Source organism: Lygodium microphyllum, chromosome 27, assembly GCF_053477565.2.
Source record: "Lygodium microphyllum isolate KBCC chromosome 27, Lygodium_microphyllum_v1.1.10, whole genome shotgun sequence".
Lineage (NCBI taxonomy): Eukaryota > Viridiplantae > Streptophyta > Polypodiopsida > Schizaeales > Lygodiaceae > Lygodium > Lygodium microphyllum.
The window spans coordinates 9,058,720-9,130,808 of record NC_141161.1 but is presented as its reverse complement, the minus strand read 5'-3'; the positions used below and the strand labels follow the sequence as shown (position 1 = coordinate 9,130,808).

At 41.3% G+C, this 72,089-nt stretch overlaps 1 protein-coding gene across 3 annotated transcripts; it reads left to right on the top strand.

Moving 5' to 3' along the window:
* Positions 1–25,677: 25,677 nt before the first annotated feature.
* LOC148012041 (protein-L-isoaspartate O-methyltransferase-like) lies at positions 25,678–52,522 on the top strand. 3 transcript variants are annotated; one of them, XM_087669437.1, is made up of 9 exons: positions 25,678–25,807; positions 26,073–26,129; positions 26,364–26,474; positions 26,790–26,821; positions 50,527–50,631; positions 50,709–50,832; positions 51,060–51,131; positions 51,738–51,811; positions 51,906–52,522. In XM_087669437.1, exons 2-9 carry the CDS (start codon positions 26,081–26,083, stop codon positions 51,987–51,989), a joined length of 651 nt encoding a protein of 216 aa, XP_087525563.1. In that variant the 5' UTR covers positions 25,678–25,807; positions 26,073–26,080; the 3' UTR covers positions 51,990–52,522. The 3 variants fall into 3 exon arrangements, with proteins under 3 accessions (XP_087525563.1, XP_087525561.1, XP_087525562.1); XM_087669435.1 differs by lacking the exon at positions 25,678–25,807 and having other exon boundaries at positions 25,823–26,129; XM_087669436.1 differs by lacking the exons at positions 25,678–25,807; positions 26,073–26,129 and adding an exon at positions 25,826–26,026.
* Positions 52,523–72,089: the final 19,567 nt, after the last annotated feature.

Sequence of the window (72,089 nt, the reverse complement as noted above, 5' to 3'; positions counted from 1 at the left end):
GGTGAGCCTGAGGTGTTGTCCCACACTTGAGGACCCAACTTGTGGAAGGGGGAGGTGTTGTGCATGACTTAGGGAGATAGGTCTATCACAATGTCCTACCCTTGATGTGCCCTAAGTGTGTGAAGTGGGGGGGGAGGGAAGCTAGGGATTTAATGGTCCCTAGATGGAGTGTTTATGGCACTCATACATTACAAATGAGAACATTTTGTTTTCTTTTATTATTCTTCTTCTTCTTCTTATTTTAAAAAAATTATAAAATACAAGGGATGATACGAAGTTGCATCCCATTCTCTTACATGAGCAGATCTAGGTGGAGGTTTAAGTGACTTACTTAGAAAGGATTGGCTCAGCTTATAACCTTTTAAGTTAACTCTCATGTTCAGAGGTGTCATGAACAAAAATGAGTGGCTAAACCTCTTGAACTGACTATCACTCATGTCCTCTAGTAGGTTCATACAAAAGGTTGGCAATAAGATAGCTCTCATTGTGAGTCTAGTCATAGCATAATTATCTATGTCCCACATTTATATCAAAAAAGAGGGGCAATAGTCACTCTTCTTCTGCAATGGGCTTTTCCTTAAGAAGGACTTTTAGGAGACGTAGATAGTTACCAATGGTAATAAATGCTAAATCTGGACATGAAGAAAACTCATTAAGAAAGTGTACAATAGATGGGCGAATATCTTTTTCAATGAAGGTCATGTGCTCCTCAGGGATCACGGCATTAACATTATAAATTCAAGGAAAATCGTACCTTCCATGCATCTTCGGATCAAAATCTATGCCATATCTCCTTGGGTAGGGCATGTAGGTTGAATTATCCCTTTCATATGGCAATGTGTTGCAAAAAGCCATCCATGCATCCATATTGCCATCCCATATGTTCCTTCTCCACTTTGGCTGGGATTCATAGCCCTTGACTACTCTAGGCTCATCCATCACTTTATCCTCCCAACATCTAGTGGGTTCCCTCTACCATAGCATTGGTTGCCTTGCCCTTTCCTCTAGCCACCTTTTGCCTAGCTGCATTGAAAGCTTGATCACCTCCTCCATGACCCTTGGTGATAGTACTCAATGATCAAGTGATCAGGGGGTAGGAGAAGATGAATTCAAATGGGTTGCATTGGCTTTTATATTGCTCCCATAGGGTCAATTCTCATGCCTAGTTGACTGGCAAGCATTCTTCATGTTGTGGCATAATGACTTTAGGTACTTACTTAGTCTTGGCACTAAGCTTTCTCTGTGTGAGATTTGCCAATTCCCTCCTTCTATGCCTCATTTTCATAGCTATCTTTGGGGTAGTGGGGCCTTCATCATGTGCTTCTACTTGTGACTCTAGTTGTGGGGGTGGACTTGGCGCATTAGGATGCTCTTCCTCATCATCCTCCTGCTTAAAATCAAGCCCTTTCTCAAGATTTGGCTCTACAAGCTTTGTAGTAGGGGTTGTGCTTTCTGTTCTTGTTTTCCAAATCCCAGCATGTCAAACTTTTGTTTAGATAACCTTGCCTTGATCAAATGTTGCCTTTGCCCTTCCATATTTAAGTTGATGCTAGCTCTAGGTGTCTTTTCATGGAGGCCATATCTCAATGATCCCTTTGCAAGTTTTAATTTCCTTTTAAGCCCATCAATTTTTTCTTCTCCTTCTGCCAGAGTGATATACAGCACAATGTTTAAGATGTGGCCTCCTATCGTGCCAGCATCCCCACCTCTATCGCTTTCACTTTTGCCTCATCCATTATGTGCTTGCTTTTTTTTATAGTGCTAGGTGCTCTGCTAATTCCCTAATTCTAGCACCATTCCTTTTTGCCCATCCTTCAATTGTCTCTTTCATGTGTTCAAGACTTTGGTTTTGCTCTCATGAGACAATCATTACTAGCTGCTCTTGCTCTTTCCATATCGTAAGCATCTTTTCTCTATCTTGGCCTTGGCATTCCACTTGCTCCTTTAGGACGCCATGCTCATGGAGTGTTGCCTGGAGTTGATTATGTAGCTTCACCATCTTCTTCATAGTCTCTTCATCTTTTTGCATCTTTGTGGTCTACAGCTCTTGTCTCAACTCATCCCTCTGCTACTTCAACTCCTTGTTTTCTAACTCCATGCGTTTGTTTTCTTTGGAGTTTAAGGCACTTATTGCTCTAATGCCATGTGACTTTCCCTTTCTTCCTTGTACAGGTCTTGCAGATTCTCATCACCTTTTCTTGCCTTCAAGACCTCTTTGAGTGCCATCACTTCCTTAGTGTATATAGTCATTTGCCTTGTTTTTTCTAGTTAGAAGGCTACAAAAGCATCCTTTGATACTTTTAGCTCAGCAAGTGTAGCTTTTCTCTCCTCATTCATTCTTTCACATTGGCTCTGGAGCTCTTTCACTAGCTCATCATACTCATCTATGTTGTGCATTGTCAATGGTACTCAAGCGGTTGATATCTCAAGGTATGGCACCTTAGGACCTTGGCAGGATTATGCATTAGCAGTAGCTGTTGCTCTCTTGGCTCCTACCATCGGGGCCCCTTTTGATGTTATTGATGCTAGCTCATGCACTTTGCTTAGTAGGTAGTGTACCCATGCCATTATGTTACTTTCATTAACCACTACTTCTATGGCTCCTTGTGTTGGGGTGGTAGTGGTAGCTATGACTAATTGTATTGCATGCATGGGGGCCTTTCCCTTACATTCTACCACTAGTCTTTGTTCAACCTCCTCTATGGGCAGCACTTGTGCTAAGCACATATTCATGCATTGGGCTCATCATGGCTAGTTCTTAGGATTGAGAGGTTTGTTCTACTGATCTTCTAATGGGAATGGCCACCTACTCCTCCTCCTCTCATCTTAACCTTTCTTCCTTTTCCTATTGTTTCTTTTTACATTCCTCTTCAAGTTTCCTTAACTCTTCTTTAACCCTTTGTGGGTCTTTGCTTTCGTCATTGGTGGTTCTGGTCTTCCTGATGAGAACCCTTAGCATAATTCTTCACCTCTCCCCTTGACTTGATGGTGCTAAGCCTTGCTCCCCCTACTCATCGTTGACCATTCTCTCACTTGAGATTCCTTGTTGTTGAGTTTGGTGGTCACCTTTCCTCTTCTTAGCTGCTTGCTTTGCTTCTTCCTAGCTAAATTCTATTAGCTTCTTCTTCCCCAAGGTTCCCTATAGAGAAAGCAACATGAGGGCTCACTAGCATGGGTGAATGATGCTCATGGATTGGTGATTGTTCTAATGTTTCCTCCCCTTTCTCTTCTTTGTCCTCTTCCTCTGTGGCCTCTGGTATTAGGACTGTTAGCACTCCTCCAAGACCTATTTTTAATGCCTTAGAAACGGGTTTTTTCCTTTCTAACTTGACCTTTGTCACTAGGGATTCTCCGCCCATGGCTCTTAAAGTTGATGTTGCATTGCTTGACAATCTGCTTGGCTACATCCTCAGTTGCTACAAGTCCTTCTAGGTTGTGTACGCTCTAGTATTGTAATTGGTTGAAGACATGTATCTCCGTAGTTAAGTGATATTTATTCTATTCTTCCTCGAAAAATGGGAGCCTTGCCATCTGGATTCCTATCATAACACAACAACTCACAATGAGTTCTCTTTTGAAGGATAATCTTTGCTTAAAAAGCAAAATGATTAGAAGGAAACATTATCAAATAATGAAATGCATAAGCCAAGGAATGAAAATTTTTCATATCAATTAATCCATACATTCCATGCAAGAATTTTATGAAGAATTTTTCACTAAATGAAAATTTAATTCATCCTTCTCTTTAGAGTTCAATCATATTTTGATTCATATTCACCTTTTATCTTACTCCTTTATATTAATCTTTCACCTTACTCCCTCCCCTCTTGGAATAATGAGAATCCTTCATAAGATTGGAGAATGAAGGGGTCAGGGCATTTGGTACACTATTGGTTTGCTCTAGTGTTTCAAGAGCCAATCATAGAAGTTTGGGTTATACTCCAATGTAGCATGGTGGTCCATGAATGCCCATATGTGTGATATAGGTCAAGATATCGGTTAACAAATCACCTAAGTTCATTTTGGTAGCAATATAAAGTTCTTCTTTTGTTAGGATCCTATCCATGTATGGATTCAACATGACATTATCTTCTAACGGTCTGTTTTGTGTCATGGCTAGTACTCTAAATGAAGTTCGAGTTATGTAAGTGGGGTCATATTCAAAAGTCTTGATGGCACATCTTTGCTTTGCATTGGTCATGATTTGACAACCCTCTTGTTCCCATTGGATACAGAGAGTGTACTATTTTTTTAGGAAATTGGATTTGGATTCAACTAGATTTTGTAGCTCATCAAGTTCATCAAGTGACATCAAAACTTTGCTTTTGTTGAAGGATGTGATTAACTATTGGTTTAAGGCTTGTTCTCAAGAGATTTCAATGGCAATCAACTTTTCTACAATCATGGGATTTTTGTGAACAATCTGAATTCCTCCCAAGAATAAGGCAAAGAGTGTACATCATTTGCCTAGGTCCAAGCATTCATAGATTCTAGAAAATAGTGTAAAAGTTGAGTCTAACCGTCTGATACATGTCATTAAGTCATCTCCTATATGTTCATGGCCATATCGGATGCCAATTCGAGAATGGATTGGCATTGATAAGATGGTTTAAGGTCTATGGGTGGTTGTGGTTTGACTCGACTGGAATGCTTAGCTATGGTTGCCTTTGCTATGAGATGGTCATTGGAGTGTTTGTTATCTGTCACTGGTGATTGAGCTTGTGGTTCAAGGGATGTGTTAGGGCAAGGTCTATCGATAGTGGATCTGACTTTTGGGTGATAGACCCATTGAATGTTCATGGATTCTGGCTCACTTTGGTTTTTACCTCATGCTAGCTTATGAGTACATGTATGTTGGTTGGGAGGTTGCAATGGATGGCCAAGTGTGCCATTCGTGGATTTAGACAACCACACAAGGGTGTTACCATCATAGAAGCCTTGGGCACACAATAGGGATTTTGGCACCCATTGCAGTTTGGTCCTTTGCCTATTCTTGTAATGCCAACTTTTTCTTTTAGGTCTAGTGTATGGGACAAGAGAGCTATGAGATCTTGCAAATGTGTCCTTGGTAGTCAACGATTTATGTGTAGGAACCCACTTTTTTATTTGGATTGTAGCTTTGGTTGGGGCTTCTAAGTATTGTGAGTATTTCACATTGGACATCTGTGTGGGTTCACTATCTCCCTCCTTATGGTTGACACTAGGTTTAACTACCGGTGGTGCTGTGGGCTTTGGCAAAGCCATTGTACCCTTACTGAAAGCCGTGACTATCCTAACGTTGCCTATGGTAAGGTGGATGCATTGAGAGTCATAGTTAATGTTGTAGTGAGTTTGTTTCTTGAAAGCACGACCCAAAAATGATTCCTTGCCAATACCTTTTTTGTTAGGTAGTATATAAAAGATGATCGGGAGGCTCTTAGTCTCAATGAAAACCATTACTTTGTACTTCCCTAGTAGTGGATAGGACTACCCCCAAAAGGGGTTGAGTTTGGCATGAGCCGATTGTACTTGGGACTAATCAATGAGGGTCCAATGATCATATGTGAGGATGTTGTTCTCAGCTCCCTCGTCGATTAATGCATCAAGAATGCATGCCTTTTGGGTGATTACCATTAGGTGCAAGTAGGCTGGCACTATTGTTTCTTTGTCCTCGTCCTCTATGCTTGTGATAGTTGCCACTCTAACGTTCATGGGTGGTGTTATCATTGGAAGCTCATGTAGTGGGTGTGATGGAGGGTAGTACTTCTTGATCTGACAACCATTGAAAAAGCCTATATCCTCTCCTTCTAGGGTCTCAAGCTCCATGTTATGAGTTCTACTAATGTTATAGACTTTGAAAGGTCCCAACCCCCTGAGCTTCATCTTTTGTTTGTGACCCTTTATAGAGTACAACAACACTAAGTCTCCTTGTCCAAAGTCGCATTATTTGACATGCTTGTCAAACCAACTCTTGCATCATGCCTTCTCACAGATTAGGGCATGGGTTGCAATGAGCTGGGTTTCAAATAGATGTTCTAGTTCTACTAGGCAATTTGTCCATGCTTTATTGCCATCCCATCTCTCTTGGATTGCTATTCTCAAGCTTGGAACGAAGAACTCAACTGGTAATATTGCTTCAGTTCCATAGGTAAGCTTGAATGGTGTCTGTCCTACAACCATTTTGTAGACTGTCCTGTAAGCCCATAACGTTGCCATAAGCTTATTGTCCCAGTCACTATGAGAGGTAGAGACCACCTTGGTTAGGACAGTCACTAGGATTCTATTTGTAGCTTCAACTTAATCATTGGCTTGAGGATAATATGGTGAGGATTTTTCATGGATTATCAAGAAGGTGGATAACAAGTGGGCAATCACTTCATTGATGAAGTGTGTGCCTTGATCACTAACTAGTTCTGTGGGACATCTAAACCGTGAGATCACTTTCTCCCAAATAAATTTAGCAATGGTCCTAGTGTCAAATCTTTCAAGTTTCATGAGCTTCATCCCACTTGGAGAGATAGTCTATGGCTACAATTTTATACCTCACTTGTGAGTATTGTGCTATAGGGTGGATTGGAATGATGAAATCAATCCCCCATTTTTCAAATGGTTGGCATATTTCCAGTCTATGTGCTCAATCTCGTAAATGAATCCAACATTCAACAAATTGTCTATTTTCTCCTTCACAGTATGAGCACGCTTTAGATTCATTGCATATGGTCTTTGTTTGACTAGTGTTGCATTGGGGGTTGTACTTGGATCGATTCCTTTCAACTCTTCTAAGGACCAAGCAAATACATCTACATACTCTTATAAGAGATTAATGAGATTGGCCTCCTCTTGCTTAGTTAAGTCATTGACTATGTACATGGGTCGAGGCTTGTCCCCTTCCCTTGCCAAGTTGACCTCCTTAACTTTAGAGGGTCCTTCAATGGGTCCATTAACCTGTCTTGCTCATTTTGTGCCTACCAACACCACTATGTAGTTGCCCTTCTTATACTCAGTGAAGCATTTGGGTAAGTCATGCAGTTTCTTTTGTCATTCAGCTCCTAAGGACTTGGACTATTTTTTTCTTTCTTCCTTTAGTCTCTTACACCTCAGATAGACCGGGAGGTCCCCTTTGGTGCATTTGCTCTTAGGTGGTCTTGGGATTTTTGGATCACTCTGAGAGTTGACTTCTAACTCAGAATTGATCTCACAACCTAGACTAGATGAAGGAGTTTCCTCCGGTGGTTGTAGCTCCAAGATTGATTCCACTTTAAGCAGTAGTATAGTGCCTGATTAAACTATTCTAGCTCACTCATAGTCCACTACATCCAGGTGCTCTAACTAGGTACGGTCACCATTTACCTTAATGACTTCTCTTTCCACCCTAAAAGCACTAGCCTCTCAAGGTTTAGAGTCTGCTCTTATCTGCTCAATCAATCATCCCTCTATGTCATACTCTATGCTCTTGACTTTTTCCTAACTTTCCTTATTGTTGGAATAGCAGTCTTCATACTCATCATTCAAATCCTCATACTCAAACTGTTCATCATTCCCATGGTTCCCCTTCATAGGACTTTTCTCATTTGCAATGAGGGCCGAGTTGTATAACCAATTCAGGTCATGCATCTTAGTCCATTGCTACTTCGAATTCTCTATGAGATCCTTAAGAGGTTTAAATTTTGTAGGTGTGGACCACTAGCTAGCTCTCTCATTAGGTACTCAAGAATTCTATGGAGTTCAAGTTTATTAGTTGGTATATGGTAGGTGATAGGGATTGGTCAGATGATGGAACTCCTAGCCACTATGCAGAGAGGTACTAATGATGTAGCACCATTCTTGGGTAACTTATGTGAAAAGCATGGATCTAGAGCATGGCAGGAGCTATGGAGGATGGAAGATGAATACACAACTCATGATGACATAGACTTAGATAGACTAACTGTTACACAAGTAAATTAGGCTCCAAGATGGAAGCTTGGACTCATAAACACATTCCTGTGTAAGATGGACAATGACACTGAGAATGACTCAAACTGATAGTTCCATTACTTTGAAATGAGTCTCAAGTACATGCCTTTATAGCTTTTTGGATAGTATCATTGTACCTCACTGTCCTTATGGGATTCTGTCATCTCTTCTTAGAGCATACATCATATGTCTATCTTCCATACAAAGCCACTTATGGGCAAGCCTCTTTAGGGCACACATCTAGCCTCTATGGGCATACACATCAAGCATCATTTGCTATTCTCAACGCCCCCCTCAAATGATGAGTTTCTACACTTGCTGGTTTTTGCCCCCCCTACATGATGACATGGCCTGGGAGACTAGCTCATAGGCAGCCTAGTCAAGTTAAAGCTTGAAACTTTACATCTTTGGTAAGGGCTTTTACATCCACTATGGGAAACAAGATCCACTACGGGAAACAAAGATTCACTATGGGAAAACATGATCCACTTATAGGAATTTTTTTGTTGTTAGTAGTAGCAGAATGTATCTTCTTCATCTTCTTTGTGCATCCTTTGTTTTTCTTGATCTTCTTGGTTTTCTTTGTCTTCATGCTATTTTCCTTTGTTGTGCTTTTTATCCCATTTGTTGATGTGTGGTACGTGCCTTTTGCTCCAGTCTTCTTGACACAGTCTTTTTGTTCAATGCTTTTGTGATGCATATAAATAGGTACATTGCTTTAACTTGACAGGACTTGTTGAACCACTACATAGATCTTGGGATACATAGGTTTTGGAGTTACATTTGGCCTTGTGAGGTCATTACATTTCTTTGGGCATACAAGATAGATACATTTTTATTTTGGCTTCATGACTTGATATCACATCACTACATTAGCTTTAGTTACATAGAATTTTGGGATTTCATATGGCTTTGCAAGACAGATAATCTCTTTGGATAGCTTTGGGACTTGCTGGAATACATGGCTTGGTATCACATTAGCATTGGATTTCCTATCCAGGTTGGGCACTTGTGCATAAAACATCTCCTCTTCAAAAGATAAGAAGATCTTACCAATTGGCATTCGCGCTTAATGGTAGTGTCTAATCCCTTTACAAATAATGAGGCTTTTAATACATGGATTTTAATTCCAGATCTAATCTAGGTCAGTAGACAAATGACTCAAAGTTTATGCTTAGTGCTTACAAGCACTAGTTTTACCACTTATGCTTGCCTCTTGTATGCCGATTTCTCACGAACTTTGTGGATGACTTCCAAGCTTCTTGGGCACTTCCAGATCTGCAGTGAACTTCAAAGAGTGTAGCTTAGTGATTAAAATCATTGTTGATAGCTTCAATGAGAAGAAACAGTGAAAATGTCAAGCTTTGAAGCTTTGGCTATGGCTGCCCATAGAGATGACAATTAGGGTTTCACAGATTGTGATAGATAAAGAGAGAATTTTGGGGAGCCCTTTTAGCCTAAGATTGCCCACTTGGGGGGTCTTCAAATGCCCCATAAAGATCTAGAGAATCACGCCTTGTGCTAGATGCTAGATCAGGTCGACCTATCTACAAAATCTGGGCCAAATTCACATATTTTTGCAATGTTGGGTCCTGCAGGGCACAGTGTTGACATCTAATGTAATAAGAAGAAGCATCTCAAGCTGGGAAACAACTCTCTTGAAGAGAGCAAGAGCTGAGATACCTTAGTTTGCTCACACTACCTCCTCCAAGGTTAGTAGGTATGATAGTCTGCAGACATAGTTAAGATCATAAGTGAATTTTCACAATGTCGGGGCTGAGAGAGGCCAACGTCAAGCTTTGATGTGACAAAAAGTTACCTAGGGATTTAAGGGAGAGATCTCCAGAAGAGAGCTTTAAGAGGCATGCTTTGGTTTGAAAGATCTAAGTGCTCAAGCATAGGTGGGTGCAGGAGGCTGGCTATGGCAAACACAAGATCAAGATGAAGGTGAAGTTGAAAATGGAGTCATGAGCTAGACATAGATGACCAAAGTTGAAGAGAGACTAGAGAAGTAGTGTATGGAGCCATGCCTTGCTTAGTTGAGCTCTGATACCATGTGAAAAGCATGGATCTAGAGCATGGCAGGAGCTATGGAGGATGGAAGATGAATACACAACTCATGATGACATAGACTTAGATAGACTAACTGTTACATAAGTGAATTAGGTTCCAAGATGGAAGCTTGGACTCATAAACACATTCTTGTGTAAGATGGACAATGGCACTGACAATAACTCAAACTGATAGTCCCATTACTTTGAAATGAGTGTCAAGTATATGCCTTTATAGCTTTTTGGATAGTACCATTGTACCTCACTGTGCTTATGGGATTCTGTTGTTTCTTCCTGGAGCATACGTCATATGACTTCCATACAAAGCCACTTATGGGCAAGCCTCTTATGGGCACACATCCAGCCTTTATGGGCATACATATCAAGCACCATTTGCTATTCTCAACAACATAGAAGCTGTGAGTTAGTTGGGTTTAGTAGTTGCTTCTCCAACTTGGTTTCCTATAGTCATCCTCTACATCATCTAAGAATGGCAAGTCGATGGTTGCCAATACATGCATCCAATCATGCTCATCCTTAAGGCAAGGAATATACTCAGCTAAGGGTCCATATTTGCGCTTTCCTTGTGAGCCACCCTTTAGTATTATAGAGATAGCATCAAGATCAACTCGAGAGGTTTTCCAAGTGTCCATCTCTACTCGAACTGCTTCTATTCTGTTGCCCAAGAAATATCAGGCCATTATCCCATCCTCTATCACTCGAGCATTTCTCATCCGTGGCCTACCTAACAGGATATCGTAGTCAACTCCATGACTATGAAGTTAATTGAGAATTGGATTCCTGCTATCTTTAAAGGCCAATCCTTTAGCATTCCAAATGGTCCGACTTTCATTCCGTTCACTAATGTAACATTAAATCTTGCAGTTTCCACTGGTGGGTTTCCCCAAGCTTGCAAAATTGCATGGCTAAGCACACTAACCCCTACTCCTGTGTCCACAATTACTTTTCGTGTGGCATCACCTAATGCAACAACAAGGAAGACTGGGTGCATTTTCGCGCCCTCCCAAAAGGCATTCACTTGTAGAGATTTAGACAATGGGTTCAAGGTTCAGCTTGGTATATGCATCTCTGTGTCATGGTCTAGCAAGTCGGTCACTCTATGTCTACAGGTCTTTCTACCCACTGCTTTAACACTTGCCATTGGATGGGGTTTTGCCTAAGAAATTCTCCTAATGGCAAGGTTATAGGAGTTGATATCAGTGTCGTGAGAAAATTGCCAACCTTTTTCTTTTCCTCTAACTCAAGGCTTTTTACCAATGCTCTTGGGTAGTTCGTCTGACTGTGGTATCTAGATTCTACTTGTGTGGTGCTACATGGGGTACTGATGTGCCTTTTGATCTCAAGTGCATAAGGGAGACTAGTGGACTCATGCTAGAGAGCTCATTAATCTCATCCTCCATAATAGACTCTGCATCCTACAGGTGCATTGGAGCTTGTCTCACCCACTCTTTAACTTTGTCTACAACTTCTAATTGGTGTTTTGAGTTGGGGTATTCTCCAACCTTGGCACTTCCCTTTTCCACTGTCTTAAGGGAAGATGTTTGTGCCTCCGCGTCCATAACCTATTTCCCTTTGGTCAATGTGGTGGCACTATCAGTTTTGAGTGTTATCTTGACATCCTCCCTCTTCCTTCTCCTTCTCTAGCTCTTCTTTCCATTAGATGTTGCATCCAAGTTACTAGGTCCAAGTAATGAGATACTAGCCCGCCTTGCTTACACTTAGGTCATGATGTTTAGTGGGATTGGTGTGGCTTCATCATCAGGTGTTTCAACACTAAAGAGTCCAAGTGGTATTGATGGCACAAATGTTGTACTAGTGGAGGGTTTCCATCTAGGGTAATCAACATACAAATGTGTAACTCAACACTGTGGACATCTCAAGTTGGCCTTGTTCTTGATTGCTTGCTCCTTTTTTAGGACAATGAGATGAAATGTGCCTTGGATATCCACAAGTCCAACATGTGGCTCTTGGTTTGGGCCCCCTCCTAAATCTCTACCTCTTCCCTTGCCTAAAGCCACAATCAGTACTAGACTAAAGTCCATAAAGATAGGATTACCCTCCTTATCATGAGAGACATAGGGGTTTACATACATTTCATCCTCTGGTGGCTCTTCTACAAAGTGTATCAGAGGATCGCTCGATGGATGGGTCGCTATGGGTCTAGGTGGTCTAGGGATTCCTGTGGGATTGATGCCAATCCTAGGGGCAACTAGCTTCAAGTCATTGGGTGCTAGTAGAGCTAATGGAGCTCCTCTTACAAAGTTGAACTACCTATTTCCTTGATCTTAGGGCTAAGTAAAGGGTTGTAGGTATGGGAGCCTTCTTAGCAATTGGTAGTGCATTGCATCATGCCCAAATCTACCATAGTTAGCACAAGGCCATGATCTAGGATCGAGACATTCAACTAGAATATGGTTTCCACCACAATGCACACACTGCACGTGGGTTCGCACTGGCCTTCTTAGCATCTCTTGTAGCTTGGCCAACTCTAACTTTAGGTCAACCATTTCTTGATTTTGGTTGATGTTTTTTTCCTTATCTTGCATGCCATGGCTTGATCAATCACATAGAAGTATCAGATAGGTAACTATCCGTACAACTTCATTGAGCAATTTGAGTAGGTGTGTGAGGCAAATAGCCTCATGAACCCTGCTCAATGTGCACAAGCTTTTGGACTCTGCCTAGGAGACAAGGAATGAATTGGTTTACTAGCCTAGACAACACTAAGTGCAATAACTTCAATAGCCTAAAGGGTCTTTTCATTAAGAGATTTTTTGAAGCTGGATACTTAGACAACCTCATTGTTAGGTTGATGAACGTCAGCTAAAAAGACAAGGAGGAAATCCAAGACTATGTCACTCATGTGAGAAGTCTCTACAAGAGGATTCTAGCGACAGAGCGACCCAATGAGAGAGTAATCTCCACCATGTTTATCAACAGAATCCAAAATGAAGAACTCTATAAGGCCTTAGCTAGTAACTCGAACCTACAAAGGGATGTGCTAGCAATGATCTTTGAAGACGTAATATGCATAGACGACTTGTTGAGAGAGAGAAACTTAAGAGTCACACGACAAGAGAACGTCACCTCTAGGAATTAAACTGTAAGTGACTGGCTGGTTTGGTCGATTCTTGGGCTTGTCATGGTAAATTCTAGTGTTGGTCGGCTCTATGGTCACACTTGCAGATTTGGGATCCAACTAGGGTCACCCGATAGTTACCACACAGCCTTTGGTATGTTTGGGAGGTCTGGATGGTCCCTATAAATGTGTTCTAATTCAGGTAGTCTTCCAATTCGAATGTTTGAGTTGCAGGTCTTTGTCCCCATCCGAGTCCCAAACTCAACCGTTTGAGTGGTGAATTTGGCTTGTTCAAATGGTTGGGTCCAACTCAAATAGGGGTGCCCATCCGAGTGTGAGAAGGTATGTCTAAGTGGACAATTTGACTATTCGAGGCCGTCAGGCTATCCAAGTGGACTGACTTGGCCGTTCGAGTGGGGACTGTCCGAGTTTGAGAAGATGTGTTCGACTAGATAAAAGTGACTCAGTTGTCTAGGGGTCCGGTTAGGACTCAGTTGTCCAATCCTCTCCTCTCTTGCACCCATGTGGTGTTCCTTCAAATCCATAGATCGTTTAAGTGACAAAAAGTGTAAGGATGGCCATGAAGAAGAAACCTCTTCTCCTCCTTCTCTACTACTCTTCTTCTTCATGGCTTAGAAAGAAGTGGATTCATGGGGGCAGATGTGTAGTTGGAGCAAAAGAAGAGCACACATATACATCAAGAGGCCATCAAGCTCTTTTTTGGTGATGGATTAAAATGAGAGAGGCGAGTCTTTGGTGTCAACTCTTGAGTCTATATTGCTTTCTTACTTTCATTAGGTTGAGAGGAGAGAACATAGATAGTTTGAAGCTAGAGTGTGAATGTATGGGAGATAGCCTAAAAATACAAAAGAATTAAAGCTCTTGAATAAATAAAAGTTTATCCAAAGTCCTGCCCATTATCCAAAAGAATAATATATTTTTTTCCATAGCCAAGACAAAGGATGGAATCCTCTCTTGAGTGGTTTCTTAAACTTAGCAAAACATTTAGGGAGATCATGCAATCCCATTTCTAGTTCCTCCTCAAAGTCCTTTATTGGGCTTTGTCTACCTTTGGTTGCACCACCTTAAGTGACACGGTAGATTTTTTTTGGTCCACTTAGCTTTGGCTTGTGGGCAAATCTGATGCTGGATAAGTACGTAGTGAGCACCGGAGGTCCCCAAGAACAAAGAACTCTACTAAAACTCATAAAAGCAAGAAGAGAGTTTGCACGACATGAAGCAAAAAGACAAATTGAGTACAATCTCCCCCCATGCCTTGTGTGAGCGCTTCATAAGGCATGTACTTATAAATGTATTCATCTCAAAGCTCAAAAATAGCCCAATTTTACAATTAGCATGCTTTGGCTTTTGTGTTTGCTTTTGTCCAAATAACAAATAAAGCGGTTGGGCAGCCCAAAAGTTGAGTTGTGCCCAAATACAATGTTCAATAATGAAATATTTAAACCATGCGCCCATGCTCATACAAAATAATAAATATTTGTCAAGAGCTCCAATAAATAAGCACACCTAAATAAATATTAGCACCACGCCCTCTCTCTCTCTTGGCTCTTGCTCTCCATCCACTATAGCTCTCACCGCCAAGCTTCTTCCTCCTGGGTTCCACTTCCCTTTCAACTAGTATCAAAGCAAAGGCATTGGAGCTTGCTCGGCATTCTCTTGAGCCCAAATCTAAAGAGCTTCAACCCGAGGTTCAATGGCAGCCATGGCACCTTCATTTGCAGGTATGTTTTTGATCTTCCACCTCCTCCCCGAGCTTCTAGACCTTGATTGGCTTCTTCTCGGGCTGCATTGGAGCCCCCTTGACCTTGCCCAAGTGCCCCTGAGGGGTTGTTGAAGATCCCCCAGCCCCCAAGAATAGCCAACACAATTTTCGGTGCATTTTTAGGGGGGCTGGGCTGATCTCCTCCCTGGCATTTCCTTGCTCCTCCTTAGCTTCCTGGCACTCTTGGCAACCCTCCCTTGACTCCCCGGGATTAGTGCTTGACTCTTGATGATCGATTCGAGTGCTTTCCCCTTTAGCTCTTTGTTGTATACATAGTCCCAGGACTGTCAAAATAGGGAAGCACTTGACATTTACTGTTTGATGCTTCTTGGCATTGCCCATTTGATGCCTATTGATGCCTAGTGATGCCCAGATGTTATGCGATGCTATGTCTATGCTTTGGGATTGATTTGGAGCACATTTGAGCACTGTTTGAGCTTCATTTAACAGTAAATTGCTTGATGTAATACAGTGGGCTGAAGCTCATTTACTAGGTGTATGCATTGGTTCATGGATACAAGGTGTTTACTGGAGGTTTGAATGATCATACCAACGTATTTGGAGGTTGTCAAATGCTTCTTCTTGGTTCCGGAATGCTTTTGAGCTTGTATTAAGCTCCGACTTGGTTGTTTTTCACTGGCATTGGCTTCAGTTGGCATGCTTTGGACCGGTCTATGCCTATTGTCACTGCTTGATATTTAAGCCTCTTGTATTTATTATTTGGTCAGATATGGATGCCACTTGGTTTGCCCAAGCTTGACAGTTACTTGGAGCTTCATCTTCAGATATATTTGAGCATTTTGGATCTACTGGGCATTACATTCAGTGGTCAGTCACATGCTCTTTGAATGCTTTCAGGCTTATGCTTTACGGGTCTGAGATTGCTTGGGATTTATGCTTCGAATGTACCCTACTGGGATTTGGCATGTTTGATGCTATGTATTTGATGTATTAGAGCATTGTTTGCTCTCTTTGCATTTGACTTTACTTCCAGTGGGAGCCTCTTGGTATATTTGGATGTACACAGCGTCTTATTTACATATGAGCTTGAGCTTGTGGAACAGTTACATGCATTTGCTCTCTTGAGAGGTTTATGTTTGCAGTTTGTCTGTAGTGGACTGATTTGATACACCTATTGGGGCATGCACCTATCTCTGTCACAAGTTTGTCACTTTTGTATGCATCTTGGATGGTTATGTATTGAGCTTCTTGCTCTATCAGTTGTGCTTGTGCTTGGTCTCTTCTTTTACCCCGAGACCCATTACATGCATGACTTCTGGACCTATGAGATGTCTCTTGCCCGACAGGTTATTTGTTTGATAGTTCTTGGTACCTTCTTGCCCCTAGAAAGTCATTGTTGGATGTATCTTGCTGTCTAGCAGTTGCAGTGACATATGTATCAGTGATTGCTTCATTTTGGGACAGTTTTACATACTGGTGTCATTTATTATAGCAAGTTGAAATCTGTAGATTTTGAGCACTTCTATGAGGGTAATGCTTACTATTTGATGTTATCTTGGTCATATTTGGTGGACATGTGCTTCTCTTGGTGAAATCCACCCTTTCAGTCAGTTTTAGTAGTGGTTTTAGTGCATTTTCTACTAATTACAGCAACCTGCAATTTTACTTTTTTTCTTTGATTTGGGACAGTATGGCTGGTCATTTGAAAGACAGCTCTCTTTAGCATTGCCAAGTTTGATGGTACCAACTATGGGTATTGGAAGTCCCAAATATGGCAGATTTTGGTGCAGAAAATGCAGATTAAACCCTTGCATTTCAAGGGTGTCAAACCTAAGGATATGGATGATGATGTTTGGATGGAAGTTGATGAGCTATGCAAGTCTACCATTATGTTGTCACTCTCAAAAGAGGTCCATCATAATGTTGTTGAAGATGAGAATTAGAGTGCATGGGATTTATGGGAGAAGATTCAGGAGCTCTATGCGCAGTAGAGTCCTGCGTCACAGATGTATTGATTGAAGCAGCTAATGGATCTTCGCATGAAGGAGGGGACCTCCCTTTCATCTCATTTCAGTCAGTTTCATGTTATCATGAAGAGTCTGTTGTCACAGGGTATTGAAGACAACTTGCACCCGTTGTTTCTGCTTGGCACCTTGCCTGAATCATGGGATGTCTTCCGTACTGCCATATACATGAACAAACTTGATGGGTTGAAAATCAAAGATGTTGAGAGTACTTTATTGACTGAGGAAATCAATAGAAGAAACAATGATGCTTCCCACTCTTCACATGCATTGACCGTTAGAGGTGGTAGACATTGCAGGCATGGTAATGATCATAAGGGCAGGGACTCTAAGAAGTCCAGGTCCAAATCACGTGGTCGCAGTAAGTCCCGTGGACGGAATTCTGATCTTACCTGTCATTATTGTGGGAAAGCATGATATATTAGGCCGTAGTGCCATAAAATGCGCGATGATAAACACAAGGAAAAGGAAAAAGAAAAAGTGTAAAAAAAGTCTTCTGAGCGCAGTATTGTACCTACAAAGTCCAATGTAAAGATAGAAGAGGTCAATGTCATGCAGGCCACTGATTTAGATGATGATTACATACTTGCAACTTCTTCATGCAATGCCTTACAGACTTCTGAGATACATTCTATGTATGCACAGTGCTGGCTCTTGGATTCGGGTGCGTCCTTTCATGTGACACCTTAAAGACATTGGTTTCATACCTATCGTAACATGTCTGGTTTTGTGTGTCTTGGTAATGACATGTCTCTTGACATTGTGGGCACTGGAGATGTTAGGCTGCAGTTTCCTTCTGACAGCTCTTTTGCTTTGCATGATATATGCCATGTACATGCGTTGACTCACAGCCTTATGTCAATTTGACAGCTTGATGATGTAGGGTATTTTGTATCTTTTGGAGGCTCTGCATGGAAGATTACTCGTGGCTGGCTTGTACTTGCAAGAGGTGCCAAGTTTGGCAGCCTCTATCCCTTACTTGTTGAGATGATAAGCTCAACACATGCGGACATTAATGATGGACCGCCTGGTTAGATGGGTCCACACATCTACACTTAACACATCGGTGGTCATTATGACTCTCACATGGCCACTGACTCATTACTTATTATATTCAGGTTGTTACATCTATTTACAACTGGCATAGTTATAGCGCCAGTCGACTAGTGTAGTCGGTTATGCATTGTTTGACTTAGTAGGCCACTTTCCTTTATGTTGTATCTTATCTATACTTTGTGTACATTGTAGAGTGTGTGGAAGAAGAAACAAGAAAACGTTTTGGCCTCCATCCCTCTTCTTGTCTCTTGAGTGAGCTTCTCCTTGTGCATTCTGTGTGTTCGGCGCAGCATCTTGAGCAAGTCCCCCCACCACGCGATTCGTGACATTACTTGTATCTGAAGCTACATTGGATCATGTTTTGTCTATGGGTTCTATTCCCCATGTATCCCTTTGGCATGCTCGTTTGGGACATATGCCTCTTAAAGGAATGAAAATGCTATGTGCTTTGCAGTATCTTTTGCCTTTTGACTCTTCGCATTTTGATTCTTGTGATCATTGTTTGTATGGCAGGCAGACTAGAAATACGCATAAAAAGTCTGGTAAGACACGCATGGGTAAGCCCTTGGCTCTTATGCACTCAGATGTATGTGGGCCCATGCCTTGTCAATCGCTTGGTGGGGCAAAGTACTTTGTTACTTTCATAGATGATTACTCACGTAAGGTTTTGGCTTATCCCATAAAGAGAAAATCCGATGTCTTAGGCACATTTCAGCGTTGGCTTGCATTGGCAAAGAACCAATTTGGGAAAAGGCTCAAATGCCTAAGGTCAGATAATGGGGGTGAGTATGTATCACGTACTTTTGAGCAGTTTTGTGATGAGCGGGGTATTAAGCATGAGTTGACTGCCCCTTACACCCCACCCCAAAATGGTATGGATGAACGCATGAATAAGACCATTCAGGAAAGGGTCTATAGCATGCTTAGCCAGGTTGGCTTACCGCAGTACTTTTGGGCTGAGGCAGTTACTACTGTAGTGCATCTCATCAATAGGTCGCCTAGCAGTGGCATTGACTTTCAGGTTGCAGAGGAGGTATGGGCAGGCAAGCCCCCCTCTTATGATCATTTGCGTGTCTTTGGATGTGAGGCATTCTGCCATGTGCCCAAGGACAAACGCAATAAGCTGGATCCTAAAAGTGTCAAATGCATTTTCATTGGTTATGGAGATGCAGGAGAGAAGGGTTACCATTTATGGGATCCGCAGGCGCGGAAAGTGATCCGCAATCATGATGTCATCTTTCATGAGGACAAAATGCATATGCAACCTGAGAAAGTGGTTGAGGTACGTAGAGTTATCTTTCAGGAGGAGCTACCTGCTCCCATTCAACCCACTCCACGGCCAGCTAGATAGCGCGCAGTATCACCTGATGCTCATGGCCCAGATGCTAGACATGCTGATGTTAGATAGGATGTCGGTCAGACAACAGAGCCTGGATTGAGGCGTTCCACTAGAGATAGACCACCTCCTGACCATTTTGCGCCCTCTATGGATTATGTAATGTTTACAGATGCAAGAGAGCCTCTCACTTATGATGAGGCTATTTGCAGGGGTAATTGTCACTCTTGGGAGAGGGCTATGCAGTCTGAGCTTGCCCCATTGCATAAGAATAAGACTTGGATTTGGTTTCCTTGCCTCAAGGTAAGAAGGCTTTGCCATACAAGTGGGTGTACAAGTTGAAAAGTACCCCTGGACACCCCAAGCCGGCATACAAGGCTCGATTGGTTACTAAGGGTTTTAAGCAGGAGCATGGTGTTGAATTTGATGAAGTCTTTTCTCCTGTGGTCAAGATGACCACCCTACACTTAGTCTTGGCCTTGGTTGCACAGCTTGACTTGGACTTTGTACCAGATATATGTCAAGACGGCTTTTTTACATGGGGACTTGCATGATGAGATTTACATGGAGCAGCCTAAGGGCTTTGTAGACCCTAGTAAGAAACACCTAGTGTGCAAGCTAAAGAAGAGTCTATATGGCTTGAAGCAGGCACCTAGGGAACGGTACCATAAGTTTGATGCATTCATGCAGTCACAGGGCTACAACTGCAATGCTATGGATCCGTGCTTGTACACGAAGAAAGCTCGTGACAGTTCTTTACTGATTTTGGTACTCTATGTGGATGACATGCTTTTAGCAAGGACAGCTCATGAGGAGCTCGATGCTCTTAAGGCTCAGCTCAAGAAGAGTTTTGAGATGAAAGATCTGGGATAGGCCTCTCATATACTTGGTATGTGCATTACACGCGATAGATCTCAAGGACTACTCTATCTGTCACAAAGGGAGTACATTCATAAAGTCCTTGAGTGCTTTCACATGCAGGATGTTAAGCCTATTGGCTATCCATTACCTTCTCATGTGAAGGTTTCACAAGTCGATTGTCCGCAGACAGATGAGCAGAGGGCCGAGATGGCCAAGATTCCCTATGCATCAGCCGTTGGCAATCTTATGTATACCCATGATAGCCACCCATCCAGATATTGCTTTTGCAATTGGAGTTGTAGCACGTTATATGGCTACACCTGGCAAGAAACATTGGGATGTCGTGAAGGGTATCATGAGGTACATGAAGGGCACAATAGATATGTGTCTTTGCTATGGTAGCCAGGATACAGGAGTCGTGGGGTACACTGACTCTGATTATGCAGGACACGCAGATAGTAGGAAGTCCACTTCTGGCTATGTCTTCACTTATGCTGGAGGGGCTATCTCTTGGATGTCCATGACGCAATAGTGTACAACTCTTTCTACTACAAAGGCCGAGTATATTGCAGCCACAGAGGTTTGCAAGGAGGCTATCTGGTTAGGCTGTTTGACTACAAACCTTGGTATGACAGATACTATGCCTACACTGCATTCGGATTCTATGAGTGCCATTCTGTTGGCCAAGAATCTGGTCTTCCATGAGAAGATGAAACATATTGAGCTGAGGTATCACTTCATTCGCGAGGTCGTTGAGGACAGGTCTGTTGACCTTGTCAAGATTCCAACTGAGCAGAATCTTGTAGACTTGTTCACGAAAAGCCTCACTACTGAGCGCTTTGCCTTCCTCAAGAGATTGATGGGCTGACATCTTTTTTCTCATCCTATTGTACATGTGTACATGTTGTATTGTCTTTTCTTTTTCTCTCTCACTGGGGCAGATTCGCCTTTAGTGGGAGGTTATTGGGGGTAAAGACGCCTTCGCCTAGCCGCCCATGTATTACTACACTGACAGTACCCGCCACTGCACACTGCAGGTGGCGGGTGCGCGTCACAGTCACTTATTCTTTATTCTTTTAGTGATAGATTGAATAAAGGAAGGCCCGGCCATACATTGTGGTTGTTGGAGTTCCCACTTTTGAGTCTCTCTCTCTCTCTTGGCTCTTGCTCTCCATCCACCATAGCTATCACCGCCAAGCTTCTTCCTCCTGGGTTCCACTTCCCTTTCAAAATTATAATTTCTTCTAAGTAATTTGAATACACGCTATCGCCCAATGCTTCCCAACGCCACCGCTGCCTGCTTTACACATCAACTGAAGCATTCACAATTGTTAGAAAATAATAAAATTAAATCGAAAAAAGTGAATACCTAGCAGTCTTCAGCTATAAAATAAATAAATAGGTTGGAACTCTGTCCTAACCTTAATCTAATATGAGTGCACTCTAAACTCATAAATGTCCATTAATTTAAATATGTATTTTGTGGAATCACTTGCCATGGAATCACCCATGTGCACATTAAATTAACATGACACCTGGAAAGGACATTAAATATGTATTTTGTGGAATCACTTGCCATGGAATCACCCACATGCACATTAAATTAACATGACACCTGGAAAGGACATGCGTCCTCGTCAAATTCTCGCACAAGGAATCCACCTTGTGTATGAGCCCAGCAAATGAATATAGTTTTACAGAATCCACCACAAAACCTCACGGAATCCACGGTGGAATATTCCTCCTGGCATCATTGGCTTACTAAGGAAACTTTGGATCTCCATTTTGTATTGATATTTGACTCTAAGTTTGACTTCAAGGAGTCGCTTGTGGTATCTTTGCAATCAAGAGTGACATTTGTATTGCATGATCCTAGTTGGCATAAAGTGGTTAGTTTTGGTAACTCCAATCAAGGTTTTTCATAGCCTAGAACATCAAGAAGTTCTAACCGCTCTTGTTTAGTGTTCATTTCAATTTCTCCATCATGGACTAGTAATCTTGTTGTTATCTTTACCCAATTGGATTTGCTAAGATCAACATTATGGTCCATCCATTGATGTCATAATTAATTGTCTTGGATTCTTCCTCCAAGGCTTCATCCTTTGATTATTATATGACTCCATTTCTTTCAATGCATTTTCTAAAAGAGTTGTCATCATTTGCCTATTCTTTTAGTCTCTCAAGATCTTAGGCAATTAAGAGTGCATAGTTATACATGAAGTTCAATTCATGTGACTTGCTCCATCTTCAACTTTGCACTTTTGAGAACTCTTCTGGAAACTTAAGGTTCATTAGGGGGGTTATGCTAAAGTATTCCTTGTAGGAACTACAATGCTCTAATAAGCTCAAATTTATTATTTGTTGTTTCATATGGAATTCCATATAAATATTATGTTCATTGATGAGCTAAGTATCATGTAGATTGGTATAGATGGTAGGTCTTTGAGCTTAGGTTAAAGGGAAATTGCTAGCTCCTCATTGAGACTTATTCCCTCCTTGACCATTTTTCACTACTTCATCTTTAAGAGGGGAAGGTCAAGTTGCAAGTACATGCATCCAATTCCTCTCATCTTTAGGGTATATGATGTATTGGTTTAAGGGTCACTGGCTCATGGAATACCATGTGTCCCCTTCAAGAAAGGCAAAAATGGTGAGGTTGACTTTAGAGGTCTTTTAGGTCTCCAGTCCCATGTGGACTACATGCATGAAATTCTAAAAGAATACTTATCCATTGCCATGATCCTCTATCAATCTGGCATCTTTTATAAATTTGGCATCTCTTATCAAGGATCATCCTAGCAAAGAGGTCATAGTCCACACCTTCCATCACCACAAAGTTTACGAAGAATTGCACTTCTTCGATCTTGACTGGCTATTCTCTTATGACTCTAATAGGTTGTTTGATCTATCTACAATTGGCAAGTTAGAGTGTACATTCTCAATTAGTGGACTAAACCTAGAGTATGGATGAGTTTGCTATGCTTATCCCAAAACCTATGCCATATAATCTCTATTTTGGTTGTGTCACTTAGGGCAACTCCTAATAATGTAGTATGCCCTTTATCTCCTTCCTAGAAGGTATGGTTTCCTAAAGCTTTTGGTGTCTTGCTAGGTATTATGCTTAGAATGTAAGTGCTTGGGTTGAGTTCTTGGAATGCAATGTTTGTTGGAATAGCCTATGTGGTCCTTTCTATCCATGGTTTAAAGGATCTACATAAAAATGAGTTCTATTTAAATAGATTCTAATAAGTAGTATTATATGCTTGGACATCAATGATGCAATCATTCTTGGATCCATTTCTTTGGACTTATTCAACTTTGTTTTGCAAGTTGGCTAACTTTGCCTATGAGAAAACATCATAAGTAACCTTTGGTCTAGTCAAACTTAGATCTCCCAAACATTCTAGGACCTAATGGGGTTGATGGTTGCATTACCTTATTATTCCTTGAGCATTTAGGTCCAACTTAACTTCCTTTTCACAAAACTACCCTTCAGCATCCTTGACCCAATCTTTCATTTAAATGCTGACTACTTTGAGTTGATGCTTTGGGTCATGATATTCCCCCACATTTGTGCTTTTAGCTTTCTCAAAATTGGGTGATGTGGTGGCAGTTTTAGCTTCAATTACCACTATATCAAGTGTTATCGTTATATCCCCTTCACTCTTGAGAATCACTTTGGTTGTTTGACTCTTTAACCTTTTCTTATGGTTTTTCCTTACTATTGATGATCCATTGAGCACTAAGGGTCCAAGAGGGCTATAACCTACCTTTTTGGTTCATCCGTGATCATTACATCCAATGAAATGGAACTATAATCCTCATCAAAGGGTTCAAATTGGAGAAGGATAGAGGAATTGAAGGCATGATTACCTTGCTTGTTAATGCTCGTCTCTTTGGGAAATCAAGAGATAAAGGTGTGACAACACGTTCAAGGCATCTTGTCCTAGGTTTGTAGTCTTTCTTAGACTTTTGCTTTTATGGGCATTGAGATGATACATGCTTGGCTAATTACAATGCCAATAAGAGATCTCTTATCGTCATTGCATGAGCCATGGCCTCATCAATGCCTCAAGCCTTGTCCATTGACTTATGTTCTCATTGGCTTATGTTCTCATATTGGCTTATGAAGCTTCATAAGTCAATTGAGAAAAGTCAATTAAAGCTTCATTTTCTCATATGCTTATGTTTATTAACTAAACTATCATTATATCCAATTCAAAGATTTTTCGATCACTAGATCCTTGAGTAAATCAAAGTTTTCCTTTTTTCAATAGTATCAAGACTCTGGAATCATATTCTTGCTTTCTCACAATTCTCAACTTTTAGGGAAGCGCATTTTAGAAATGATATTTGTTGACAAGATGTATTTCTTGCAATGTTTTCATTGGCAATGAGATACATTTACCGAATGAGAATAAATCCTTTGCACTTTTATTTTTCTTCATGTCCCCAATGTAGTGAGCTCATCAACATCAATTACATCCCTCTTTGACTTGATTCATTAAAAGTTATGTTGCAAATGGAATCATGACTATTTGCCATACAACCACCATTTTAGTGACATGGGATCCATAGCATGAAAACTTGTTGCATTGGCTCGATGCGGTTTGGGGTATTAATAAGAGTGATTAATCCCATATTGCCTAGGCATGCCATTGGGGGGTGGTAGCTTATTTTTTATGCTAGCTTACCTCTTAGCTCAATTTAGATCAAGGAATCAACTAAAGGTGCTTAGTACATGATCTAGAGCGAGGAAATTAATGAGGGAACAAAAGTCATTATTCCCATAGGCTATAGGTACTAATAAGGCTATACACACCCCATGAGCTCTCATGACACTCCCCAATTAGATGCCCATTTCTTGATGTTTTACCTTGATACCAATGGCCAATAAACATGATCATTGATGGGATCTATGATCACCTTTTGCTTTGCTTTTGGCCCTTATAGTTTACTTACATTTATTGCATGACATCCTTATATTTTGGTCCATCATAGGTCACATATAAATTTTCATAGAGATTCTTTCTTTGTGGCCATGATGTTTAACAAAAATTAACCAATGATGCCCCTGACATGTAACGATGAAAGACAGTGCTCCCATACATGTAGACATGGTAGGAAGTTAGTGATTATAGATGCTTTTCTTTCCTTTTGCGTGTTCCTCTGTCTCTCTTAATGGCACATTTATTTTCGGGTCGATAGTGCTTCGACTTGCATTTGGACAATAAACATGTTGGTTGATGGAATTGTATGTGCCATTTTGGGAAGTTTTGGCGTGGATTTGCATGTCCCCTGACTCATACATGTGGGCAACTGTATGGTAAGGCCCCCCCCTAAAATTGTATTTTTCAAATTGGGTATGAGATCCTATAGCTAAAAAATCCAATATAGACTCATTCAATTCATCTTGATGTCACCTAAATATGCAGATATTCAAATCTCAAAGAAGAAAGTGCATGTGAAGTCTCCCATAGTTGGCCCCCTCACCCTACATGTAATGGACACAGAGTGCCACAAAGCTAGAAACCAACCATCTAGCAGGTGCACCCCTGGTGTCGCGACTGCAAGTGAGCGACCCCGACCTCGAGCGCGAGCGAGTGACCCTGACCGCGTGCGAGTGACCCCGACAGTGCAGGACGTGCAAAGTGCCCGGACAGAAGTGGACACAAAAACCGCCCATCAAGAAGTGCGCTGGTGCGCTCTCTTGCGCCTGCCTGCCTTCATTTTCTCGATCATTCCTCTCCCTCTCTCCCTCCCTCGCTCTCCCTCTCCCTCTCCCTCTCCTTCTCTCTTTCTCTCTCTCAATCCTCCATTATTCTCTTTTCTCTTTTCGCATCGTTTTTAAAGGCATTTGAGAGATGAGCTGGACCTGCCACGGCAAGGATAATGACGAGATGGTTGCCAAATTGCAGAGTGCGTGCTTCCTTCCTTCTGCTTCTCATCCTTGGATGTTTTGCAGCTCCAGCCATGGGAAACCAATCGTCCTCCAACTCCGCCATGGTTGCCAGGCTCCAACGTGTGCTGCCTTCCTCCCGCCCCTTCGTTCTTCCGTCCATTCACAGAAACTCCCTAAACGGCTTACGTTTTGCTGTTATTCCTGAGATTATTGCATACACTTGTGGAAAGATGGGGTTTATTGGGCCTGTATATGGCAAACATTGGATTAAATTCTCGAATGCATCTTTCTTTTATCACTGATGTAATTCAATGCTATATTGCCTTATTGGCGCTATCACAACGCTCTTTGCAGGAAATGGTATACTGACGTCCGCAACAGCTGCTGAGGCAATGCGACAGATCGACAGGGCTGATTTTGTTTCGGGAGCATATTCCCCATATCAAGACAGTCCTCAACCAATAGGTGAGTTCGAACAACAGTGCTGCTGCAACGAATCGCTGAAGCCATCGATGTGATATGACTTTTCATAATTAATCTCACCCAAATTAAGGATGCAACCAGGGATTCTGTTTAGGTTGATCGGTTCAGTATGCACTCTTTAATTGGTGCTTTGTTTGTTTGCGCTCCAGATTTCTTGCAAGTAGTATTCCAACAAATAACGCAAACTTTGTATTTGTTATGTTGATTTTTGCTGTAATCTTGTTGCAAGCATTGGCAGGCTTGTAACAAAATCCTTTTTGTTAAAATAACATTTATGGCCTCTTCAATGTTTAACAGGTCATGGAGTAACAATATCAGCACCTCACATGGTGAGTTGGGGAACTATTTTCTTTTCAAGCTGAGTTTCTATGGCATGAAATGATTATCTGGAGTCACTGTTTTCAAGCGATTGTTTGGATGGACAGCTGATTGACTAGGTTTTGGCTGCACAAATTGAAAAGATAAATCATGAATGAGTACATATCTTACAAGATTTCGTGCAACGTCAGAGATTTTAAACTCAAGTATTGGAAGTTGTGTGACTGAAACCACCTGATCCTTTACCAGACTAATGCAAGCTTCATACAATCATATAGCAGGAATTCAATACTGCTGACTTTACTCATTTCAAACTTGATGATTGGCAGTATCCTTGAGTTCATATAATGACAACAATTTTCATGGAAGGAGGATTTTATACAAACTCCAAATCAAGGGGATTTGCCTTCTATGATTTTTGAATGATAGTTAACTATGATTGTGCAGCAGTTCATAGGAACCATGGGATCTCGAGCTCTTAGGATTGGTACTATAGTATTAGCTGACCCATTGGCGGGGAAGCCTTCACATAGGGCCTTGTTGAACAGGTGGGCTAGAAGGGGCATGAGAATATCTTTGGTTTGTGATAGGTGTTTTGCTACTAGTTCATTGTGGCCCTAGGCTTGACCATTCTGGAGTTTGTCAATGGCATTGTGAACCCTTTCTATATTGAAGAAGGTGGATGACGTGGATCTTTTCTTAGGTAGTTGAGGTAGAGGGGGCTGTCCGGGTATGATATAGTGAGGCGGCATATGTATGCCACATATCTATGGAAGTAATGTGTGTATGGGCTCGGGGCTCTTGGAATGCCTTTCACGTCTCCTTGTTGTCTTACCTCCAAGAATAGTTGGTAAAACTCATGCTCCAATCTAGATAGATATGTCCTCTTCTTTTGTTGGACCAGGTGAGGAAAGATCAAGCGTGTTTGGTTGTGTGTGTAGGTCCCTCGTGCTTTGCCTTGTTGGAGATGAAGATGGGTTTCTTTCCACTTCTTATCATACCAGCTGTTTTGTGGGACATTCTTGCTTGGAGGGGTGGAATGGGGATGTGTGTAGGGAAAATACATGGTAGCTAAGATGTGAAATGCTTTGGAAAGCTGTGCTGTAAACTCTTCCAAGGGTATGTGAGGATCCATCTCCTGCAGGCTCCAATATAGATAATTTGAGTAGGCACTCACTATCAATGATGAAGCCATATTTGGGGAATCATTGGTGGCTGCTCATTGGAGGGATCACATAATGTTTGCAGGTGATGGTAAACTGCAGGTAAGCATGGTTGGTTGCCACTGCCAGTGGACAAGGGGAAACTCTAAAAGACTAAGCGTGCGAGTTGTAAGCTCGACAAGTGAGCTGCCCATAAATCACATGATCGAGCATTCATAAAATGATCTAATAGTGCCCTACCAAATGTCCCCATGCAAGGCATACATAAAGCCTATGAGATGCTCGCTATATAAAATGTTAACAAGTTTTTGTTCAAAATGTAGACATGAAGGTAGGAAATGCAAGGTTGATGGGGAGGCAACATATGCAAAACGCAGTTCAAAGAGATTCAATAGTAAAAACACAATATTTAGGAGCTTTTCTCGAGCAGGTTGCCTACGCCAAAAGCAAATGCCTAGGAGGAAAGGAGTGGCTTCTAGTTGAGCTTTCAAAGAGCTACATGTAATGGGCAGAGGTTGATGCACAACTTCTCGGTTCGTTGCATTTGCAGCCCCAACATTGTTGTTTCCTTGCCATTGGAGGGCAATGGTATACTAAGTTCTTTGGTAGAGAGAGAGAGAGAGAGAGAGAGAGAGAGAGAGAGAGAGAGAGAGAGAGAGAGAGAGAGTAGAGTAGTTTATTATCGTCCGTGGAAGGCCAAATTATGACCCATGGTTCGAGATATACAATGATTCTCCTTCCCCATGGTAGGAAAGGGTAGCTACGGTGAAAGAATGATCTATGTAGCGTGGTTCTCTAAAAAGCATAACATGCGGATGATGAGAGCCCCTAACTTCGATGTAGGAGTAGTGGTAAAAAACTGGTGAAGTGGCCCCTTTAAAGGGATATCAAAGGCAGCCCGTATGTGTGCATATACTGGGCATGTTATAATCATGTGCTCCTCTGATTCTACACTGTAGTTCACACAACTTGCATAACCTTGTCTCTCTTGCCTGTCCACTCCATGCACCTGTCTCGATTAATAAAGTGTGTGATCGAGTTCAAAGTTGTGCAATACTCTGTCTAAATACCACTGAGAGCGGGTTGGCTATGTATGGCTGCGTGTGTGTCTCTGCCTACATGTAGGATTCCCAATATGAAGGATAGATATGTATACTGTAATAAGCAAGTTTGCCATTTGCTCCCTTGCTTTGATGTTTTGCTTGATACGCTCGTAAGAGGTTTGATTGAAATGTGTCCATGCATATACCTTCGGATGCCATATCTAGATATCTATCCACTTCCCACCCTTTAAACCATTTTTGCATATCTAGCACCCATCCTGTTGAAAGACCTTTACTTTTCCACGTTTTCTGTAGGCGTGTGCTAGCATCCCATGCCCGTTTGGGGAGCCTACTGTCATCCATTTGACGTACTCGGGTGGCATACCTCAATACTTGGATCATAGCATGTACCTCAATTAGCTAATGGCTAGTTTTCAAAAGTATAAGTACATATGGTGTGGTGCTTTTGATGCCCAAATGTCTATGAATAAAAGCTTTTTGTAGCTTCTCAATGTTGTTCCATGCAGATGAGGAGATGTCCCCCCCCCCCCCCCCCCCCCCCCCCCCCCTCCCCCACCACACTTCCACTCCATATAATACCGTCTGTAGAACATATGCTTCAAAAATCATACAACGTATTTTTCAGCATTTAGTATTTGTACGGCTGCAATCGTTTTCAAAGTAATAATACTTGCTTTTCCTTGCCGCTAATCACCACTCCACACATGTATGCCATTTGTGGTCTGCAGGTATCTCAATCCCCAAGTATTTGAAAGTAGATACTACCTCTATAGATTGTCCGCATAATGTACTTTTGGTGGGGTCTTTGATTGCTTGGTGCACACAACCATTAGCTTTGTTTTTGATACATTCACCATCAAACCACTATCTTGACAAAACCGTTCAAGAATCCCCATGAACTGTTGCATACGTTCCCTAGTATATGTAAAGAAGACCACGCCATCTGCATAAAGTAGGAGCAAGATGGCAAATATACCAATATGCGGGCTTTTGGCTTCCTCTTCATTCATAGCCGTGAGAAGTATTTCCTCTAGCTTATCAATGCATAAACTAAATAATGTAGGGGAGAGTGGGCAACCTTGTTTGACTCCCATATTACTCTCAAATACTTGTGACAACCCGTTGCGACCTTTGAGGCGGCACACGACTCGTTGATATATCTTGTAAATTCCCATACATAGATCATTTGGGACCCCTAATTCTTGCATTCCTTGCCATAAGCCAACCCTTGGTACGATGTCAAAAGCCTTCTTAAAATCCACGAAACAACAATACAAGGTTGCTCCCTGAAGCTGACTCTCATTCATAAACACTCGTAAAGTAACCAAATGGTTTATGGTGTTATGACCAGGGCGAAAACTTGCTTGTCCATAAGCTTGTTTGTTATTACTTTCTGTCCATTTGCTCAATTGCATTTTTAGGATAGTGCTGAATAGCTTTGCCATGGCTGAACTGACCATAATTGTGTGGTAGTTTGTGAGCAAATTGCGATCTCCTTCCTTATACAACGGTTGTATCCAATTCTCCTGCCATTCTTGGGGAAAACCATACGCAAAAGCATGATGTATCACATGCAGCATAAACAGTCTCGTCTCCTTTGTTGTCCATTTCAACATCTCCGCATTCAATTGCAAAGTATCACATGCTTTTCCATTAGCCATCTTGTTGAGGGTTGCCTCCAATGTTTCTAAAGTGAACAGAGCACTAAATGGTTGCGTATGTACATCACATTTGATGGGCTGTACCCTTTATGCATGTAAAGTTCTGTAACATACAATAGCATGTTAGCATATGTAAAATTTCCCATAACATTTGATCGTTTAGTTTGCAATTTTCTCCATGCTTGCCTTGGACATTTCTCAAACTTCCTAGCATCTTTACTTTCTTTGGTCACTACATATCGTCGTCACTTTTTACGCGCGAGAGCATTATATCGTTTTTCCGCCTCACTTCGTTCTTGTCCCTTAGGGGGATTTTGAGAGAGAGAGAGAGAGAGAGAGAGAGAGAGAGAGAGAGAGTACACAAAGAACAATGAAATGCAACATGTCATACCAAACAGGATACAATAAGTTAGTGCTACAATCAAGAGGGAAGTAAAATTATAAGAAAATATAGGCACAAATCAAGCCTTGAATACTTGCATATATGTCTCAAGTGATGAGCTCCATTAAGTCCCAAATTTTCTTTCTGCTGTCTCATGCAAATTAGCTCACCTGTAGATGTAGAATTTCACCTATTATATTATCCACTAGCTGAATTTAAATAAGCAACCTTGTTGAATCACTAAGGTATATGCATGCATGCATTTTCAATGCCACTATGCAAGCCCCCATTAAATATACATTGAGATCAACAAATCAATTACCACAACACAATTTGGTTCACATTTGAGACGCAAAGCCTCAATTTCCTTCACTAGATGGCACATGTATTAAGTCTATTGAGAGAGAACAAGAAGAGAGAAAATTCTACATTTCTAGTTCTAAAAGAGTGACTAACTACCATAATACAATAGGAAAAGAAGTTGTACCATTTTTATTTATTTACATAATCAATTACCTATTAAATTTGTTTCCTTTGTAATTACTTGATATTTAGAAAAGTGCATTAGAGTGGCCACTGATGTTCGGAATAAAGGGCCATCGTGCCTTTTATATGTGTACGGGTGTGAACACACCTTTAGCAAAATTGTACTTTCATATATATCTATCTAAAACCTAAAGAGGTATATGCTAGTCTATTGTATCGAATATCCATTGTGTCATGCTCACTCTCTCCTTTCTACTACTCTCTACTCTCTATGTGTGTTATCCGTCGCGTTCACTCTCAGCTCTGTCAGGCTCCATCAAATTGGTATCGGATCATATGAATTGGACCAATAAAAACAAGGTCCTTACAATGTTGTCACATGTTGCTTTACCTCATGGTTTTTGGTTAGAGGCTGTTATGACAGCCGTACACTTGATTAATTGGTCACCAAACAGGTCTTTGGGGAGGGGGAGTTCCCCAAGAAGCGTGGTTGGGCAAGCCACCTTCGTATGCATATTTGAAAGTGTTTGGCTGCGAAACATTTGTGCACATACGTAAGGAAGAATGCAGCAAACTTGAGCCAAAGCCCTGTAAATGAGTGCTTGACTACTAATCCATCATGATCGTGTGCCTTTCCTTTGCTGAATCTATCAATGGCCTCTTTGACCCTACTCTCCATAAAGGAAGTGGTGGTCTTTGGACACGGCTTTGGTGGATAAGGAAGAGGGGGTTGATCCTCTATAGTATAAAGACTAGCTACATACTCCTCCTATGTAGTAGTGGACACGATAGGTGTGGCCGAGTAGTGCTCTTTGAAAAGCTTCCAAGCCTCTCTAGAGTCAGGGGCCTTGGAAGTTGGCTCAAGAACAATTGATATAGATCTCGCTCTAGCTAGGCCAAGAATGCTCTTTTTTTCTGCAGTGTGAGGCGTCTAACAAGTATTTGTGCTTGCCTGTTTGTCGGCACTCGTTTGTCAAAAATAATAGGTATGCTCTAATACCATGTCAAAATAGGCGATAATGCACAGAGACAGTAGGGTTTGCAGGGAGTAACATAGTGTGTGTATGAAACTCAGAAACACAAGAAGAACATGGTGATGATGCATTGAATCATGTTATGAGAAGAAAAGCTGATACAGTGGAGCCAAAGCTTAAATTTAACTTCACTGTCCTGTTTGAATCAGGCGGCAGCACTTGTGGGAAATTTCACAGTGAAGGGAGTGAAATGTAGTCCTTTGGGCAGTGGGTCTATCGAAGTAGTCATTGGAAGGTGAAAGACTATTGTCAAGGGAGTGGACCGCAACCCTCTGATGCCGTCGAAGATGTGGAAGATGATCACTAGCTATTGAGGGAGCAAACCGCTGTCCTTTGATATTGGGGAGTGACCTAGGCAGCAAAAGTCAAATCTGAGAGTATCGGAGGTGTCAAACGCACGGAGAGTAGCCCAATTGCTGACGCTAGGTGGATAATGATGATGCTAGATGATGGAGGATGAGTCAGGCTGCAAAAACGCAAGTCCCAGCAGTCTCTGTGACAGACGAGTGATGCCAAGTGATGGAGGAAGAGCTAGGTTGTGAAAATGCAGGTCCCAACAGCCCCTATGATAGACGAATGACTCTTAAGTAATGGAGGAGGAGCCAAGCTGTAAAAACGCAGTTCCTAACAGCCCCTGTGATAGACAAATAACGCTAGGTGATGTAGATTGCCACCAAAGGCTAGGATGCTGATGCCAAGATGGAGATGATGAAGCTAGGCAAAGAGAAGACCTTCAAACTGAAAAACGCAGGTGAAGGTGGAGCTTGAAGGAGAAGGGTGTTGATGCCAAGCAGATGATGGTGACGCCAAGTGGAAGATGCTCCAGACGCAAGGTGTGATGCTGGAACAAGGCACTTGAAGCACAAGAGGAAGAGTAAAGGCAGCCACGAGCCACAAACCGGAATGTCCTCTTGAAAGGGTGTGAAGGTAGTGGAAAGTGAGAGAAGGTGTACTCAGGCTCAGTACTCGACAAAGCAACTGTAGGTTGCTTCTTGTTGCTCCAGCTGATCATTCCGCTTTCCAAGCCAAAAGCATAGCCACTTATAGATCTATGGTCATATGAGCATCCTGTCCAATTTACATCTGTGTATCCAACTAGTTTCAAGGGCTTATCTCTCACATAGAACAACCCATAATCTACAGTGGACTTAACATATCTCATAATACGCCTAACAACATCCAAATGCGGCTTTTTGGGCTTCTACATGAATTGGCTTATGAGCCCTACAGCGTAGTTCAAGTTAGGCCTAGTGATGGTCAAGTAGATCAGACTTCCGATCATCTGCTTGTACATAGTCACATCCTTAATTTCAGCTCCAGTGCTCATGTCTAGCTTGACATTCTGCTCAAGAGGTGTATCCAATGGTTTGCATTCAGCCATGCCATACTTCTTTAGCATTTCCATGGCATAGTGCTTCTGCATCAGCCATAAACCATTTTCAGCTTTGACTACCTCAATGCCCAAGAAATACTTCAAATCACCTAAGTCTTTCATGTCAAATTTTGATTTCAACATTTCCATAACATGCTGTATGCCCAAGTCATCATCCCTAGTAATGATCAAATCATCAACATATATAACCAGCACTACCAAGCCACTGTCGGTCTTTTTCGTAAATAGGCTGTGATCAGACCTACCAACAGTAAATCCTAAGCTCCGCAAGTAGTTACTGATCCTTGCATGCCAGGCTCTCGGAGCTTGCTTCAGCCCATATAATGCTTTTTCCAGCTTGCACACATAATGCTGAAAATCAGGGTGAACATACCCTTCGGGCTGATCCATGTAGACATCCTCTGCCAAGTCACCGTTAAGAAAGGCATTCTTAACGTCCATCTGCTGCAATTTCCAGCCTTTAGCAGCATCCAATGTAATCACTGTGCGTATGGTTGCCATCTTGGCATCAGGACTGAATGTTTTCTCATAATCAAGTCCGTACTGTTGAGCATACCCCTTAGCAATAAGCCTGGCTTTGTACCTTTCAACACTACCATCCGACTTGCATTTGATCTTGTAGACCCATTTGCAGCCAATGGTTTTTTTCCCTGCAGGCAGTGGTACAAGATCCCATGTTGCATTTTCAGCCAAGGTATCAATTTCCTCATCCATAGCTGTGCACCAATGCTCATCTTTCACTACTTCAGCATATGTACCTGGTTCTTTAATCTCCATCACCTTTGTCATTTAAGCATAGTGCTTCGCAGTGTAACCACTGTAAGTCAATGTGTCAACAGGGTACCTGACTCTCTGCGAGCGTCTAAGCTATGGTGCACTGCTCGATTCCCCTCTCTCATGAGGCGAAATGTACCTGCTGTGCCTCGTGCCAGGCGTATAGACAGTCGAAATGCCAAGCTCACTGTCTAAACTGCCAGCAAAGTCATAGCCTGAAATCATGATACTAGGTGTCACTAAACCAGATGCATCCTCAAAGACTTTTTCCTTCCCTTTGCTGTCCAATACATCATGTCTCCCCCTCATTGACATAATGCCGTGAGTGGATGGTGTTACAGTCCTCCTCAATCTACCTGTCCAAGGAGACACAGGAGAAGAAGCATCTGTCACTGTAGGACCTGACAATGCAATACTCTGCTGCAAATCAACTATAGACACCTATGTAGAAGGTATATCAGATGGCACTGTAGTAGGTGATGCATACCAAGAGGCCATCTCATAAAAAATCACATCCTTGCTCACAAGTGTCTCACGTGTAGAGGGATCATAGCATTTGTATGCCTTCTTCTCCTGCGAATATCCAAAAAAGACGCACTTATGTGCTTTAGGATCTAGCTTCCTCCTCTTCTCATTAGGGATATGCACATAAGCTATGCAACCGAATACCTTCATGTGACTTACATCCGGCTTGTAGCCATACAACCTATGAAAAGGAGTCACATCATGAATACCTGCAGTGGGAGTCCTGTTAAGAATGTACATGGCTGTCATAACAGCCTCTGCCCAATAATACGATGGCATACTCTTCTCATTCATCATCGCACGAGCAACTTCCATCAACACCCTGTTCTTACGTTCAACCACTCTATTTTACTGTGGAGTATAGCTGCAGGTAAGCTGCCTGCGTATGCCATTTTCAGCCAAAAAACTGTCAAAAGCATTTGACACATACTCACCACCACTGTTTGATCTCAAGCAAGAGATATAGTAGTCAAACTCTTTCTCTACCTACTTCTTAAATTGCTGAAAAATAGCCAGCACTTCATCTTTTGCCTTTAGTATATACACCCAAGTATAGCGACTGTAATCATCAATAAATGTCACATAGTACCTGGAGCCTCCCATAGATGCATTATGGGCTGGCCCCCAGACATCAGAGTGCACTAACTATAATGGACGTGTGCTCTACCTTACATGCTTGACAAATGGCAACCTAGATTGTACATAGCTGAATTCAGCCATGGCAAAGTGGCATCTAGAGTAAACATCTTGCCATTCCTGTGATGGTGAGCAAACAACTTGCATCCATTGTCAAATTCTTCAATAAAGCACCTATGCTTATTGAACCTAACCTGCAAGTTCTGCTTGGTCATTTGGTCCACAGATAATAAGTTCTTCGTAATCGATGGGACGTGCAGTACATCATGTAAGTGCTTCTTCCTGCCATCATGAAACACAAGAGCACTTTGCCTTTATGCTCAATGCTATGCTGCGTGTCATCACCTATGCATACATAGCCATTTCTCTGAGCCACCATGTCAGTGAACCAATCACCGTGAGGGGTCATGTGATTCGATGCCCCTGAATCAATGTACCATACTGCATCATCAATGGATTTTTCAGCAGCCCTGTCTTTCACATACTGCATGGCAAACATTCTATCTCCTGAAGCATCATCTGCTTGACAGGACGAAGCAAAGTGTCCATGTTGTTTTCCTTTCTGATTGCCTTGCTTCTTCAACAGTCCTTTGCAATATGACCATACTTTCCGCAGTAATGACAATCCTTATCCTTATTCGGATTGTCAGATGGGCGCTGCTGCTGCCAAGAGCCTCTACCACAAGAGCTAGATCTCTCCCTGCCTTTGAAGTTTCCACCTCCTCTTGCATTTGATCTTTGCCGGTTATTATTGCCATAGGATGCATTTTGCTGGCCTCCTCTGCTAGAACCATAGACTCTACCACGGTTTCCACGGCCGCATTGATTGGAATAAAAGACTGCATCCTTGCTTTTTGTACTGCTAGAGCCTGTACCCAAGCAAAGTTTAACCTCCTCATGGATAAGCAATGCAACCAGCTTGTTCAAATCCGGTATTTCAGCCCGCACAGAGACAGAAGTATCAAAAGATATACTCTGGACCCAAGCCATTCAAAGTCACAGCAACCATGTCTTCATCTTCAACCTGAGTACCAACAGATGCCAGCTGATCCGCAATGGTCTTGATCTCTGTTACGTAGTCTTGTATGGACGTGCTCTTTCTCTCCATGTTGTTAAATTTCTGCTCTAACTGTATCTTCTTGGCAGTTGTAGTGGTACCATAGTACCTAATCAAAATGTCCCACGCATCCTTAGGAGAGCTGCAATTCATTTTCTGCATTTCCATGTCATTTGATATACATAGGGACAGCCAGTGCAAAACCCTGCGTGCTCTCTCTGTCCATGCTCGATGAGCTGGCAACTGGTCTTGTGTCGGAGGCCTGTCACCTGTAGGCAGCTCGGGCTCAGCCTCAGCTCCAGTCACTATCTCCCAATAGCCTTTTCCTATCAAGAAGTTTTCCATGTGGAACTTCCATATGGCATAATTGTTGTTGTCGAGCTTTTCCACCACAATCTGGGTAATATTGTTTGTTCTCTCAGCATTTGCCATAGTGTAAACCTTGCTTGGCTACTTGCAAACCAAATCTTTTTGACAGTTCAGTTTCAGCCTGCAACTGCTTATGACAGTTTTCAGCACACCCTCTGCTTAGACAAGCAGTGTTTCAGTCCAAAAACAATGGTACATTCACCTCCTGTCAGTTGGCAATCACTTAGGTATTGCAGCCTGCATATATAGACTGCATTCACTGCATAACCATCATGTAATTAAGTAGACTGTTCATGTGCAGACAAGCAGTATGTAAGCATTAAATGACAGTGACCAGCAGCTTCTCTTCCAGCCAAACAATAGAGTGTATGTGCCTCAAACAGCCCCAAGGCATCTCAGACAGTTGCTATTACATGTAGGTATCCATACATGTCCAACTGGGCACACTGCAGTGCATGTACATCACGTATGGAAGCTAAATATCCTTCCAACTAATAAAAACAGTCAATACCCTGTTATAACCAGCAGTACATCAGTCCAACTTTTGGCATTTAATGCTCATAGTATCCCACAACACACCTTTAGCTCCAATGGCATGACTCAAGCCTTATGGGTACAAGTGAATGTCAAAACGCTTTAACCTTCAAGTGATAACTGTTATACATTCAATTTCAAATTTCAGCCTGTAATTTTCATATCTGTAAATGCATTCCAGAACTGAACTTTTAATCCCTTTTGGTCATGTCCAGGTGTACATGGGTGTTGCACAGACATTTACCAAGTTTTCTTGATAATCATGTGCATCATTTCAAAGGCATTTGTGGACCAAACAATGCCCTGTAGTAGTGCTCGAAACTTTTGGACAGATTTCACCCTGTTATTCCCTTCAAAATCTGAGCATTTGACACTCCAAACCCAAGCTCAAAAGCATGAGAGATAACACTTGTACCTTGCCAAGTATGCCTATGCTTCAAAAGAACAGGTCAGGCCGTCACTGTTTCCAGGCACGTGTATGTGCTGGACAGTCAGGCGACAGTGTTGCAGGTCACGTTTTGTGCAAGCGACAACTTGATAGACAGGCGACAGGTCAATTTTTGACCAGGCAGGCAGGCAGTCACAAACAGGTCACGAGCAGCCAGGCGCAGACTGCACAAGTCAACGCAGGTCACGAAACTCCAGCGACAGGCTGCGTGGCATCAGGCGCAGGCTGCACAGGTCACGCGATGCAGTTTCGTCATGTTTTTGAGCAGGCGACAGCTCACGCAAGGCTGTGTGGCATCTGACGGGCAGCGCAGGTCAACGGCTGCAGATTCGACACATTTTTCTTCCAGAAAATTTTTAAAATTTTCTAAGGTTTACTGCAAGCAACCCCTTTGTCACTGACGGGAGTTCGCGCGCGCAAGCACAGTTCTCAGATTTGGTCAAATTTGAACCTGGAAATTTGGGATTTTGTGCAGAATTTGATAAATTTCTGCATTATTTGCTTGTGCAGTGGCTGGTCTATGTCAAAACAGCAGAGGATTATTGCTGGTTATGCAAGAACAGCAGTGTATTTGTTGATTTAGCTTGTGCTCTTGCAGTTTAGTGCTTTTACACTTGTACTTGTGATAAAATGGCTGCAACTTCTTCCAGTTCTGACATTAAAAGTTTGATGGAAATCAAGTGATTTGATGGTCAGGGCTTTGATCTTTGGAAAGATCGTATGCAGGGCATACTGCTCTTAAAGGATTGTGAGGATGCTTTGCAAATGGATAAACCCGCACAAATGTCTGAGGCTGATTGGGCCAAAGTCAATAAAAGGGCTGTGGCTTATATAAAGATGGGTTTCACTGATGACATTTTGACAGACATTAAGGATTTAGACACTGGTCATGCAATATGGGAGAAGTTGAAGACTACCTATGAGATCACCACACCTGTTAATCAGGTGCATTTAATGCGTAAGTTGGTGAATATGCGGCTGGATGAGTCTAAGCCTGCAGCTGAGCACTTGAGTGCATTTACTGGCATTTTAAATCAGCTCAAGGATGCAAGTTTGGATTTTGATGATAAGTTGAGGGCGATCTTTTTGATCATGACATTGCCTGACTCTTGGGAGACTTTGGTTGTTTCTCTCAGCAATAATCCCAATCTCACATATGATGGTGTGAGGGGTTCGATCTTGAATGAAGAAATTAGACGTAAGTCTAGTGGAGAAGGCAGCAACTCAGCTTATAATGTTAGAGGTAGGGCTGAAAAGAAAAATGCAAATGCTGGACAGAGAAGCAGGAGCAAGAGCAAAGGAAAAGAAAAGCTCCAACAATTTTTACCTCAGACCTGCTGGTTGTGAAGATTAGCATCCACTTTACCATGCTTAAACAAGCTTCTCCAAGCTTTACATAGCATTGCTTCTCCTTCATGAGCAATAGAGTGCACCATTGGATGACTTAAGCTATGACGCAGCTAGTAGCCAAACTTGTGACGATGGCCGCCTATTTGTCTGTGAATTCAAATGGCACGAGTGATGTTCTTTTTCACCTCCCAACCTCGCCTAGAAGAGTGCTGGCTCCTCTCCCTAGTTCCTTCTGCTAGCCGTCCGCTTCAGGTGAGTCCTACTAATCTTAGACTCACTTACTCTCTAGACTCTCCTTGACCCCGTTCGGGTGCCCATGGCCCCCCTCGGATGGTCATCCCTCGCGCCTGTCTCCCATAAGTTAAATTTATTAATGTAACATTTCCTTCGCCTTAAGAATCAGTTTCGTCCTCGAAAACGATACTTGGAAGGTCCAACTGTAAATTGGGAAACCTTTTCCTTAAAGTACTTACTTGCTCCCATGTTGAGCTTTCTTCTGAACAATCTTTCCATTTGACCAAACATTCTTGATAAATAGTATTCCTTGTTCGTCTGTTACGAACATTTAATATTCTTTCTGGTTTATTAGATTGGTCATCTAATAGCTCCTCAATGTTATCATTTAAGATTAGATTATCCAAATCACACAGCTTCTTCCTTAGCTTACTTACATGAAAAATTGGATGTATTTTACTACCAGCAGGTAGTTGGAGCTTGTAAGCTTGTTCTTCCACCCTTTTAAGTATTATGAAAGGACCACAATATCTGGGTGAAAGCTTTGGACATCGTCTCATTTTCATGGTTTTAGTTTGTTTAGGCACCTTAAGATAGACTAATTCTCCTTTTTCAAAGGAGATGTCTCTTCGGTAAGGATCTGCATAAGCTCTAGCTCGATTTTGAGCTTTCTTAATATTTTCTTGAGCAAATTTTAACATACTATTCATATCCTCCAAAAAGTCCTTGGCTGCCCGAACCTTTTTCTTATGCAGTCCTATTGCATGAGGAGCTCTGGGCTGAAACCCATACATTAACATAAATGGACTATATCCAATGGAAGGGTGCTTGGCACTATTATATGTAAACTCTGCTATCGGTAGATACTCTTCCCAATTAGTTTGCCTTTTACTTACATATGCCCTGAGCATATCTTCAAGGATTTGGTTAACCCTTTCAGTTTGCCCATCAGTTTGCGGATGGTCCGCCGTACTCATACTAAGTTTAGTATTCAACTTCCTAAATACAGCATGCCATAATTGACTATCAAATTTTCTATCTCGATCAGAGACTATATTTGCTGGAAGGCCATACAATCGGTATATGTTCTCTACGAATAATCTAGCCAATTTTGGTGTTTTAACATCAGTTGAAGTTGGAATAAACCTAGCCATTTTGGTTAATCTATCCACAATCACCCACACAGAGTTGTGCCCCCTCTGTGTTCTGGGTAACGCAACAATAAAGTCCATGGAGATACTCTCCCATTTTCCCGAAGGAATCTCTAATGGGTGGAGGAGTCCTCCAATTTTCAATCTTTCAGCTTTATTAACCTGGCATTTATTACATTTGACCACATATTCAAGGATGTCCTTATTCATTCCAGGCCAATAGAATTGCCTTTTAGTAAGACTATAAGTCTTATTAACTCCTGGATGTCCCGCACTAGGGGTATCATGACACTCAAAGAGTATCTGGTGCCTTATTTCTTCATCTTTCGGGACACATACCCTACCCTTGTAGAGTAAATAACCATTATCAATGGTAAAATTCTTCCACTTGAATCTCATTTGAGCAATCCCTGATGCTCCATTTCCTTGATGAACATCTTCAGATATTCCTTCCTCTGTGGGGGCTCTTCCATTTGGATCCCCATTATTTATTGCTTCCCATATGTTGGAATATGCCGGATCAACCTGACATTTCCGTTTCAAAGATTCAAGTAAATTGGAAGTGAACAGAGTAAAACTCAATTAATTTATGATGGGCATTCTACTGAGTGCATTAGCCACTACATTGTACTTTCCCTTTCTATACCTTATTTCGTAGTCGAACTCTTGAAGGAGTTCGGCCCATGTGGCTTTACGCCCTTGTAGATCTGGTTGGTCACTAAGCCACTTAATGCTTTCATGATCCGACAAGATAAAAAGTTTGGCACCGTATAGATAGTGCCTCCATTTCTTCATTGCATGTACTATTGCATACAGCTCCCTCTCATAAACATAATAATTCCGTTTTGCACGGTCTAATTTCTTGCTTTCAAAAGCAACTGGTCGACCTTTTTGTAATAAGACCGCGCCTATCACCTTATCACTGGCATCGGCTTCAACCACAAATGGTTTATTGGGATCCAAAATTAATAGTACTGGAGCTGTAGCAATAGCTACCTTAAGTTTTTGAAAACTTTCATTTTGGTCTGTTTCCCAATTAAAGCTCTTCCCTTTCTCTTTAAGTTGGTCTGTCATTGGAACAGCTATTTTGGCATAATCTCGAATGAATCTACGATAAAATCCAGAGAAACCTAGGAAGATCTGCAGCTCTTCCAGGTTCCTTGGAGATGGCCATTCAATAATTGCCCTTACTTTTTCTGGATCCATCTTGATTCCCTCTTTCGAGATAATATGCCCCAAATATTTGATCTCTTGTGTGAGGAATTCACATTTAGTTTTCTTCGCATAAAGGGAATGTGTTCTTAACAATTGGAATACTAATGGTAAGTGTTCCAAATGTTCTTCTTTTGATCTACTAAAGATCAAGATATCATCCAAGAAGACTACTACAAAATGTCCTAGATAGGGCCATAACACACTATTCATCAGCTTCATAAATGTAGCGGTGCATTAGTGAGGCCAAAAGGCATCACAAAAAAATCATAATGCCCATATCTAGTACGAAATGCTGTCTTAGGAACATCCTGTGCCTTAATTCTTACTTGCTGATAGCCTGATCTTAAGTCTATTTTTGTCAAGAATTTTGCCCCTTGTAATTGATCAAAAAGATATTCCATTCTGGGCATAAGAAATTTATTTTTCACCGTTATCTTATTAAGTGCTCTATAATCAACACAAAGTCGCATAGAACCGTCTTTTTTCTTTACCAATAAAATTGGCGAAGCCCAAGGTGAATTACTGGGTTGTATAAACCCTTTATCAAGGTAATCCTTAATTTGTCTTTCAACTTCTTAGTGCCGTGTTTCACTTGATTTATAAGGTGGTTTAGAAATAGGGTGTGTATTCCTATCCGTGTCAATTGGGTGATTTACATCACCCCTATCTGGTGGAAGGCCACTTGGTAAATCAGAGGGAAACACATCTTTAAATTCATCTAACAAACCACTTAATTCATTACTTACATTCAACTCATAAGCATAAGAAAATGTTGCTTTATATTACAAAAAGTAAAAGTGTTTTGTACAGGAAGAGACCATAACATATATATCTCACAAGCTTCCTTCTTTATCAGCTTCTGAACTTCAGTGGAACACAACAAAGGGTTATCAGATACTTCATGTTCACCTTGAATCACAAAAGTCTTACCATCCCTTTCAAATTCCAGTGTATTATGATGATAACTACGTTTTATGGATGGTTCCAATCCCCATAGCCACTCCCTCCCTAAAGCAATATCGGCTCTTTCCATATTCATAATTTGGAAATCAAGTTTATCTTTATATCCTTGGATCTCAATTTCCAAATTGGATACCATTGTATCCCATATTTTATTATCCTGACCTTGCATCATACGAACAATATATTGATGCCCACTCTTTTGTTGGGGAAGTTTCAATTTTTTGACAAGTGCATAATTTATGAAATTGTGGGTAGCAGAGTCATCAATCATGACTCCAACCCTCTTTTCAGCTATCAATCCATGCACTCTAACTAAATTATGTGGCCCAAAGGTAGGCTGCCACATACAAGTTGACATACAATACCTGTGTCGTACATCCTTGTGCAAGACCTCTAAAGATTTATACTTTTCATGCCCCTTTAATTTCAGGGTCTGCACTACATGGATTTGTTTTTCTTTTCCCTTGCCCTTGTCCTTATCCCTTCCTTTATCTTCCCCCTTTTTCCTTTGAGGGCAATTCTAGGCAGCATGGTTAGGGGATAGGCAATTGAAACACAACCTTTCTTTTTTGGCCTTATCAAAGTCATCTTGACTTAACTTTGGCTTTACATGTTGTTTCTTTTCAAGGGGTTGTTTCTTGCCCTTAAGAAATGGCATTTTCCTTTTAAATTTGTCTACAAATTTTGAGGTTTCAAATTCCTTAGTCTTGGGCTCCGTATCAGTGAGACTAGTGAGTGTACCTGGATGCGTACTATCTTCATTGATTAATGCAAATTTAATTGCCTCTTCAAGCGTCTTAGGTGAGCTCCTTTTCACTTCCTTTTTACAGGCCTTATCTAGTCTCCTAATGAATCCTCTTGTCTTTTGAAATTCATCTATTCCTTCCAATTTGAGGATTATCTCACGATATTCCTCCAGATATGTAAGCAGGGGTCTTCCCTTTTATCTGACATAATCCCAATCTTCCCAATTTCTTTCCATTTTATTTTCAAGAAGGAATTCTTTCAAAAAGACCGATTCAAATTGAGCCCAAGTTTCAGGTATTTTATTTGCTTCCTTTAAAGTTCGCCACCATTTATATGCCTTTGGCCCCAAAGTTAAACTGGCCTTCAACGCTTGGAGATGTGGTGGAGTATTTTTAAGTTTGTGCAAATCCTCCCATTTTTGGAGAAAATTAAAGATAGTGTCTTTATTTCTGTCTTTTTCCTCCTCGTGAAACTGAGGGGGTTTCATATCTTTTAACACTGGGTTATCCCTCAGCTTTTGGTGGGGTTCTCTAAGATCTCGCATAGTCACATCTAAATCTTTCGATGAAGATGGAATATCCGAGGTTTCTAGCTTATTTTTATCCCTTTCTTGTAATAAGGTTAATTGAGATTTTATTTCGGTGAGTGTTTGAGTTAGAAATTCCATTTGAACCCCCTGTGCTTGCACACGAGCAGTTAGATCATCAAATTGTTCTCGTGTAGCAAAAAATTCTTCCCATTGTTCTTCTTGTATTTCCGTTTCATGGGGATCTACCATAGGGTGGTCCCCGGAACTAGAGCCTTCGATTATCCCCTCTTTCCCTTTCCCCTCCATTAATATATTGGAATTGGAAAGCAAATATAAGAAATTTGTGTACAAAGTTGGGGTGCTTTCTTGATTATAAATAAAACAGAAGTCAATGATCTTTGTAAAGTAGAGATGGCGCGAAGAACAAAGCAGCTGGGAACACGGCCTGTTGGTAGGAGCGCTGGGTATGGGTGTAATTAATCACCCCCTGTCAGGTCACGTGGGAACACAGGCTGTGACCAGAAAGATTAAAGCGGGACTTAGTCCCACCGTATCTGGTTTGCACCCGTCCGTCGTGGTCGCCATCGTTAACACAAAGAATGATGACTGACGTGTCCCGACTGCCAATCTCGTGAAACGACTCGTGAAACGGCTACTTGATGTGACCCGGTGATGACAGGACCCGGCGGCTCTTCGTGAGGACAGGGCTCACGGCTCTTCGTGAGGACAGGATCCGTCGGCTCTTCGGCTCTGATACCAGTATAATGCAACTAGTAGCCAAACATTTGACGACGGCCTATCTGTTCGTAAATTCAAATTGCACGAGTGACGTTTTTTTTTCACCTCCCAACCTCGCCTAGAAGAGTGTTGGCTCCTCTCCCTAGTTCCGTCTGCCAGCCATCTGCTTTAGGTGAGTCCTACTAATCTTAGACTCACTTACTCTCTAGAATCCCCTTGACCTCTTTCCGGTGCCCAAGGCCCCCCCGGACGGTCATCCCTCGCGACTGTCTCCCATAAGTTACATTTATTAATGTAACATAAGCTATCCAATCCTTCCCATAAAAAAATAGGCACAAAAATTCCAGCTCCACATCTGTATTCAGCTGATCATGGTGAGCATGGATGACATCATACATAGGCTCTAATACATATTCTCGATCCCTTGAGCAATCCCCAACAAGCTCTGACAGTTCCAGAGACTCATATTGAAACGCATACCTTTCACATGAGATCAATGGCAGCCTACTTCTTGAAGAGACATACTTTGTCTTCAAGCTTCAGGGTCTGCTCCACCAATGCCATCCTCCAGAGAGCCCATTCATGGCTCTGATACCATGATGAAAGTGAGAGAAGGGTTGGGGCCAACAGTGCAGAGCAGAGAGCTCACACAGGTTTCTTCCTTCTCATAACACATAACTAAAGAGAGCACTTACAACCTAAGGTCACAATAGGACCATTCACACCAAAGACAACTAAGCTAAACACCCACTTATTCAATGTCAGCATGTGTACAATTGGACATGCTAAGTGTCGGGTACAGTCATACCAAAGATAGAGAAGTCGAGCTTGAAGTCTAACATGAATTGCATTATGGATTTGCATATTAGTAGATTGGAGGTCAATGGTGAATGGCAGGTAGACAGGGTCCACTACGACTTCGAGGAGGCGTGATACTGAGAGGACTTGGATGTGAGATATCAAAATTGGTGGAACGAGTACATAGTCTACTATGCTGGCACCATTTCGATGGGGATATCATGTGAAGGTGCCATATATAGGATATCTAGCGAGGCCATTAAGAATGGCCAATCTGTGTGCTGTACCCATCTCCATAAGGTATCTCTCATATTCGATGACTTTCCCTATATCTCAAGATGTCCTCTCTAGTTGTAGCTCTAATACATCTTGCTCTTGTAGCATCTCCTCACATACATAAAAGAAAGACACTAGGTGGGAGGTTGCCTGGTATTAAAGTCTCCTAGTAAGATAACATCTCCCTTCTTTGAGAACTCCCAAATATCCTTATCTAAAGCCACATATGGTATATTGGGCATCATTGGGGGGAAATAGCATATGGTGAGAGAGAGTCTAATATGGGAGATACACTTCTATGTTGCTCAATGTAGACGCAAACTTGAGACATTTAGCAATTTTTAATTTTCACTAGGGCCTTCACATGAAATCGAGTTGCATAGCCCATTGGCCTTCCCTCAAGAAAATAACTTTAAATGCTACTCAACCTCAAATTAAAATCTTAACCTCTTTGAACTTGGAAGTTTTTATACTTTTCACAAACCTTAGTTTAGGACATTAAACTATTTAAAATCCCCTTGATACCAAAAATCATCTCCAAGGTGGAATTGAATGTCCCTAACTAAGTTCTTCTCTAGGTATTGTCATGAGGACATGTATTTTTGAAACCTCACTTAACATGTGGATTAATTTTTAGTCACATGATTAAGTAGATGTTGCACATGTGAGGTGCAATTGGGGTTAGAGTAAATTTACAAGCCTAGGACTCGAGAAAATCACGGGATGTTAAAGGCAAAAGTTGCTATAAGTTATGTTGCACAGGTACCTGGTGGTATCTGGTGTCAATTGTTGGTCTAGGTCATTCATTTGGCCATAAGTGTCAGTTGGTGACACTAGAGATGTGGCGTTTAATGGTACCTAACAACGATTCAATGGTCAAAGATGGCATAGAGATACTCGGGAGTAGAAGATGCCCAGCCAATTTAATTATTGGCCAGTCAGATTATTTTTTTGGACATTGAAATAATTATTAGATTAATTTTCAGTAATTAAAGACTGAAAACTAATATTTAATGATGGATAATGTTGGAAAAACCATTTGGGAAGGTTGCCACTTAGCAAACTTGCCCATACAGGCTGGTAAAAGGCTAAAGAAGAGGAAAAACGAGATCATTCTTGCTGTACAAATGTGGAAGAGCTGTGAGCAGTCATGGCCAGCCTATTTTCAGCCGTTGTAGCCAGGCACGAGTGAGTTTTGAGGAGTGATTGCAAATTCGGACCCTCCACAATTGGGCGATTGCATCCAGATACAAGGTGACAGTTGATTTGGATGTCTCAGCTGTAGGCGACAACATTTAATGCTGTTATGGTAGGGAAGTAGCTGCATTTGATTGATTTTCAGTCATTCTTCGCGACAAAACTTTGAATTTTCTCTCTCTACAGCTTTCTCTCTCATCTCCCAGCCATTTCACAGCCTTGCCCTGAAGATCTCAACATTTGGATCCTTGGAGGTTGAGAAATTGCAAATTTCTCTGTTGTACACCCTAATTTATAGTAGAAATTAGGATTTAACAGTAGCCTCGGGAAGGGTGCCAGAAATTGGAAGCTCCAAGACTTGGAATTTTCAGGGCTGAAGGTGAATTTCAGCTAAATTCAGGTGGAGGACTAGCCAGCCATTGAATTTGGGGAATTTCCATCGTCTATGAAGTGGGTGAAGGCCAATTAAGTGCTTGTATCAAGGGGCAAATCAGATTGAAGACTTATTGGTCACTTTGGACAGCAAGGGGAGTTTGGATTGTGAAAGGGATCGGGAGAATCCCATTGTAAATTAACTTCTTCTTCAATAAAGCTAAAGAAATACCGAAAGGGGTGCCAATTAGGTGTGCATTTTTCAAGATCAATAGATAAATTTGTATTTTCAGATTTGCATTTATTGTTTGCTGCTATAATTATGTTGTAATCAGGGATTTTCTACCCATCCATGGAAGGAAGGCTGGTTTCAGGTACCCTATTGGCACTTGTTTTGTCACAACTTTTGCCAAGATCCCCAATTGCTCAAGCTAGGATCGCTTGTTAGTGTGACACACATTCGACGTAATCTCACATGTGCACAACTTATGTGTCTCAACTTAAGTAACCAAAAAGCATAAAGTTGAAAATTCATGTCCTTGTGACTGTGAGCCTTGGGCTGGCCATGTCTATAGGAACAGTACTGAGGTGAGCAGGGCTTAGAGATGATTGCATTAGTCTGGTTGATCAGGTAGCAACACCTGTGGATGAAGATGCTATGCAGAGGGAGCAAAACATAGTCCTCCATTTGGGGGGGGTGTCAGAGAACACACTGGATGTACAGGACAATAGTAAAGGGAGTGGAATCCAGTCCTCATCAGCTGTCGGAGATGAAGAATATGCTGAAATCTCTCCAAGATCAAGCCAGCCACTGCTGGACAGCCAACTGAGGAGAAAACACAAAGATGGGGTCCAGTTGCAATCTCCAAATAGCAAAACATAGGGAGTTGGATGGTAGATTACAGTTGTGGGAAATGAATGATGAGCTGGGTGGCTGTTTCTGACCAGTAACAGCAGAGAATGCAGATGTGGCAGCTTCTGGTAAGATGCCTGCTGGTTGCGACCTCATGACACCAAAACACAGCCTGAGGAATGATGCTGGACACCATGGGCAACACGGCAGCCACTCTAATCTGGAAACACAGCTGCGAGAGTGCTGGAAAAACAGGTCACCGTCAGCTGTATAAAGTTGCTAGTGTGGGACAGCACAAGAATGGCTTCCACGAACTGAGATATCCTCTCTCTCGTAGTGTGGAGGACAACAGCGTGCTGAGGAATGAAGGACTGATGAAGCATGAATGAGATGGATCTATGATGTCTACACCTAAACAAGGAAAAATTGGGCATTTGTTGTACCATGCATAATAAATACCAAATAGAAGTTCAACACGCAGCAGAAGAATGACTAAAACAATTGTAAAACTCTAAATGCAAAATTGATGAATGAGGTGGGTTTTTCTTTGTGAGGTCCAAGAGTTCAACAATATAGTGTGCTAAAACACACTTCACAGGCTCTCTCTGTCTTCACCAAGAATCTGCAAGTGCAACTAATGAATGTGGTTACAATGCACATTCCCTTCTCTTATAGGGCGAAACTAGGGTGGCATACAAAAGAAGACTGATTGAAGGCCAAAACAGGCCGGCTAGTAAATTAGAATAGCATCTTTGAAACCTTTGAATGACAACTTGTAGCTTGCTTGTGGGGACTTGATAAAGGTCCCTTATAATTGATGTTGATAAATAATACACTTTCCTGGAAGCTATGCATGCATCCAGAACTTGCCATATGGTTGTCCACAATGGAGAGTTCTGGTCTGGTAGCTCTCATCAGGTGTTGTCGTCAGGGTGGTTCCGTACGATTTGTACAATACATTCAGCACGTGAATATGTATAGTATGGAACATAAACAAATCTTTTAAAAATAAAATATGTTGTTTCATACATGTATTAAAAATCCAGCTTGCACACATAAAATATGTGACTTAAACATAGATCATGGAAAGTACAGTGTCTAAACTTGAAAGTGAGAGAGGGAGAGGAAGAGGGAGTGTGGATGAAACTTGAAAGTGGGAGAGGGATAGGGAGAGGAGAGGAAGAGGTGTAGGTGAAAGTGGGAGGGGGAGGGAAAGAGGGAGAGGGAGCGTAGGCTAAAGTGGGAGAGGGAGAGGGAGTGTAGGTTAAAGTGGAAGAGGGAGAGAGAGAGAGAGTAGGTCATATGAAATGGTCAACTGGTTGAATGCATGAGAACTGAAAAGAACCCTACAAAATGAACGTATGGAATGGAACTTGGGTTGTTGCTTTTGTCCTTTGATAAAAATGGTGCAGTTGAGATTTTTACTCAATCTTTGCTGACTTGCCTTGGAACACGACAGTGCCAGCTGTAAAAATCAAATGGAGTTTTTTCAACAGCTCTAGGAATGTATAACATTATGGAAAGTATGTTCAGGCACTTGTGTAATGCATTTACCTTTGGTGTTTACGAGTGGAAACACTGAAAAGCCTAGTCATTATTCTGTTGAGTTTCTCATCATGTCAAATAAATGAATTGAGCAAAAGCTTTTTTCGTGTTGAAAACTGGTGGTTGTGTTTGCTTTGCTTAGACATGAGCATAAGTTGATTTTTTATCTTCCTTATGATCACTATTCTCTGGTGTGCTAAGAATTTCCTCATTGAAGTGCAGCATGCATATTGCCTTTCGCTTCTTTCCGATCATCTCAAGCCTGGAGCGTCTGTCCTTGATGTTGGCTCTGGATCAGGCTACTTAACAGCAGTTTTTGCACTCATGGTAACATCATTGATAGAGATTAACCTATGATCCAGCTTCCATCTGTGCAGATAGTGACTCTCTGTTTTTCCACTTAGGTTGGGGAGGCTGGAAAAACTGTAGGGGTGGAACACATTCCTGAACTTGTGCAGAGATCCATTGATACTATTAAAAAGAGCAAAGCTGCCCCTCTCCTTGAAAGTGGAGGATTGTCAATCCATGGTAATGTTTTGGGTAGCAAAGCTGCTTCTCTCCTTGAAAGTGGAAGATTGTCAGTCCACGGTAATGTTTTGGGTCATAGTTAGAGTCTGTTTCCCTCATCAAGGCCTATTACAGATCATTGAAAATATGGGGTTGGGGGCCTAGATTACACCAAGTAGGCACAACTCCAAGAGTGTAGGAATATCTTCTAAGGTATTTGCTGGCTTACTTAAAGTTTGTGCTTTCAGTTGCTGATGGTAAGCTGGGATATCCAGAAGGTGCCCCTTTTGATGCGATACATGTTGGGGCTGCAGCTGCTGGTAAACACTAATTTTATTGTCAACAAATGAGCCGTGCCTCAATTTTTCGAAAGATTACCTTGGAAATAAAGTTAGTCAGCCATAAGGAGCTTCAAGATCTCTGTTTTATAATGTTGCTGGTAATACTAAAAAATTAATCTACCAGAGTAGTTACGTACTCTGAACAATTGCAGAGTCTCTATCTCATCATGCTTCTTTACGTAGGTTATTGATGACAGAGTAATGTAGATGGTGATTTCTATTTCTTGTGGTTTCATGCTGGGTCTTAAGTCTTATTTAGAACAGAGTCCTGTATTTTAAGGATCAGGGTGCTGCCATTTCTGAGAGAGAAGCATTTGGTTCAGTAAATTCACAACAAGTGCATAATTAAAACAACTAAGGCAGACAGTTCTTGCTGATTTATGACCTCATTGGACATCTCCCTTGAATCGTCTTACTATTGTCAGACAGTACAAGCCCTTAATGATTAGGGTGGAGGCTTTTTCACCAATCACAACATTCAATTATTACCCCCTGCAGACTGACAAATTGAGCATAGAGTCCTTATGACATAAGGTTCTAGTAGAAATGCTGATGAAAATGAGAAATGGTGTTTGTATTTACAAGATCTGCCGGAGGAGTTGGTCAAGCAGTTGAAGCCAGGAGGGAGAATGGTCATTCCAGTGGGCAAATTTGTTCAAGTAAGCTGTTTTATTTGTGGTTCCATAGGCATAAAACTGTATCTACTTCTTTTCCTGTAACAATTCATGCGTGTACCACTTTTTGTGGCTGCAGAACCTATTGGTCATTGACAAGCTGCCTGATGGATCAGTGAAGCAGCATTCTGCAATGGGGGTTCAATATGTTCCTCTTGTCTGACTATCAAGTCAAAATTGCTGCTTGCCTTGCATTTGGAGAATGTATTATGTGAAGAAGGTCTAATAACCCCCACATTGACTTGTACAGTACAGATGGGGGAAGCTCTTTTACTGCAAACGAACTTTTCATTTACTTGGAGATATACTACATGTAAGTGTTCTGTACACAGTGGATGTCATATATCATCATGGCAGTGATGCAATCATGTTAAAATGCGTTAGAGCATTAAAAACATAAATCAGGTACAGGAACTTTAATAGGACATTGCATGTACATGTATACAGCTTAGTCATACACACAAACACCTGCTGTTTGTCCACAGCTGCCAACAAATGGCACACATGCACAGACACATCTTTGATAGGTGAAACCATATACATTGATCCATAATGTGCAAAGGAAGTAGTCCTCAAAACGAGGCTTATACTACGAATATGAGAAAGTGGAAAACACATCCATGTCAAAGCATAGAAATTGATGCAATTTGTGTCTAAAGAAATGGTAGACTTAAAATAATTGGACTTTTAAAAGCAGTGCATCTGATTGAATAACTATAATTGAGGAAAATTGGGCTTTTTTACTAAATCTCCAGGAATAAAATGTAGGATGCAACAGAATTGAAAGTTTATATCTAAGTGAACTTTACTAGCTTGGTGAAGGTCCCATGTCTTTGTAGGGTGTGAACATGTCAAACAATGAGGTGAGGAAAGCTGGTGCTTAAGCATGCCTTACAAGTCCAATGGAAGTCTAAATAAGGCTTCTTTCCAAACAATTTCTTTCTTGTGTTATGTTGAGATTTGTTTTTCACCATTTCAATGGTGATCTTATGCTAAAGAGCATTAGCATTTTGATCCACTAATGGAGGGGTGAAACGTGTGTGAATCTGAGTTGGCATCTCGTGCAGATAAAGTGTGACAATCAAGAGTTGCTTTTGAATTACTATCCTCCTATGTTCAATAAAGATGAGCTAATAAGATCTCGATAGCCTTGATCTATGATGGATCGCTAAGCTTACTTTCTTCAAATTTTCTCTTTCTTGAATAAGGGATATTGGTAGCGCTCTTTAAAAAGTTACACAACTCAATGAGATAAGCTATGTACATGAGCATGGTTGAACTTCAAGTTTGATTACTTGTAGTTCTTTCTTTAGAATAGTCTAGTGTAACTTCAATGACATAAATTGCCCGTACATGAGTCTTGTACAACCCAATGAAGTCAATTGGCCCTTGAAAGATCAAGGCAATTGACATAGCGAATCAATATTGATTTTAAGCAAAAATCTTGATCAATAACACATACTCACATAGGGCTAATCATACACAAGTTAACACATTATTGCATATTTTGTTGGCACATCAAAGTAAACATTAATACATTGAGTTTGTGTTTGTTGTGAAACAAATAATCTAAGCATTGAAGTGCATTTATATTAGAATTCGATTCTTACTTGGTGGTACTTAATAGTGGATGCAATATAATATCATAGAAGGTGGCACAAAGCATGATTCATTACAAAGAAATATAGATTGAAAACGGACCTCATAACATAGAGTAATGGTATTTAAAAAACACTAAGGAAGAAGGTTATTTGTGGGTAGTACTCTTAAGCTTTCTTTTGATTGGTCAAAGTTCACTCTTACCACCTTAAGGACATTTCAAGGATGATTTTAAGAAAAAGTAATGTATTTTTTGAATTGGTCCATCAAGTTAATTTTTTGTTTACTTGTTAACTATGGGATCCAAGTACTCAAATCTCTTTCGAAGTAGTCACATGATAAATATGTCATGTTTATAATAGATTTGACATTGTGTTGCTTGTTTTAATCCGTTTTTGCATGCAACTTGTAAATTTTTTGTTAATCCTATGGATTACATAAGGTGCAAAGAAGACCTAAGGAGCATAAAAGGACGGAATGTTGAAAAAAGAAGACTAAGAAGTGAGGGGAAAATGTTAAAAATCAAGAATAAGGCATGTAAGAAATAAAACACGTTTTTTTCCCTTGTATAAGAGTGCTAGGCTCCTCTTTGCAAGTTGTAAATGAAAAAGTGTATGTAGAAGAGCCATGAGAATAGGAAAATAATTGGAAAGAAAGTGGAAAAGAAGACTAGGTTCGAATGGCCGATCATGAAAATGGGTTGGGTGTCCAATGGGGAGAGCATGTATAGGGAGAGAGTGAGTGTAAGAGCAAGGAACTATCGAGATATTTTTTTTTTCTCGTGTGCGAGGCTGGAGCTTGCTTAAGCGACTATCTTGAATCGTGGAGTCATTAAAGGATTAGAGGAAGATGACTGTAATGATGGGATTCAATGGTAAGCTTACTACATCCTTGTGTGAGAGCATGCATGATTATGTTAGAGGTAGCCATAGTCACTTGCTTGAAATGCTCGACTCCATAAGTGGTTCGTAGGGTCTTGACAATTGTTAGCGATAGTGATGATATTTTGGTTCTGTTGGGACAACGGATTCAAGCTTGAGTGCTTGCACGCTCTAAATTGTATAAGCGCGTCTATTTGCGCGGATATATAGATGCAAAGTGCGCGTCTATTTACACGCACGTTTACACGCGCGCTTGATATTTATTTATTATTTTTGTATGCGCATGGACGTACGATTTAAATATTTGTATTGGACATTGTATTTGGGTACCGTCTGACTCCTTGGACGCCGAAATGCTTTAATTCTTTAGTGGAACAAAAGTAAGCACAAAAGCTAAAGTATGCTAATTGTAAATTGGGCTATTTTTTGAGCTTGGAGATGAATAATATATTAAATACATGCTTTGTGAAGCGTTCACACAAGGCATGGGGAAAGATTGTACCCAATTAGTCTCTTGCTTCATGTCGTGAAAGCTTTCTCTCTTATTTTTTGTGCAAAAGTAGAGTTCTTTTGTTCTTGGGGACCTTCCGACGCTCATTATGCGTGCATACATCTGATCTGTGCACCAACTTGCCATTCTCAGATGGTAAGGATGACTATAGACAAAGCTGTAGAAGCAATCAAAAAACCCAATGGAGTCATAGCTTTAGAGCTACCTAAGAATGATGCTACATCATTAGTACCTCTTTGCATGATGGCCAAGAGTTCTACTAGTTGACCAATGCCTATTACCTACCATGTATTAGCTTATAAACTTGAACTCCATGGAATTCTTGAGTACCTAATGAGAGAGCTAGTTAGTAACCTTATTGCAAACTTTAAGCCTCTTAAGGATCTCATGGAGAATTCGGAGTGGCAATGGACTAAGGTGAATGACCTAAATCTATTGTCACAATACTAGTCAAACAAAGATCATATGCAATGAATCAAAGGAAAGCTTATGTTGTGATGAAGGAGGAAATAGACAAGCTGTTAAATACGAGATTCATCTACGAGATTGAGTATACGGACCGGGTATCATCCTCCGTAGTAGTTGTCTTGAAGAAGAATGGGAAGATTTGAGTGTGTGTGCATTACAAAAAAGTCAACGTAGTGACAAAGAGGGACAATTATCCATTACTATACACCAAGCACATGCTTGAGAGAGTAGTAGGGAAGGAAGCCTATAGTTTCTTAGATGGCTTCTCTGGCTATAACCAAGTACAAGTGCACCTAGATGATAGGCATAAAATGACATTCGCAATGGAATGGGGTATGTTTGCCTACATAGTCATGCCATTTGGGTTGACTAATACACATGCTACCTTTCAACACCTCATGTGTATCATTTTCAAGGACATGCTTAGGGAGTTGCTAGAAGTATTCATAGATAATCAGTGTTAGGAAGAGCACCTAAGCAAACTCCGCATAGTCTTTGAATGGTGTAGGCAATATGGTCTCTCATTGAACCCCTTAAAATGCCACTTCTGGGTAAAGCATGGATGTATCCTAGGGCATGTGGGATACATCCATGCATGTGGTCTCAAAAAACAACATTGCTACGGACTTTCTACAATTAGAGTGATTATTAATTTGCTACCACCAACCAACTACAAGGGAGTTCAGTGCTTCCTCGGCCACATAGGGTACTATTGACGATCTGTGTTCAATTACATACTCATTGCACGACCACTTTACAAGTTGTTGATTATATTTGAGTGGACTGAGGAGTGCCAATGTACTCATGAAGAATTTAAAAAGGCTTTGACAATTGCACCTATTCTACAAGCCCCATTTTGGTCCATTACCTTCCATGTGCACATTGATGTATCGAAGTTCACAGTGGGAGCATTTTTGTGCCAACCTAGAGAGTATAACTTGGATTACCCAGTGAGCTTTGAAAGTAGACAACTCATGACACAGAAATGAATTACTCCATGACAGGAAGGGAAGGACTAGCCATGGTGTTTACTATTAAGAAATTTTGATATTATCTTCTAGCTACATCATTTACTTTCTTTGTTGGTCATCAAGCATTGGTAAACAAACCTTGCATAATAGGATGATACATTGCTTGATGGTTACTTTTGCTATTAGAATTAGGCTTCTTTGTGGTAGTACACAAGGGTAAACAAATATTACATGGTGGACCATATGTCTCGCATAACCACAAGAGAAGCAGGTGAACAAGGCATTGTAGATGACCTACTCAACACACATTTATTTTAAAATGTTTAGTGAAAGAGATTTATTTAGAGTAGATCTTACACCTTATTGGGCAAACGACGTAGTCCACATCCTTAAACATGGATTACCTAAATGTCCAATCAAGAAGGCTAGGCTAAAACGTCTCATCATTTTGAGGATTCAAACCTATCAATTGATTACCAACCAACTCTACCGATTAGGACAGGATGGAGTGTTGAGGAGATATGTCTGTGAGCATGAGATGCACAATGTGCTTGTGAAAGCCCAGTGGTGGAATTGTTGGAGGACATTTCAATAGGGACACTATAGCATGTAAGGTGCTCCAATCCCAATTGTGGTAGCCTACACTATTCCGCGATGTAGGTAAGTTTGTGAAGCAATGTGATGAGTGCCAGCAAACCAATGTTCCTATTCATAGGGATAAGATGGAGTTGACCCCAGTAATAGCATGCCAACATTTAAAAAATGGGGGATTGATTTCATTGGTCCAATTAGACTTGTAGCACAATACTCACAAGCAAGGTACATAATCGTAGCCACAGACTATCTCACCAAGTGGGCCGAAGCTCAGGTAACTTGAAAAAATGATGTTAGAACCATTGCCAAATTTCTTTGGGAGCAAGTGATTTCACGGTTTAGATGTGCCATAGAATTAGTCAGTGATCAAGGCACGCATTTCATCAATGAAGTGATTACTCACTCATTATCCACTTTTTTGATAATTCATTGAAAATCTCACTATATTACCCTCAAGCCAATGGTCAAGCTGAAGCCATAAATAAAATCCTAGTGACTATCCTAACCAAGGTGGTCTTTGCCTTTTGCAATGACAGGGACAATAAGCTAATGGTAGCATTATGGACTTATAGGACAGCCTATAAAACAATTGTAGGGGATAGACACCATTCAAGCTGACCTATGGAACTGAAGCAATCCTATCGGTAGAGTTTTTTGTTCCAAGCTTGAGAATAGTGATCCAAGAGAGGTGGGATAGCAAGGAAGCATAGACAAATCGCTTACTCAAACTAGAACATCTATCTGAAATGCGGCTCATTGCAATCCATACCCTAATATGTGAAAAGAACGACACAAGGGTTGGTTTGACAAGCATGTTAAACAACACGACTTTGAACGAGGAGACTTAGTGTTGTACTATGTAAAGGGTCACAAACAAAAGATAAAGTTCAGGGGGTTGGGACCTTTCAAAGTCCACCATTAGTAGAATAGGTAATGTGGAGCTTGAAATCCTAGAAGGAGAGGGTATAGGCTTTTTCAATGGTAGTCACATCAAGAAGTACTACCCTCCATCACACCCACTACATGCGCCTCCAATGATAATATCACCCATGAATGTTAGAGTGGCAACAATCATAAGCATGGAGGATGGGGACAAGAAATAGTAGCATTAGCATACTTGCATATAATAGTAAAGGCCCGAAAGGTACATACCTTTGATGTATTAATCGACGAGGAAGATGACAACAATATCCTCATATATGATCATTGGACCCTCATTGGCTAGCCTCAAGTGCAATTGACTAATGCCAAGCTCAACCCATTTTGGTGGGAAACCCTATCCAATATGAGGGAAGTGCAGAGTAATGATTTCTATTATTGAGACCGAGAGCATCTTGTTAATCTTTTACGTATTGCATAACAAAAAAAGTATTAGCAAGGAATCACTTTTGGGTCGCACTTTCAAGAAACAAGCTCATTGCAATGTGGACTATGACTCTCAATGCATCCACCTTGCCATAGGCAATGTTAGGATATTCACAGCTTTCAGTAAGGGTACCATGCATTTGCCAAAGCCCATAATGCCATGGGTACTTAAACCTAGTGTCATCCCTAAGGAGGGGGTAAGTGAACCTGCACAGACATCCAGTGGGAAATACGTGCAACACTTGAAAGCCCCCATCAAAGCTATAATTTTGATAACCAAGTGGGTTCCCAAAAAAAAATCGCAGCCTACCAAGGGCACATCCACAAGATTTCATGGTTCTCATGTTCCATATACCAGATCTAAGAGAAAGGGTTGGCATAGACACATAGAAGGGAAGCTTGTAGGAGAGGGAAGTGCCCCGTCCACACCCTTAGAGGTATTGGCCAGGGCTTCCAATGGCGGTAATGAGGGTTGCATGCCTTCCACCTGGAGGCGGAAACAGTGAGAGCTGCTTTTTGACCCAAGAAAAGTGCTAGAAAATTGCAAAAAAACTTGAAGTTTAGGAGAAAAATAAACTCCGTCGAAGGCATCAGCTACAGTCAGTTCGATTTTAAGTGGCAAGTCAGAGATGGGTTTTGAAAGTGCTTTAAGATGCACCAACTGACGGTTGTGGATTTTTCATAAATTTTATGACTATCGGATTGGATCCCAGGAGATGTTCAACATTGGGGGACTTCAAGACGAGTGTGCAGAAATTTTCAGTGTGCAAAAGGGTGCCGGACGCGAGAGATAGGCCGGAAAAGAGGGCCAATATTGAGAATTAGAGGGGTGTGACCTTTGGGGAGCCCCTTGAGCCCCAAAATTTGACGAACTGATGGTTGCAGATTTTTCATAATTTTTTCGATTATTGGATTGGATCTCGGGAGATGCTCGGTAGTGGGGGACTTTAAGGCGAGTGTGCAAAAAATTTTAGTGTGCAAAACAAGCGCCAGACGCAGGAGATAGGCCTGAAAAGAGGGCCAAGATTGAGAATTAGAGGGGTGTGACCTTTGGGGGGATCCCTTGGGCCCCAAAATTTGATGAATGGGGGGGGGGGATGCCCATTTTTTTCATGAGGAGGAGGAAATGGCGATGTTCTTTGTTCTGCGCCGATTTTTGAGGGAGAGGGGGCAATGATCACTTCCATACAACCCCTTGAACCGATTACATCCCTGATTTGCTTGCTTTCTTCGCTCTTCATCGTCGCCTTTGGCTTGTAAAATGGCTGCCTAGATGGCATATAGGAAATCTAGTATTTCTCTCTCCTCCATCTCTCTCCTCCAAATGGTGCTTCACATGGCAAGAATCAAAAAGAGGATGCGATGAACGGATGCTTGTCTGGCATGAATTGGATTGCTCCACGATTAAGAGGAGATTAAGGGGAGATATTCAACATTGAAGATTTGCTACTGGTCAGTTCGATAATCTGAAAAAATAATAAAAAAACATGCAACACACAAGTAAGCGATATGCATTATTTTTATAAAAGAAATTTGCTGGTTTTTGTTGTTTGATGACTTAAATAGTGTGCACATGGAACAAAAATTTGTTTGGATCTTATTTGCATTATGATTGAGGGATGTGCATAAAAGAAATGCAGACTTGTAATGATAAATAGTTGCGATAATTAAATTAAATCCTGAAATGCGATTTTTAAGAGTGAAATGAAGATTTTGTTGGTTTCGGGTAGGGAAAAGAGATGCACATGTGATAAAATTATGATAAAAACCATTTTTCAGCTATAATAATCGGTCACTAATCATAGATAATAAAATAACCTATTTTTATGCATAAATAAATAGAGAAAAATAGCTAAAAATAAAAAAAATATTTTCGTATTATAAAAATCTAGAAAATTATGATTCATGGTTGTGGCTGTATAACAAAGCTGAGGCATGAAGTTTGGCTTCAGTTTGACTTTGTTTATGTGTCATGGTTCATGGGTTTTTTCACTTTATGAGAAAAATACATACGAAATAAAACCCTACACCTATGCAATGCCGCATAACCTAAATGTTAGAGGGAAAGGGTGATGTTAAGAGATTAAGAGGGTTGAGAAGGTTTGGATTTTTAAAATATTAGACTATGTATTGCATTTAGAATTGCGATATTTAAGATTAAGAGGCTAGTAGCACGAGGAATTGGTGCTAATCTCCATACATCGAAGCATACGTTTAGTGAAGAATTATGAAAGGGCTGTTTTTTCACATCACAAAATGATGATTTGATAAATATTATTTGTGCACTAGGATTATATGCACTATGCATGACGGATGACATGGTATTAGTCCTGGATTGCATAGCAATTGTCTTCTTAGGACATGACTTATACGTGGAGTGAAAAGGAGCCTTTGCTGTAGGTTAGTTGTACGATTCCATTGGGATTGTTTAGTGAGGATCTATATATTCCTGGATCGTACAGAATAAGAAAAGAGTGGAGTTTGTGAATTATGTTTTATATGTTAGGTAGCACATCTTAGGGCCAATCCCCTTGATGTAGGAGAGCTGTAGTGAACCCGTGGCAGTCAGCTGAGAGGTGCTTCCCTATGTTTGTGCTACAAGGTATTATGCCTATATGTTATGGGATCTCCCTCTGAGGGGAAGGGATGGTAAACATTGGACTATGACCTAATACAAACGTGCAATCGACATTAGCATTTAGTGTAGAGTGAGTCTTATATGCTCTTGGCCACGAGCCCTTGTGGTGGGGTTTTCTGTTGTGTGCATGTGGTCCGGCTAGTGCCATAGACAGTGTCGGCCCATTTTAGGTTCCATAAAATGGTCACACGACTTCTAGGCGCATGCTAAGAGGAGGATTTGAGAAGCTCAGCCAGTCAAACCCAAAATTTTCTTCGTACGCCTGATTATCATTGCTTGTGTGTTTTGGTATTATCTATACACAGTCACAAAACTAATTGTTTATTTATATACACATTTATGAATCCATGTCACTTTGTGAAGATAAAAACTAGTTGTAGAACTCAGGATTGTACTGGGGTGTGGTATACAAATCCACTACTCATAGGAGCCTACTCAATATTAACAGATATTTTGCAACATTGAGTAGCATGGTACCTTGTCCCAGTCTACTTGCAACATGCAGCTCCTTAGTGAGAATCTTGTCAACCAGAGGGTTCTCTTGGCTAGTTTCGTCTAAGTCCATACCCCGAATGGCAGTCACTACTCGAAAGGAAGTTGGTGCCACATAGGTTGGGTCTCTTTGAGACCGCCATTTGGCCAATCACTCCTCTGAGATTGTCATAATCTAGGCTCTGAGTTTGGCCATTGTTGAGATGGCAAGATCAACACGTGCGGACATTGATGATGGATCGCCTGGCTAGATGGGTCCGCACATTTACACTTAGCATGTTGGCAGTCACTATGATACTCACATGGCCACTGGCTTATCACTTATATATTTAGTTTTCTACACCTACCTACAACTAGCAAAGATATAGCGCCAGTTGATTAGTGTAGTCTATTATGCACTCTTTGACTTAGGAAGCCACTTTCCTTTATGTTGTATCTTATCTATACTTTGTGTACATTGCATAGTGTGTGGAAGAAGAATAATAAAAAATTAGAAAGAAAACGTTTTTTGGCCTCCATCTCTCTTCTTATGTTCTTGAGTGAGCTTTCTCTTGTGTATACAGTGTGTGTTTGGAGTAGTAGCTCAAGAAAGTCCTCTCATCACATGATTCTTAACATGGTATCAGAGTTGTGCCACTAAGAGAGGCTGATTTTGAAGGCTGAAGTGAAGGAAAAGAAGTGAGGTTCAAGCAAGCAAGCAACGGGTAAGAAGCTCTTCCATTCTTCCACTCCTTCTCTTGGATAGTGCCAGTGGAGGCACTGGACGCAGGGTAGAGTGAAAATCTCAAATTGCTGTGACATTTGGTGTGCGAGCAGAGCACTGCATATTTTGCATATTAGCCCCTCAAGGCTTTCCCGTAGTTTTTTTGGGCATTTGAGGCCGTTTTAGGCCCCGTTTTAGAGCCGCAAGGTTGCGGATAACAGTTTCAGGGTACACTGTGATTTCGACTGTATTGACCGCAAGTGGGTGCACAGGTTACAGATTTTGAATATGTAATTTTTTAGGTGTTTGCCACTAGGAAGCAAACATAAGGTTTATCTGCAAACAGGTTGTAGATTACATGTACTATTGAGCAATCAATGTAAAAGGTTGCTTGGTGTATTGCTGTTCACTTGTTGTGAAATGTTGCAGAAGACTACTTGCTATGTTGTATCCTTTTTTGTGATAATAGTAGAGAATAGTGGAAATCCAATTATTGAGAAGCTTGACAAGAACAACTACTCTTCATGGAAGTTTCGTGTGATAAACATCCTCATTGGAAAGGGCCTTTATGAGTTTGTTTCAGGTGAAGAAAAGGAGCCAGAGATTGGTATCCCTTAGACTGCAGATGAATTGAAGGCATGGAAAGAGTGGAATGCAAAAGACAAAAAGGTGATATACTAGCTATCTATAGTCATTGATAATACTATGCTAGGACATATCAGGAATGCAGAAACTTCACATGCATCTTGGACAATTTTTGAGAACATGTTTTCAGTAAATACAAAGGCACGAAAGATTCAACTCAAGCAAGAGTTTAATACATTGAAGAAAGGGAAAATATATGTTAATAAGTATGTATTGAAGGTGAGAAGCATTGTAGATACTTTAGCAGCGATGCAATGCCTGATGATGATGATGATGAGGTTTCATCCACTTTGAGTGGACTCAATAATGAGAAGGCATGGAAATCATTTGTTACTTCAGTATATGTACAAAAGCCATTTCCAGATTTTGATGAGTTAGTCTCTCTCATGATTACCGAAGAGATCAATATGCAGGGTGACTCGTGTGAAAGAAATGGTGAACTGGTCCAAGCATTTTACTCAAGTTCAGGAAGGGGACGTGGTAGATTCTCTTCGAGAGGCCGTGGTATGGGACGTGCTGGCAATAACGAGCAAAACACGTTCAATAAGAAATTTGGTGAAATGCAGATTTTAGGAGGCTGATGAAACTTTAGAGGCAAGGGGAGCTCTAGAGGAAGAGGTGGATGGTAGAATAGAGGTTCTGGAAATTCTGCTATTGTTTGCCATTATTGTGACAAGACATGTCAAATTGCAGCCCATTGTTATGCTAAGAAGGATGATATTCGTAGTGGTAAATTGTAGCAAGGAAACTGTGCATTGCCTTCACGACAGAATGAAGATAAAAATGAGCGTCTGTTTGTTATGCAACATATGATGAATGCAGTTACAGGAAAGGGGACAGATGATGATATATGGTATGTCGATTCAGGTGCATCTAATCATATGACCAGTCATGTTGAATGGTTTGGAGAGATGCACGACTTACAAAATCTAGGTTATGTGCAGACGAGTGATGATTCATGCCACCTAATTTCACACATTGGAAATGTTTCCTTGTCCTTGTATAATGGCCAGACAAAGAGTCTGATAGATGTATTACATGTGTCATCAATCACAAAGAATCTAGTGTCTGTTGGCCAAATGGTAGAGAAGGGGTTGCAGGTCCGATTCAATGCAAAATGTTATTTTGTAGAAAACTTTAATGATAAGTGCAGGTTGGCCCCAAAAGGAAGTAGAGTTGGCCACATGTTTACTTTAGATGCTGAAATTTCTGCAATGGATGCTGCTATGTATGCTAAAGGAAAAGGAGTAGTTGCAGATATTGAAATATGGCATATACGCATTGGATATGCAAATGTGCAAAGGTTGAAATTAATGCAATCCAAAGGATTGGTTACAGGGTTGCCTTGTTTTAGAGTTGCAGAATTGCATAAAGTTTGTGAGGCATGCCAATTTGGTAAGCATGCAAGATAACCCTTCTCGCATGATAGAGAAGTGAGCAGAAATATACTTGATGTAGTGCATACAGATATTTGTGGGCCTACACAGAATGTATCTCTTGGTGGCAGCAAATACTTTGTCACATTTATTGATGACTATTCAAGGAAGCTATGGGTATATTTCATGAAGGAAAAGAGTGATGTATTTGAGCACTTCAAATCTTTCAAGGCAGCTGTTGAAACAGAAACATACTTGAAAGTGAAGTGCTTGAGATCAGATGGAGGGGGAGAGTACCTCCCTAATGAGTTTAGTGGCTTCTTGGGGACTCGTGGGATAAATATGCAATTTACTTGCAGGTATACCCCACAACAAAATGGGGTTGTAGAAAGAAAAAATAGGCATATTACAGAAGTTGCATGGGCATTAATGGATGAAAAGAATATGCCAAAATATTTTTGGTATGAAGCTATCCATATTGCTGTCTATATTATGAACAGAACCTCCACAGCTGCAGTTCATGGAATGACTCTTGAAGAATGCTTTACTGGCAAGAAGCTTGACGTATCACACTTGAAAGTATTTGGATGTGTTGTATATGTTCATGTTCCAGATGAGCTATGAAAGAATCTTGATCCAAAGGCTAAAAAATATATTTTTATTGGATAATCTTTAGAGAAAAAAGGGTATCGTTGTTATAACCCTGTCACAGGTGAGTTCAGAGTGAGCATGGATGTTAACCCCAACACGAACAAAGCAAAAGGAAATAGAAAAGACGTAGGGCAAAGGCGGAAAAAAGGTAGCCCGACAGAAGAAAGAAGAAAAGAAAAGGCCAAAAGCGCAGGGGCAACCTTAAAAAGTCTAAGGCAAATGCAAAAGGGAAAAGGTGCATTTTAAAATACAAAGGCGCACCTTGAAATCTTGTAAAAGAATGCCAGGCGGTGGAAAATCCGGAAAGCTAAAATAGAAGACAAAGTCAAAGGCCAAGTCAAGAGAAATGGAAGATAAAGGTGCACAAGGAAAAGCGCAAGTCAAAACTTTTGTAAAAGAGCGCAAGCGCATCATGGTTTAATTCAGAAGCGCCGCGCTCTCACCCGTGCAAATTGTAAATGTAGATGGGCGGTGGAAAGAAAGCTAGGAAGATAGGAGGACAATGGGAAAAAGGGCCTAGGCTACGGCTAGCCATGTAAAAAAGGGAAAAAGGGGATGACCGCCCAAAATGGATTTAGGGTTTTGTATATAAAGTTGAAAAGTGAATGAGAAGCTCATTCTTATGTGTGGCAAAAAGTGGCTCTCCTCCTCTTCTTCTTCTTCTTCTTCTTGCTTGCTTGAGCTAGTGCTTGAGAGAGGGAGTGTGAGAGTGTGAGGGAGCGAGTGTGTGAGGGTGAGGGACCGTGGGATGGAGAAGCTCTCCATCTTCTCCTCTCTTATTCTCTTCTCTTCTCTTGCTTGCGGTAATGGAGCTTGGAGCGTGGAGCTTGAGGATGGAGCTTGCTTGAAGCTTGCACTTGGATCGTGGAGCTATCGGAGTGCGCGGGAGAGGAGGTAACTCGAACGACATGGAGGTAAGCTCACTACACTTGTAGATATGGATAGCGCGTCGGCTATGTGAGAATAGCTCTTCGTTGATCGCATTAAGGGTCTTGGCATAGCCAGGATGTCTTGATAAAGGGGAGTCATGGGCTTCCCAAAGTATCTTCTGCTTGAGTGATTGGCTTGCCGGAATACATAATCTCGTCCTATAGTAGACAAGTCCACTATTAATAGAGAATTCTTGATACTTTGTTTGTAGCTTTGGGTTTTGATCTTTGATGGGGATCTCCCTTAGCAATTTCTAATAGGTTGGGTCATGGCATGCCTCATCTCTAGCTAGCTCAAGAATTGGGTTGTTTGGCATGGATACCTTTATGGATAGAGATCTTGCTGTTGATGGATCTTGCAAAATCAGAGAATTCAGAAATGCCTTGCGACTGAGTGCGTCGGCAACTACATTCTCCTTTCCAAGTTGGTATTTGATTTCAAAGTCATATTCTTCCAGCACTTCAATCCATCGACGTTGCCTCATATTGAGCTCATTCTAGGTTAAAATCCATTTAAGACTTTTGTGATCCGTCACTAAGGTAAATTTTTTACCCAGCAAGTAGTGTCTCCAAATTTTGAGAGCATGGATGACAACCAATAGCTCCAGATCGTCTGTAGTATAGTTTCTTTCATGGCTCTTCAGTTTCCTTGAAGTGTGTGCTATGGGATGACCTTCTTGCATGAGCACACATCCTAAGGCAAGTGTGCTAGCATCAGTTATCACTTCAAACGTCTTAATAAGATCTGGAAGTTTCAGGATGGGTGCTGATACCAAGCTTTGCTTTAGTTTGTCAAAGGTGGTCTGTTCAGCGGGTGACCATACAATTGATACTTGCTTCTTTAGTAGATCAGTCAAAGGTGCTGCAATCAAAGCATAGTTTTTGATAAAGACCCTATACCATCCTGTCAATCCAAGAAAACTACGTATTTCTTTGACAAAAGTTATGTGGGCCACTCCAGAATGTCTCTGACCTTGGCCGGATCTACTGAAATTCCTTTCGCTGATACAATGAATCCTAGGTATTCAATCTATCGTTTGAAAAATGCACACTTCTTCTTCTTGGCATAAAGCTTGTGTGCCCTCGTTGTTTCGAGAACAATGCAAAGCTGGGGTTCATGGTCTTTTTCCTGCTTGGAGTAGACTAGGGTATCGTCAAAGAAGACGAGTATGAAGTCATCAAGATAGGGCCTAAAGATATCCTGCATTAACCTGTTGAAGGTAGCAGGAGCATTTGTCAGTCCAAATGACATGACTAGGAATTCAAAGTGTCCATACCTTGTACTGAATGCCATCTTTGGGATATCTTCTTCCTTGATCCTTATCTGATAATATCCAGACCTGAGATCAATCTTAGAGAAGATCTTTGCACCTTGAATATGGTCAAGAAGTTCATCTATTCTTGGAATGGGGTATTTGTTTTTAATGGTCGATTGATTCAACCCTCTGTAGTCAATGCATAGTCGAAGTGTTCCATATTTCTTCTTCTGGAATAGCAATGGAGCTCCCCATGGTGAACTGCTAGGACGGATGTAACCTTGGTCTAACAGTTGCTTGAGTTGCTCCTTTAGCTCAATTGCTTCCGGGATGGACATTCTATATGGTCTCTTTGCGATTGGTGCAGCTCCTGGTGCTAGCTTGATTTCATGATCGACTTCCCTTTGAGGAGGAAGTTCAGTCAGCTCTTCAGGAAATACGTTTGCATATTCCTTTAACCATGAAGGTTCTTCCCTAGATTCCTGATCATGATCTAGCTTATTTAGTTTAATCAAATAGATAGGTAGCCCCTTTCTAACTCCTTTTATTATCCGTGTTGTTTTGGCCAGTTGAATTTTTGGCTTCCCAGCCTCTCCTTGAGTTGTGACTAGTTCTCCTTCACAATTTTGAAAGGAGACTTGGCCCTTTCCACAGTGAATGTGGGCATCATTGGGTATTAGCCAATCCATTCCGAGCAAACATTCGTGGACACCTAGGTCCATTACCTTGAATCTGACCGAAGTCGGCTTTTCACCTAGTAGGAATTTCACCTTAGCAGTTTGCCTGGTACAAGAGACCTCATGACCATTTGCTAATTCCACAAGTAAGGTAGGTGTATCTTTTGTGGTTATTCCTAATCTTCTTGCACAGACTGGTGAAATGAAGGAATGTTTACTGCCACAATCAATCAAGGTTTTGAAACTTTTACCTTGGTAATCCGAAGGGGTTTGAATCACAGAGAATTGGTGATTCGGGCCTTTCTTGTGAAGAGCAGCATGAACCGTTGCCCTCTCAATGTCAGCTTCCATGGATGGATCTTCTTCATCACCCAACTCCTTGTTGGCAACACTAGAGGTTCTCCCTCTGGCCCTAATGGTGGCTCCTTGTCCATGGGTGGCTCCTTGGAATGGCCCTTGACATTGCCCTCTGCTAAGCTTGGGACACTGCCTTTTAAAGTGACCAGGCTCTTTGCAATGGAAGCAACGGAGATTGCGGCCATTACCTTGGGTAGGAACGATGTTATTGACAGTGTTGGCCCTAGCTTTCTTCCTTTTTCTATGATTTTGGCCCTGCGCTCTCTTGGCCTGAGTCCTAAACATTTCCTTGTTCTGATCCTTGTAAGACCAAGTCTTGTTATTCCTTGGCTTGGTTTGCACCTCCTGTATCTCAAATGAGCATGTCTTGCAGATCCGTTGGAGGCATTGACTCCAAGCGAGTCTTTATGGGTGGATTTAACCCGACACAAAACTTTGACACATGTTGTGTCATGTCCATTTGTGGCGCGTACTTTAAGAGAGAGATGAACTTTGAATAGTATGCATCCAGGGAGAGTCCAAGTGGCTTTAATTCATAGAATTCATTCATCTTCTGCGTGTGGTAGGCAGGTGGTAGATATCTCCCTCGCACAGCTCTTTTAAGCTTCTCCCAAGTAATTGACCCTTCCGATATCCCTTGGTCTCTGCACCATTGTTTCCACCAAAGACTTGCTTCACCGGTAAGCTTCAGTTTGGCGAGCATAGCTTGGTTAGCGGGTGCAGTCCCTGCTGCTTTGAAGTAATTCTCCATGGATTCGATCCAGACCTCAACGTCAGTTTGGACGGTCCTTCCCTTACCATCGAATTTAGGTGGCTTGATTTGTTTGAGAAGGAACTTCTTCTCTTGAATTACAGCCATATTTAGTGCAGGGGTCGGACTAGGAATCTGCACTTGAGGTTCTGCCTAGGAAATAAGATTCTTTACGTTAATTACTTGCTAAATTTTTCTCTCGTTACATTAATATGCCCAGTTCAGCTTTCAACCAAGTGGCCTAATCACTTAACTCCTTTACCGACACTTATAGCCATGACAGACAATTATAAAAATCTATTCATTCATGTGGATATAGCCCCTTTGAGTATATTTATTTTGGAAAGGTAGAACAAGATGATACATCAGTTTGGGAAAAATAAGATTGTGTTACATTCGGTTACGGGAACTGAGTAATAATATGGAGTGGGGTCATGGATTTTCAGGAATCGATAGGTCATAGGAAGCTTGGGGTATTCCTTCCTTTGATACCCGTTCTTCTCATAACGTCCCAACACCTTGATTCTATTGGCAGGAATTATTTGAGTCACTTCCTCGTACATGTACTTGTTCTGCTTGACCTTTCGACCGCCGACATGTAGGGTTGCGTTTGCTTGAGCCTCGACAAAGATGTACAGCTTCACGATCTTTAAATCCTCCATCCACTTGATTCTCTTCAAGTTGGTCCGAAGGTACGCAAGTCGGTGGGCAGCTATGTAATAAATTCCTGATTCACCCATCCATCTCCATTCCACATACAAGGGTGAAGGATTGTAGATAAGGTCTAGGATATTCATCATACCTAGCCTTCATCAATAATCTGAAGCACGCATTGCAGTCATAAACATAACTTGGAACACCAAGAAATTATTCCATGCTTCGCGACTCTGCAAGCCAGCATCCGTAAGTAAGTAAGGAAATGTTCTTAATGGCAACATTGCTCTACTTCCCCTCATTAAGTTCCCTTGTATATATTAGATTCTGTTGGTTTGCTTTGATACCAACTGTAACATGTCCCCCTATCCACTTGTAGGACACATCTTAGCAGCCCATCAGGAAGAGAGTCTAGAAAGCGTCGCCCGGCACTCCCAAGGAATGTCACAGGGTTTGTGATCTAGGTCTTCTCGAGTCTTCCATGAAGCAGAGGCATTCCGGCCGTTCCCACTTAGGACCAACCTGAATCAGGGTTTTCCTAATGGTCAAGTTCCTAGGATGTAGCTAGCATCGAGCCCCAGATGAACCACTTTGCATGGAAACATTAGGGTCGAAGTGAATTTATACTGCACTTGGTTCAAGGAGAATGGGAAATGAGAGGGATGGGTAGCTCGACCTCTCTGCCCGTAAGGCATAGGCCCATTTTGTTCCCCTAAAATAGCATAAATCGGGACTCTAACTCTCTAGATTCTAGGTCATTGTTACCTTGCTATCAATTCCTTGAGAAAAGTTCCCGGCCAATCGAGACCACCCTTCTGTAGGACGGATGTCCACCGCACTTTCCTCGGGTTGCTTTAGTCATCTAATTACCTACCACATTTAATTTGCAAGGCAAAACAGCTTCCTTGATTAGCCAATTAATCATCGGTTCCTTCACGTAACTTAGGCACTGACACAGAAAAACATTGTCAAGCAAGTTCCTTTTCAACATTTGATCTTTGTTTACCAGTCTTTGGAATACATCAAATAATCCTGCCCGAAGGCTATTCCAACAATCCACAAGGATTGCTATTCCAAGTTCCGCTCATTGACTAGTATGCGGGCCTTGAGATCCCATCTCGAGTCACGTCGGCCTCCTGTCCACGATCCAGAGGCAAGGGATTTACAGCCAGAGCCTCCCCTGGCACCCAAGCATCCTTCTGCTCCAAGTAGCACCCACGGAGAGACCTCTCACGGTGGGTTTGGTCCACGTACCCGGCGCGGCTAACAACCCCCTTGGATAGGGTCAGGTAGACAATCGAAGGTAACTAGTACTGCCTCTCCCTCTAGGCTTTCAACCTGAAGCATTAGTTATTTTTCTTGAATTAGTTCTTTGAGCAAAGAAGTACAAACACTGCACCTGAGTGTACAATCAAGAACATTCCAGTGGTCGTTGTACGGCCAACTGCTAAGGTGTGAATCCTTCTCTCCGAATACATCCAGCATTCGATCCAGGATCAATCGGGACTTGGCAAGATCCAAAGGGTTTCGTAAGCTGAGTTGCTTGTTTGCCCCTTTTTCCTTGGGTTAGGGTTTATACCCTCTTGACCCAAATTCTCACTACCTTAGGTATCCTTATGTCTTAGTCAATAAATCCTGGACAACCCCGTTGTCCTAACTTGGTTGGTCAATTGCTTTCTTGGCAATTCGTAACTGCCCTAGCTTGGCAAATCAGTTCCCAAGGAAGAGTGATGTAGCAGGATGACTACTCATCCTCTAGAAAATTGGACTTGTACTTAGAACTCGCCAAACTTGGTCTAAGGAGTGGCAATACTATTTTGTGATTTAGACATAAGACCATATGGCGTTGCACCTCGTAGCACGAGATAGGTCTCAGTATTTGACTTGTGGGATTATATCTCCCTTCGTACGGTCTTTCTTGATCAAGAATACCTTTGATCAAGATAAGAGCTTGGGAGTCCTCTTGACCCAACCCAACCCTAACCCTACTAGGCCGATAATGCTTTGGCCCTAGGGTTCCTAAATTCATACGGAGGTCTAGTATTTGGTCAATTGATCCTTAGGGTGAGAACCCTAGATCGTTCTTACACGGTGTTTAAATAATCCTAACATTTCGTAACTATGGGTAGGACCTTTAAGACCAGATGTATTAAGTCGGCAACCCAAGTGCGATACTAGGCAGAATTTTATCATAGCTTAATCCTACCTAGCACATTGCGGTGATCGTCATATACTAACTAATCATACCTTCATGATTCTCATGTAAGGTGCTTAATTATACGCGAATTATTTAGTTGATCTAATCAACCTATGATTAACGATGATCTTCCCTTTAAAGATGCAAATACCTTCTTATAAATTTGCAAGTACTTTCCCCTAAAAGATGTAAGTAGCTGCAAGATAGGTGAGATGCATCATTCCATGCGAATATGCAGATTCAAGACCATAGACCTCTTTGTCTTTATGCTATAATGATTAACATTCAGAGCTAACTCTTATAAGCCCTACGTCGATGCAACGAAATCAAAGCTTTAATATTTTTAATGAAGATGCATTTAAACTTTGATAAAAGAACTTCTATGCATGAATGCATCATTCTTTCGACGAGATGCCATTGATGAATACATTGTTGATTTAATCCTTCTTTTACCACTTATCGCAACCTAAATTGTAACTAACATTGCATGCGAATTGCATAATATCAAGTTATAAATCTTTTCGTTTGGGAGATGCAACAAGGAAGCC

Bases quoted from the DNA above. Each gene is read 5' to 3' on its own strand.
- LOC148012041 (XM_087669435.1), top strand. From the start codon at position 26,000: ATGACGAGATGGTTGCCAAATTGCAGAGTGCGTGCTTCCTTCCTTCTG. The intron at 50,833-51,059 runs GTAATGTTTTGG...TTGTGCTTTCAG, and splicing joins TGGAGGATTGTCAATCCATG to TTGCTGATGGTAAGCTGGGA. The intron at 51,812-51,905 runs GTAAGCTGTTTT...TTGTGGCTGCAG, and splicing joins CAGTGGGCAAATTTGTTCAA to AACCTATTGGTCATTGACAA.